This window comes from Apodemus sylvaticus, chromosome 7 (assembly GCF_947179515.1).
Source record: "Apodemus sylvaticus chromosome 7, mApoSyl1.1, whole genome shotgun sequence".
Lineage (NCBI taxonomy): Eukaryota > Metazoa > Chordata > Mammalia > Rodentia > Muridae > Apodemus > Apodemus sylvaticus.
In genome coordinates, this window is record NC_067478.1 from 51,118,215 (window position 1) to 51,190,303 (window position 72,089).

General features: G+C 43.7%; 1 protein-coding gene across 2 annotated transcripts; it reads right to left on the bottom strand.

Moving 5' to 3' along the window:
• Nucleotides 1-3,101: 3,101 nt before the first annotated feature.
• Nucleotides 3,102-39,645, bottom strand: Gclc (glutamate-cysteine ligase catalytic subunit). 2 transcript variants are annotated; one of them, XM_052187778.1, is made up of 16 exons: nt 39,211-39,645; nt 22,687-22,799; nt 21,350-21,532; nt 17,757-17,870; nt 16,650-16,708; nt 16,423-16,556; nt 12,049-12,123; nt 11,587-11,703; nt 10,623-10,761; nt 10,086-10,198; nt 9,565-9,657; nt 9,182-9,286; nt 5,816-5,897; nt 5,630-5,733; nt 5,430-5,550; nt 3,102-4,554 (listed from the first exon to the last, which is right to left on the bottom strand). In XM_052187778.1, the coding sequence occupies exons 1-16, from the start codon at nt 39,358-39,360 to the stop codon at nt 4,343-4,345; spliced, it is 1,914 nt and encodes a 637-aa protein (XP_052043738.1). In that variant the 5' UTR covers nt 39,361-39,645; the 3' UTR covers nt 3,102-4,342. The 2 variants fall into 2 exon arrangements, with proteins under 2 accessions (XP_052043738.1, XP_052043739.1); XM_052187779.1 differs by lacking the exon at nt 9,565-9,657.
• Nucleotides 39,646-72,089: the final 32,444 nt, after the last annotated feature.

A 72,089-nucleotide genomic window follows, 5' to 3' on the forward strand; every position in this document is an offset into this window, starting at 1 on the left:
CAAAACCAAGGAATGATGTCATTTGTTGAGAACTATAGTGTTCTGGCGTCTGACCTGAGACACCTCCTAACTTTTACCTTTCTAAGCATCATTTGGTGTGAACTCCTAAAGTGTTCTTGGGGAAGGTGGAATGCAAGAGCAGATGATAGCTCTCTTCAGTGGAAGGCGATGAGCCCCCCCCACCCCAGTCTCACCGCCATCTTCCTTCCCCCTTAACCCTGAGGGGTCCTTCACCTTTCCTCTGCAGGTTGTTAGTAAACTTCCTAGCACCCTGAGACTTGGGCCTAACCATGACCATGCCAAAACTCAGACATCTGTGACACCCAGTTTTCCAATTAGGCATTGGTTTAAGAGGCCATCATATGCTCAGTCTGAGATGATAGAGGCATCTTGGAAATAAGGGGAATCAGGTCATCAGCACAAGGGATAATAAATATGGCCACACTACCAGGTTAGAAGCAGGTAAGAAAGGCAGTCTGAGAGAAAGCAGAGTCCAGGCTTGGCCATGGTTTTGGTTTTTTAATGTTAATTTTTATTATATTCTTTGAACATTATCAAAAGAATGTATCTTTATCATAACTACCCTTCCCTTCAGCTCTCCAGAGAACCCCATTACATCTCTCTCCCAACTTTATAATTGTATAATCACGTATTTGTTTTAAACTCAATACCATCCATATGTACATGGCTACTGGGGTCATCCACTGGGAAGCTACCAGTGGCCACACTCCCAACAAGTAACTTTCCCCCACAAGCAGCCATCAAGTGCAAATAGCTCCTCTGCTAGAGGCGGGGCCTAGGAAGACCCCCCCCCTTTTCTTCTTTGTGGAATTTTTAGCTATCTTGGTTTGTGCAGGTAATTGGCAGCTGCTTTGAGTTCATGTGTGCAACAGGCATGTCACATCCCGAGAACAGCACTTCAGCCCGCCTCCCACTTGTATGTTCTTCCTGCTCCTCTTCTGTGAAACTCTGAGCAGGGGTGTTGATGTGGCTGTCCCATCTACAGCTGAGTGCGCCGTTGCTTGTTCTTAGCACTCTGTCTGAGCAGCAAAACAGGACTCACTAAGCACTACCACTGCAGTGAGTAGCCCGAGACCAAAGGCACCAATCCATGGCTATGAAAAGAATGTAGGTGGCAGCGTGACGTGACATGATCATTTAGAAAAGCAGCAACGGGTTCTCCCCTGGGCTTGTTAACGTCTCTAACCATTGGCTTTTGAGCACTGTGTTTGCAGTACTAGGCATTAGCTCCCTGCTATGGAGCAGGCCTCAAATCTGATCCAGTGGGGGCATAACTTGCCTGGTAGGTAGGTATTGTCACAAGCAGAATCTAGTCTACCACTGGGTAAGATGACTGACGTCTTTTTTCTGCCCCAGCAGCCTATACAGCCCTTCCTGGCACTACAAAAGCAAGTCAGCCAGCCAGCCAGCCAGCCAGCCAGCCAGCCAGCAAGCAAGCAGGGACATAGTTTCCCAGACAGTATAAGATTAAGTTTTCTGTGTCCTAAAACCAAGGCATGTGGAGTCATCTTCAACAATAGAGTCGTAACCTCCTTACGACTTGGGAGCTGGGCACCCAAGAGCAATGGTAATTATCTGCATCATTTTAGGTGCCTCTGACCCATCAAGTCAGTGTTTATAATTTGGCTTACAATCCTGAATGCTGTTTAGACGGTAAAGCTCATGAGGTGTGGGTCATACTTGCTCTGTGTGGGAGTGGAGAAGAGCTTATGATGTAGGCTGAAATTTGCTTGGTTTAAAATTTAGCAGAACAATCTAGACAGACACTGAAGGTGGACGAGTGCTGATGCTTTAAGCTGACTATTTGTAACTTGGACATGACATGGTGATGAGTCATTATTCACAGACAAGCAGGAGCTTACTAGCAATGTAGAAATGCAGAGTCCACTCCATAGATTACAGAGCCGACCGAGTGCTGCTGAGGATCCTACAAGTTATTGCCCTACGTGTACGTCCTGCTCAGAGGAAGCTGAGGGGAACCCCTTGGGGATGCACTCCTTCAGTGATGCTTCTTCCACATGGCTTTTCCTTTATTTACAGCGAAAACTGATGAAAGCCCAGCACATCAATAAGTGTGTGCTCTCGTCTCTGTTCCAACAACCGGAACCTGTGTGCCATCGTGAACTAAGCACACCCATTTTCCTTCCTAAATTATCACCTTAAATGGAGCATGCTTGGAAATGTCCCCGAAGTACTTTTCTGAATGAAATCCCTTAACAAAACAGAATCCTTCTGTTTCCTGGTGCTGCCTGAAGGGAGGAGCACTGTTTTGGAAGTAACTCCTGCGTGCTATCCATCCTAAGTCTCTCCTTTATGTCTGGGCTTCACATACAGGAAGGTGTGACCCAACAAAACATACTCCATGAAATTGGTGTGTATGAAGGGACCGGGGAGAGACACTGATCCAGACAGGTTGGAACAGCTCTGCAGGGTTTGTTGGTTCTTCCGTCTAACTGTCTGCAGTGTAGACTACATTTTCCAGGCCATCACTGTCCCAGCAGCATGAGACTGGCTGAGGGTAAAAGAAAAGTTCGCTTTCCTAGGCAAAGCAGTTTCTCTGCTACAGCCCAGGTCTTGTGAGAAGGCTGCTGAGGGAGAGCCATCTTTCTTAGTAGTCCTCATCTTAAAGGATCAGAGAGCTGAGACGGTGAAATGACAACACACAATCTGGCCTCACTGAAATCCTCGCAATCGAGGCTAGGCATACTGGCTCCTGCTTTAACAGTACTGGGGGTGGGGGGTGGGGGGTAGCAGTAGGTGGATCTCAATGAGTTCAAGGCCAGGCTGATCTTCAAACATAGTAGGCACAAACCAGCAGCCACATAATATAGTTAGAAATAAAAACAATCCGTGCGGTGGTGGCGCACGCCTTTAGTCCCAGCACTTGGGAGGCAGAGGCAGGCGGATTTCTGAGTTCGAGGCCAGTCTGGTCTACAGAGTGAGTTGCAGGACAGCCAGGGCTATACAGAGAAACCCTGTCTCGGGGGGAAAAATAAAGAAAAAAAAAACAAAACTTAAACAACAATGCCTTCCCCCACCCAATCCAAACTAAACACCCTAGAAACCACTCATACACGTACTACATTTGAATATGAATCCCATTCTTTTATTTTCTCATACCATGAACATTTTATCCTTCTTACAACCTAATTTACATGAGAGAACTGTAGAAAAATACTTTAATTTTTGGAGTAAATGAGATATAGAGCCAATTCTAGTATTTAAAGCTTTAAGCTGAAGTGGCTTTATTGCAATCTTTCAAAATTAGCATTACGGTGTAAATTTTATATCTGTAAAGCTTGACTTAATCTACAGTACAGTTATTTTAGAAGTAGTTAAATTTAGTTAACAATTAAAAAGATAACACAAAGCTAAAGCAATCTATGAAACAAATTATTTACAATTAAACATTTAGGGTCCTGATTCACAAAAATTAGTGCATTTCATGATTTGTGAGTTTTATAGAGAAAGCAAGCAGGATGCGGAATACTTCCCAGGGAAAATCTGGAATGAAATGAATGGCTGTTAGGAGACAGCCTGCCAATCTGCCCCAGCAAAAGGGCAGGAAGCCTTGGCCACTGCACTGAAGTGACCGTTCTTCAGCACAGGTTGGACAGCGGGTGGTAATGGAAGAGCTGACACCACCTGACAGAGCTCTTGGTCTACATAGGAGGAAAGGGCTTTCCTTTTCAGATGAATTATCTTTGAGTCTGTGTATTTAGACGAATCCTAGAGTAGTTTCTTTCGTAAGAGCTAGCGGAGCTCACTTCAGTGGTGAGAGCGGGGCTGCGGGCTGCTTTGGAAAGGAAATGTCACAGGTAAGGTGCCTCGCCCTCAGAGGGCGTCGATGCCGTCCAGTGACTTTACGCACAGCAAAAGAGGTGGGAGACTCAAGAAACAGGTACGAGAAAGCATTTTTTTTTTTAAAAAGTAAATTTCAGTGAATCAGGTCCCAGGTAGTATTAAAAGAAGATTTACAGTAAACATTTGGAACTCTGGAATGCAGGTATTATTGTACAATTACATTTACAGATCTGCTTAGAGAGTAGTTGCTCCAGAGTTAAGAATTCAAAATGTACAAGCCAGTTCACTATGACTTTAGATACAATGTTATTAAAATACATTGTTAATCATAAAAATACTTTAGTATATACATGTACAAACTCAGGTTTACCTACTGAAGGACCTTCTAGTCACTTGCAGGCAACTGGCGCAGAAACAGCGCAGGCCACCTTGGTCTTCACAGCATCCGAGAGGACCAGGAGTCAGGGCTGCACCTGCCACCCACTGAAGAGCAGCGCACCGTCTTTCTGCTGGATGTCTAGTCTGAAGGGTCACTTTTAGCTCCACTATACTTTGCTTTTCTAAATCCTGACCCGAGTAACTCTGGACATTCACACAATTCATTTGCAATTTGGTTACATTTCCAAATGAGGCTGTAGTTGATCTCATCCGTTATCACGCTGTCTTGCTTGTAGTCAGGGTGGTTTGCGATGAACTCTCTCATCCACCGGGCAACAGTCATTAGTTCTCCTGAAGAAAAGAAATGGGTGTTTTTAGAAGTAGGTTCACTAATGACTAGTGAACACAAGCCTCTGAAAATGAGATCAGCATGACCTGCGTGTCACACAGTAAGGGTTAAGAGGAAGGCTTTTATCACATTCAAAGGACTCCCGCTGGGGACAAATGGCAAGTTGCAGAACAGCAACAAATGTGTACACACACACACACACACACACACAAAGATGCCACCCACGGGCTGACACTACCAGTTCTTAGGAGACAGAGTCAGTATTTGTCAGAAGAGCTGGCCAGAGGGCTGTCTCTAGAAGCTGTTGATCTGTAACTACTTCCAAGGACTATAGGGCCCTACAGGGATAATTAGAGGATAAAAGGGAATTCATAGATACAACATCCTGGAGGTGATCTTCTCTTACAGATGACCTATGTCTAGATGTTGTTAGCATTTGCACTGCACCAGCAAGGCCAGGGAGGCACTGTACATGAGAAACTGACAAGGAAGGGGCCTGGAGTTGGGCGGAGGCACGGGGACCGGTGCCGAGAGCTGCACACACAGCAGTGGCACAGCCTGATTGAGCCATGGTTACTTAGCCCAACCAAAGATAACGGTGACATGCAATACACAAAGATGACACTGAACTGACACTGCCGTCACCACATCACATTGAAGATGCCACATTTTAAAATGTATCACTACTTCATGAGCCAGTAAAGAAAAAAAGAAAATAAAAAGCTCTCTCAATTGAATCCTAAGGCTGTACGGTGTATGCAACTGTACACTTAATGTGGGAATGAGCATGGCCAAAGTGTGACACACTGTCAAGCATGTTATGTTACAGAAGCAGACATCGCAAGGAGTCAGAGACAAAAGAAAGTGACTACTGTACCAGATGCTCTCTTCTTAATTAGCTTTAGGTAGTTCAGAATACTGCATCGTGTGTCCACATCAACTTCCATGTTCTCCAGATAGGAGTTCAGAATGGGGATGAGTCCAGGAAACACCCCTTCCTACGAGAAGAACACGTTATAAACCCTGCCGGACCGGCTGTGCTCGCAGCAGAGCCCCACGCTGGCAGCCCGTACCTACCTTCCCGTTGATGATGGTGTCTATGCTCATCAGCGTGTACTCCTCTGCAGCTGGCTCCGAGCTGGTCTGGGCCTTGCTGCACCCATCCACCACAGCGGTGCCACCTGCCATCACCCAAGGGGACACAGATGAGCCTCAGCAGCTAGTTCAGCATCAAGTGACCCGAGAACCCCAAGCACCTGATACCTTTGCAAATGTCTTTCCTGAAATAAAACATCCCCTGCAAGACAGCATCTCGCTTCTGTGCCACTTTCATGTTCTCGTCAACCTAATGAGAAGGAGTCAGGACCAAGTCAGAACACTTTGGATTAAACAAGCCAGTGCCTGCATCGCCCCTCAACCCTCCACAGCAGGAGCAACAGACCATGTGCTCGTCACATAGTATCTGTGCAAAACAATGGGAATTTAAGGGAAGCTTACTTTACAAAATAAAACAAACAGAAAGGCCAGAAAAGTCAGTGTTCTCCATAGCCCTATCTTGCTTAAGCGGCAGGAGACTGTTTTGTGCGGTACTTGGTAGCCCACCATAGGCAGAGTCTCATTCATCAATTCTCAGTTTCTTCGATAAATTTTTAAATTTTCTATAATGTTATCTTTATCTTTTTTCCTATTTTATGTGTAGGCTGTTTTGTCTGTCTGTCTGTATGTCTGTCCACCATGTTTGTGCATTGTTCTTGGAGGATAGAGAGGGCATCAGATCCCATGGGACTAGAATTTCAGATGGTTGTGGGCTGCCATGTGGGTATTGGGAACAGAACCTGGGTTCTCTGGAAGGTTAGTCCCTGCTCTTAATAACTGAATGGCCTCTCCAACTCTCAGTAATGCTAGCTTATATACATAACACAACCCCAAACTGGAGGGCCGGCGTGGGAGGCACAGTTGATGCTGGAGTGCCTTTCTCCATCACAACCCCTCTCTCATCTTGGAACTCACAGTTTCTGCTAGACTGGCTGGTCACAGCCTGGGATCGCCTGTCTCCACCTGAAGAACTCAAGTCCCATTGGTGCATTTCCACACCCTGCTTCAAGGATGGGGAGGACCTGAACTTTGGCCAGTGAGCCATCTCTCCAGCTGGGTTACAAAGTGTTTCATTTTTTTATGATCATTTAACCTCCTCCCACACTGGTTATGGAAAGAACCTGTTGTTACTCCCTGATGCTTTTAAAGGCATATGAAAGACCTCGTGGCTATCTAGACCATGTAGAGCACTCAAGTCCTAGGCCGACTGCAGCTATGGCTGGGGCAGCTCCAAGGTTTCGGGCCTCTGCTCGGGTTTTGTGCTAGTTTTGGCCCAGCAACATTCACCCTGTGAATTCTCCTGCCGTCAGTATTCAAGCTGCAGCTTACTTCAAGATCTAGTAGGAAAACCATTTTTTTCTTGAGTAGTATTTTGTTAACTTTTAGTGGGAATACATTTCAGAAAATGTCTATTTTTGAGAAGTAAAGAATTTGATTGATTTTTATCAGTCTTCAAGGTATGTGAACAAAAGATGCTCTTTGGCATGACTTATCTGATCTAACCTGTACAAGTGCCTGTGCTGATGTTTCACAGTCCTGGTGGGTCACCTGTGAGGGACCCAGCTGGCCCTATTCTCTATGTGGAAGGAGGCGCCGAGACCATAAGCAACCTGTCCACAGAAGAAACAGCTTACAAATGCAGTTTCCTGCCTCATGCAGTTACACGCATTAAATGCCTCCAACAATGTCACTGCACTTTGCTGTGTAGACAGCCAGTGCCAATGCTGCACCTCATGGACGAGCATCGACACTGCTGTCCCTAGCCACCTGCCTCCTACCACAACTCTAGTTGGTGTGGCATTTGGTTGTTCCTGTCATCATTTTAAGAGGTCATTGTAACCTCTCATTTTGGCTCTCTTACTTTCCTCATTTGTCCTTGTTTTGAGAATGTCTTACAAAAGCAATACATTCTAGAATGTTGCAATTTGATGTTACCTGTTTCTTCATAAAAAAGATTTTTATATTTATCTTTGTGTGTTTATATCAGAAGACAACGTGGGCGGGAGTCCTGGGAATCGAGCTGAGGTCACCAGGCCTGGAGGCAGGTGCCCTTACCTGTACAGTCATCTCCCATGTCTGTGTCTGTCCTTGCTTATCTTTTCTGCCTTCCCCTTTTGTGGGAAGTCCTCTCTGCACTTTTATAATACTAAGATGTGTTCTCTCTTTGTTTCCTTGTTCTTGAGACAAATTGTTTAGAATTAACAAATGCTCTTTTCATACTGTTTATTTACTTTTTTCTTTTTTTAAAATTTTATTTATTGAAAAGGGAAGTAAAGGGAAGTAAAAACACTTTATGATAAAATTAAAGATTTACACGGAAATATTTCAGATAAACACGTTAAAATTGACAATTTTCATAGAAAATTAAGGAGTAAAGTGGTAGACATGTAAAACATTGCTAAATTAATTGAAATATGGGATAGAAACATTTTATGATAAAATTGAAGATTTATGTGGGAAATATTTCTGATAAAATTGTAGAAAAATGTAAAAAAACATGTTAGAATTGAAGATTATCATGGAAAATTTTATATAGATTTATTTATTTTTATGTTTGACACAGGTTCTTGCTATGGAGCCAAAGAGGCCTTGAACTTGTGATCCTCCTGCCTCAGCTTCCCAAGTGCTAGAGACCTTAGGTGCATTGTCGCACGCAGGCACTGATGACTAACGGCTTTTTATTTCTGTCTTACTCTTCTTTGTTGTGATCAGAATCATGGACACATTGGACAAAGGCCCTGCTAGTGAGCTTTACTCCCAGATATTTTATTTTTAATTCAAATTATTTATTTACTAAGTATATGTGGAGCAGTGGGGCCACACATGTGGTACATGGTATACATGTGATAGTCAGAGGACAACTGTTTCTCTCCCTAGTAGCTCACAAGGACTCCCACACCTACCGAAGCCTCTAGAACCCCCCAGGTTGCTATGACAAAGCTGCTTTCTCTCCTCTGCAGCCTGAATCTTGGACTGGAGCCACAGCAGCAGAGCCTGCCAGCGCCCATTTAGCACCTCTCCACTCCATTATGCCAAGAGCACCACTTGCCCACAGGCTCATGGCGTTGACCACATTAAGGGCTTCTTCAGGTTACACAGCTTTGTGACCTGAGCAAAGAGACGCTCAGAAGCTTCGCTGGCCACCTCCCTCCAGAAAGCATCTTCTGTGTCGTGTGTGTGTGTGTGGGGGGGGTGTGTGTGAAACTCTGCTAAGCCATGCCACCACATCCTCTGCAAACATGCTAAGTTTGATTGCACTTCTGAAACCTTCCTTGAATTCTACCAGCAAGCCTACCAGTCACCCTAATTTTGACCAATGGGATTATCAGGGAAATGGCTCCAGTTTGTGGGATCACCTCACCATTACTTTTAAACTAAACCTTAGATTTAGGCTTGCAAGGAAAACCAGAGACAATTTATCCTGATGATTTAAAGAACTCTACATAAAGACCGGTTAAAACTGACCAGTGGAATTCAGACAAGTAATTGCATTTACATGTCTGTGTTCATCTGTGTAAGCACACCCATCTTTACCTTGGACAGTGGAATGAGGAAGTCTAGTTTGTATGAGAGGATCACCCTGGTGAGCAGTACCACAAACACCACATAGGCAGAGTTCTCAAAGTCTGTTAACTGCACCTGTAGATGAGAGCAGAAATGTCAGGAATCGACTGGCCGCCCAGCTGCCCCTCGCAAGCCCTTCACATGCACTGCTCCCAAGCACTTCCGTCCTCCCCATCTGGGGCTGGAGTCCTCTCTCCAGGTCCACACTCTGAGATCAGCTCCCAGGAGTTTGGAGTTGACATTCACAGGCAAGTTTGGATTCCTACTGCTTTGGGATAAACTCAGAGCCCTCTGAGAGAGCACTGGAAGGGTGGGAGCCACAGGGAGTGTCTGGGCTGAAGCACTGGGCTCACCTCCATTGGTCGGAACTCCACTCTCCATCCGATATCGGAGTTTGGAGGAGGAGGCTTAAACCTCATTGTCTGCCAGTTTGTGGACTGAATATTCTATAACAGCAAAAAGGAAGGATGAGACCAACTTTCTACACACTTAAAACACGTTTAGATCACATGTATTTAATTCGGGACAAAGACTATTCAAATGTCTACCTATACCTTATACTTCCCAATTTACAAATACAAAAAAGTTAACTTAAATGCTTTGTCAAATGTGACCTGTGAGAAAACAAAGTGTGTTTCCTGGAAGTCAGGGCATGTCTGCAACACTATTCTATGCTGCTGGTGTTTAGTTTCACAGAATTGAGAAGTATCTAGAAGAGTCATAGAAGCACTTTGAATTCATCCTTTAGTTTTTCTTACTCTTCGTTCTGTATTGCACTAGGTAATGAAAGACATTTTCCTGTCACTAATCCTCACAGGCACAGAAACAAGCCTCCTTTAGTTTGTGGAGTGAAATCCATTTGAATGGGAGATACCTCAAAATGGTCAGACTCGTTGGCATCATCTAGGTGTATTTTCTCTTCAAACAGGGTGAGCGGGTCTCTAATGAAGAGATGTGCGACGTGCTGGGCCAGAAGGTGATCGATGCCTACAAAGACAGACCGCAGTGGACTAACTGCAAAGGGCAAAGTGCCGCGTACAATTTCTAAGTCCACAGACTGAAGAAGGGTCTAGAAGCTTAGGAATGGCTGGGTGGTTCAGTGTTCTCACCTTGCCCAGGGTTTTATCCTATGGACACTGGGGAAGACTCGGAGTTTACTCACTCCTCACACAATGCCTGCTGGGCACTGGTGTGGACCTAGATACAGAGCTCCAACAAGTTCCTTTTGCTAAAAGTCAAGAAGATCTCACAAGTATTTGGAACTTGAAACTTTAGGAACAAGCAGCCTCATAAGAAAAGTTAGAGACTTCACACTAAAAACAGAAACCAGACCAGGAGTCAGCAAAAGTTTAAAGCGCTTTGAAGAACAAAAGGTGCATATATGAACAAGGCATGTGGGGACGCTGCTCACCTTCCTCCAAGAGCTGCTCGTAGATCTCCTTATCGATGGTCAGATCGATGTCATTGTACTTCTCACCACACTTAGACAGGTAGCTATCTATTGAGTCATACCGAGACTTACTGATCCTAAAGCGATTGTTCTTCAGAGGCTAAAACACAAGAAATGATCTCAAATTAACACACAGGTAATTAATTAGACAGAAGCACACTTGAATTGGACCTATATTCAATTCTTGGAACTCAAGAGTGGATAAAACAGACTTACAGTGTTGCTCTCTGGCCTCTACCATGTGCTGAGGTATATACACCCTCCTCAACCCTTTCCCTTTCATACACAACAAGATTATAGGATATGTTCAAAGGCCCAGAGCAGAAATGCCCTTAGTGGAGATGTCCTTTGTGGAAGCCTTTAAAAGCATTGATGTCCAGGCAGGTCCTTTTCCTGAAGAGTCTTACCAGGATGAACCTGGCTATCTGGCTCTTTGAGGTGGGTGGTGATGCACGCTCCTGGTGCTCAGAGTTAAAGGGACACACTACTACAGTTCAGCATGGCCAGAAATGCTACTAATAATGCTAGCCTGACATTACAGGGCAAGCCTAAGCCTTCAAACGAGAAAATCACCCAGCTTCCTAGCAGAAACTACTGGACATAAAGCGGTGGCCAGAGCCTTTTGGTAAAACAGTTGTCAGTGTTACTGCTATAGCACAAAATGGGCAATATTTTTCAAGGAAGTTACATCTACTGCAGATTTCTAGCAAGGATAAAACTGACTTCTCATTCAAACCAAGCACCCTCCTCCTCATATACCCACTTAAAACAAAGCCAGGCTCACCACCTATATCTTCTTCCCTGATGTAAACACCCAGAAGGTAAACATCTAAGGGAGACTTCAAAATGCCAAGTGGTTACAATATGCACACGTCCCCTGCACGATGTAAAAGATCTATTAAGGTTAAAAAATAATGGTTCCTACCTCCAGTCCTCTCTCCTCCCGTGTTCTATCGTCTACAGATGCAGAAATCACTCCCCAGCGACAATCAATGTCTGACACGTAGCCTCGGTAAAATGGAGATGCAGCACTCAAAGCCATCTAAAAGCACAAGGCGGCAAATGCAAGGTCAAAGTGCTTCATACACAGAGAAGGCCCCACCCACTCATCATCCTTGGTGTTCCACTTTATGTACTCCCAGCTACTGTTTTATAAATAGAATGTACATGAAAGAATTCCAAGTCCTGTATTCATTAAATTCACCCCTTCTACAGCACAAGGACATACTGCAGAGGGAGAAAGGATGGTCGTACTCAAACATAGTACTAGCAACAAGAAGAACTGTTCTTATCCTCAGTGCTCTTTCTGTGTTATTAGTTCATTAAATCGCATGTGGTCTTATTTTCTATAAAGATATATTTAAAGAAAGACATACTTTCTACTTACAACAATTGGGCAAATAGTGGCCAGCTGATCATAAAGGTATCTTGCTTCAGATATGCTGCATGCTTGGAATGTCACCTATTTGAGAACAGAAATTATTAAAACAACATAAGTCATTATCAAGCCCAGAAACAGTAAATCTGAGAAGGACGGTGGGTGGAGAAAAGAAGGTGGTCACGGGGGCGGTGGTGGCGCACACCTGTAATCCCAGCACTGGGAGGCAGAGGCAGGCGGATTTCTGAGTTCGAGGCCAGCCTGGTCTACAGAGTGAGTTCCAGGACAGCCAGGGCTACACAGAGAAACCCTGTCTCAAAAAAAAAAAAAAAAAAAAAGAAGGTGGTCACGGCACAGATGAGAAGGTTCCAGGTATGACCTTGGCTTGGGTAATGTATGTAACCATGTCCCACTGTGAGAGGACAACTCATAAACACCAGTACCAGACAAAACCACTCTCAAGCCAGGAAAGAGAGACTTGGAAAAGGCAACAGAGCCTCAGCCTCTTGTTGGCTCCCAATAGTAGAGGGCTTAAATGCAGGCAGGCAGATTTCTGAGTTCAAGGCCACCCTGGTCTACAGAGTGAGTTCCAGGATAGCCAGGGCTACACAGAGAAACCCTGTCTTGAAAAAACCAAAAAACAAACAAACAAAAAGGTTTGGTGACATTATGGGTAGCTTCCCAAGTACACTGGAGGGTTGTATTTGGTGTACTTCCAAGTACACTGGAGAGATATATTTAGTGTATTTCCAAGTACATGGAGGGGTATATTTGGTGTATTTCTAAGTATTCTGGAGGGATGTATTTGGTGTATTTCTAAGTACATTGGAGGGGTGTATTTGGTGTATTTCTAAGTACACTGGAGAGATATATTTGGTGTATGTCTAAGTAAACTCGAGGGGTGTATTTGTTGTACTTCCAAGCACAGCAGGGTAGGGTGAGGTTGTTGGGGATGAGGAAGGTGGTAAGGCCAGAAGGGACTAGAGTGAAATCATTGGTCTGAGAGGGAGAAGCTCAGGGCTAGCAGAAGGGCATGCCAGAGTTGAAGAGGAGGGTTCTGGGGACCATGGGACAGAGCGTGAGGGAGACTTGTGTTGGGTGTTCCTAGGGCCTTCTAAGAAGAGGCTAGAGGATAAGAGGTACAGGTGCTGTGGCGTGCAGATTACTGGATGCTAGGGGTGAAAAAGTCCTGGGAACAGCTAGGTTTCCAAGGCTCTGGACTTCAGAGGAAAAAATCTATGCTGGAGTGTATGTTCTGACAACGCCCCAAATTCAGGAAGATTACCTAGGAAACCTCAGAAGGAGCAAGTAGGCACCAGAAAATAAGAGGAAAGTCACATTGGCTAACACAAATCCTCTATAATAATAACCCCAAGGAAACAAAGTCTTGAGTTCCTTCACAGAGAAAGGTGGTAGTGATAACCAAGGAGTACATTTTGTGAAAACAGCACAACTGTGCAGGACATAACTGATGTGCTTAAATAACAGTGGCTGATGAAAGCATTGTTAAGACTCTCAGTGTTACTGTTACGACTCTTAGTTCCAGCAGTTTAACTGTCTATCTCAACACCCCACATATCATCAAACAAGTTCCATGGGGGACACATCTGCTGAATTATTTATGATAACTGTCTTCTGAAACAATTATTTAAATAACTTGGTATCCTGATCTTCCTGTAGTTTCCATGTTAATGTTAAAGCGAGTAACACATTAGGTAATGACATTCACTAGCCACTACAGATTAAGACAATGTGAAGCTGTACTGTAGCCATTAAAGAAAAAAGTTTCAACTGTTACAGTAAAAATTGAGCAGAGCTGGAGATAAGGCCACTGATAAGCAAGGCAAGGCATCTTCTCCAATGACATGAGACTAACCAACAATTTGTGAGGCCAGGGAGACAGCTGAGAAGGTAAAGTGTTTGCCCTGTTAACACTCAAGAACCCCCACCAAAAGTTGGGTGTGGTAGCATGTGCTTATAGTCTTGGAGCTGGAGAGGCAAAGGCAGACAGATTCCCAGGGCTTGTCAGCTCCAGGCCAACGTGGACAATGCTTGAGAAACGACAGCTGAGGTCAGCCTCTGGTGTGCATGTGCACACTTGATGTAGTAAGGATTCAGTGTGGAATGGAACTGGATACTCAGAGCACTGCTGTCTGGGGTCCTAATCACCTATCACCAGGACTCTGTTGTGATGCTCTGTCCCAAGAATGTGGGGCAGTGTTTGTCACCTACTAAACTAATTTAACAGAAAGTCATGAAGGAAAGAGGATGATAAAGAGGGGAACATGGAGAGAAGCTTTGTTGAGAGACTTTAAAACCTCTGCGATGTAAAAGAGCCAAGGATTTCAGGGTGTTGTGATGCAGACCATGTTAGACATGCGTTTCTTAGTAGATCTACGTTTTTCCTGTGACTCTTAGGTATGCTACTGTGCATTGCTATGTTTAGTTTTGCAAAGATACTAACTATAATGGATGGTATCTGACCAACTTTCCTTAGGTAGCTTGGGACAGAACAGAGGATTCCTAAGTACATCCTGGAAAACCCAGGTTTAGAAAAATCTATGAAGAGGAGGGTCTGGGATTTCAAAATTCCTGCTTAACAACAGTTCCTGCTTAATCTTAAATAGATTTCGTAACTACCTTCCTGTCTCCAGAGCTGAAACACTATGTGGATCAAGTCAAGTGGTGCCCCATTGTATATGGTGCCTTTGGTAGGGAAAGCAAACCCAAGGAGCTCTGATCCCTTAACAAAGGGAAGCGCTAGCTTTTGTTGCCCTCTTAATAGATCACATAGGAGATGTCATTATGAGGAAAAGGAGGAACTATGAAAACATGGATATTAAAAACCAAATCTAAAATTTACCTAGAATTTGGTTTTGAAACCACATAATTTTCTTAAGTAAAATAATAAGAAGAAACAAAAATCCATCAGGCCATGACCTTTTTCTGTTTATAAAATGTTTCTCAAAACCCATAAAGGATAAAGATTTATTTTTCTGTGAAAGGGTCTGGTTATGGCTCCCAGGCTGGCCGACCGCACAATCCTTCCACGGCACTGGGATCATGGGCAAGCACTATAGCACTCAGCAAGCTCACAAATTTGGAGGAGTTTCATTTTGTCCAGTTAAGTCTACCATTAACTAAAAAATTACTTTCCAGTTCTTTTTGTGCTTTTCTATAATAACTACTTCCTTGAGGCCCCAGTCAGAAGTTCTAAGGCAGGGACTTTCGTAGCTACTTGTGAGTTCATGTCCTTTATCATAGTGATTTTCTGTCACTATAACTTTTTGAAGTGGAATATGGATGTGTTGGGGGAAGTACTAAACTCATACATTAGAGTAGAGAACTGTCTTTCTTTACACATGAAATGCTAATCCCCACAAGTAGGACTCACTATTTGTATAAATTGTCAAGAGAGACTGTCATTCTGTGTAACCCTGACAGACCCAGGTTTAATATTAAGCCAAGGAAGGGCTGGGTTCCCAGAGCACTCCCAGAATACTGAAGTCATGTATTTTAAGTGCTACAAATTAATGGTTCATTCCAGAAATGTTTGTATTTAAGATAAGAAAGCAGATAATACAGTCAAAAGTCAGCCTTGTTTTAAATGATGTGTGACCATTCCTAAGGGAACACTCTGGCTTCTCCTGGGAGGCCACATACCTGATTCTACTTAAATATGAAAAGAAAACAAACCACCTTTTTCCTTATCATGTTATAGAAACGTACAGCATGGGAAAGTCTGACTTGGGTATTAAATCTGAATTATCAGTTGGGAGGCTAACGTGACAACTGATGCTGTGTGTATAGCTACAGCCCTGAGAAAAGAATGCTAAGTTTTGTGCCTACTGTGCTGAGGAGGCCATCAGTTATTTGATTAGGCCCAACAAAAATTTTAATTTTGTGAACAGAGAAATACTGTTGTATTTCTTATGTAACTTAGCCAGGGGCAAGGCAAAGGCTGTTAAATATTTATTCCTTTTAACCCACGAGGTAGCTTTGCACAAGAATAAAAATATAAATGCCAAACAACCTTTGCCCTTAGATCATAAATCACTGGATTCTCCCACCAGAGGTCATTTTCAGAAATAGAGATCTGAGCCTTATGTAACACCTCAAAGTGTCACTAGATGGCAGTAAAAAATCTGGCATCTAAAAGGGGCATTCACAAACATTTGTTTACCAGAAGATACTAAATTTAGTAACAACCACACACCTTTGTAGTAAACTGTGACTTCTTAGTCAAAATACAGCTACAAAAGACTTTACTAAAGCAACACCATTTTTCAGAAGTCATGCTATCTTTTGAATCAGATTAGAAAGTGACTTTAAACAAGTGCATAACAAAGAGAGGAAGGACAGTCTGTGGAATCGAGGCAATACCTGAAGACAGCAGTTGCCCATCCCAAATCCCATGGCATCCATGTAGATATGGTCTGGCTTAGAAGCCTTTGATGCCTCCTCATCTTCAGGAAATGTTTCTACAAATGGAGATGGTGTATTCTTGTCCTTGAATACTGCATTGTTAATTAAAAGAAGAGGCATTGAGAATGGAAGCTGGCGCTGGACATGCTGCCCCAGCCCAGCCCCAGCCCACCCCACAGACTTACTTGGCACATTGATGACAACCTTTTCTCCTCTCCTATGCCGGATGTTTCTTGTTAGCGTACTAAAACAACCAAACAAAACTGCCACATTAGAACTTGAGCCGGTTGAGAGGAATGGCACTGAATCCTACCTCATACTAAAACGCTTAGACAGGCTCGTGGCATATGTGACACGCTACCCTGAGGGTTTCCGGAGAGAGGACTGGTTAGCAGCAGTTCCTTCGCTCTGCTTGGGGCCATCCCTTCTTGCTCACCTGTTGTTAATCCAAGTCAGCTCAGGTGTTCACGGGCAGCCATAGTCCAGCTAATTCTAATATTTCCCACGAACACTCCAATGATTTTAGTCAAATTTAAGACCTTAGGTTTGGTTATCACTGGAATCTCAATTCTTCACCTGCTTCAATCCCCCAGTTCCAAAACACTAGCCCGATGCATACATTATGGTCAGCAAACACTCGCAGTGACTGGTCCTCATTCAAACACATAATTTTAAAGCACTAAGAAAGGAAAAAATCTCTTCTCAGATTTTTGAAACTGATTCTAAATTGCAGCAAACACTTTAGATAGATGAAGTAATTTTATACTATAGGACTATGATTCGATCGGCAGTGCTGTCACTGCTTTGATCCCTCAGTCAGTCAGTCTTGGTATATCCTTACAAAGATTTTGAATGTGACAACTGTGGGAGCCTGGGGAAGGAGTAAGCTGAGCGCTCCTATTGTCCCTTTCAATATAGATGAGCCCAAGATCACGCTGGTGCAGGACCTGAATCAACTTAAAGACAGACTTAGATATAGGGAGAATGCTATGCTAGGTGCTGTACACGCTGACCTTGTCAGAGCAGCGTAACCTGGTGATGGGAGATCCCAGCGGGAACTTAGGGAAAGGAAACCTCCCAATTCAGTTTGCAGAATCAGGACTGAAAACTGTAAACCAAGTGGAGGAAAGGAGCTACGGAGCTTAGGGACGACTCTGAAATGGACAAAGCAAGCCTGCATGTAGGAAGGGACATGAACGAATATATGTCTGTCTCCTGAATCTAGCACGTGATTGAGAGGAAGTCACAGATCAAACACTGCACCCCAGACCGCAAGTCTGAACCTCACTCACCCGAAGCGGGGGTGCTTGTTTATGGCTTCATCTGGAAAGAAGAGGGACTTCGATGCGCCTCCTTCCTCTGGGTTGGGTCTGTGCTCTGGCAATGTGAATCCAGGGCAGCCTAGTCTGCAACCAATTGAGAAGGGATAGGTGGGAAACAGCTTCTGAACTGGTTAGCTACAGCTCACCATAATCTGCAACGGTTAAAAGCCTCTAATTTCCATTACTCCCCGCTCTAGAGGGCTCATTTGTGACCCTTTTCTGTACTGTGCTGTCCTACACTGGGTCTCATTCATTTATTCCCACTGATTTGACTCCACTCAGCATGTAGACGCATTCACTCAGCTTGCCCCAGGTCTGAGCGAGCCCCTTGGTCCCTCGCTGCCCTGAGGTTCAGGCACTCTGCATAGCTTTGGACCTGTTCTGTCTAGCCACATGGATGTTCAGAACTACCTTTCAACCCTGCTCACTGCACTGCTCAACTGCCTCACGATTCTGGACCAGGTCTTCTGGTTTTGCCTCTGCTCTCTCCTCATAAGTCTCTCAAGGTTAAGCACTGTCCCCAATTTACACCAGAGCCCCCTCTGATATCCAAGATACAACCTTATTGTCTTACTTAACTTTAAGAAAAGTTCTAATTTCAAAACAGAAGGACAGGTTCCATCCAGCTCCCTAAGTACGGGGCTCAGACCGCCCCCTCACTTGAGTAGGGACTCCTTCCAAGTCAGTGAAAGCCAAACAAAGCAGGCTCTCACAGGGTTCTAGATCAGTAGAGGGAACTACTCACCCAGACCTTATCTCAGCCCCTGCCTTTCACAAAGACAAGTCCTAAAGGCTGCCCACCACCCCGTAAACACCTCAGACTGCTATTCTCATCTGGAAAGCAGTTCCTAGCACTAAGGCCCCCTGGACATTCACACAGCCATTGTGTAATCTCGTCTAAACCTAGGAACTTAAACAACAACAACAACAACAACAACCCTTTAGGAATGTGGCAGACATTAACCTGGGGGAAATCCTAGCTTCCTAGAACTGGGAAGAGGCAGGCAGGCAGTTCTCAGTTAGAGGTTAGTCAGCAAGTTCCAGGACAGCCAGAGCTACACAGAAAAACCAGGTTTCTTTTCTGAAAAGGAAAGGAAAGGAAAAAGGAAAGGAAAAAGGAAAGGAAAAAGGAAAGGAAAGGAAAAAAGGAAAAAGGAAAGGAAAAAGGAAAGGAAAGGAAAAAGGAAAGGAAAGGAAAGGAAAGGAAAGGAAAGGAAAGGAAAGGAAAGGAAAGGAAAGGAAAGGAAAGGGGAAAGGAAAGGAAAGGAGAAAGGAAAGGAAAGGAGAAAGGAAAGGGAGGGGAGGGGAGGGGAGGGGAGGGGAGGGGAGGGGAGGAGAGGAGAGGAGAGGAGAGGGGAGGGGAGGGGAGGGGAGGGGAGGGGAGGGGAGGGGAGGAGAGGAGAGGAGAGGAGAGGAGAGGAGAGGAGAGGAGAGGTGAGGAGAGGAGAGGAGAGAAGAGAAAAAAAGAAAAACCAAACAACAAGGGAAGGAGGAAGAGAAAAAAACAAAAACAAAAAAACGAGAGAAAGAAATTACAGACTTTTTGAATAGAACCTATTCAATTTTCTCTATAATGAAAGAAGCCACTATAAACTTTCTCTCCAAAGAAGAACTATTCCACACAGAACCATTAACCGAGGCAAGATACACAGTAAAGTTTAACCAAAGACATTTACTCTGTGGACCAGAAAGAACACTGTCTTTGAATGCTGAACATTTCTTAAATGTTTAAAACGGTTCTGCTTTGTGCTGCCTCCTCTGCCCCACTTTAGTTTGCTAATGCTAAGGAGATTAAGCAAAATGTAAGACATTACATTTCCAAGTTTGCTAAAAGTTGACAAGCAACACCCACAGCCTGATTCTCAGACTACCACTCCAGTACCCAAGGTTTCCCACCAGTCACCTATAGCACTATCCTTGATCAATCCCCTCCTCTCCAGCAGGTTAGCTGATTCTGTCACTTTATAAACCATCACTTTTCCACTGTCACTGCCTACCATCAACCAGGCCGCCTTGACAGTGCCCAGGGAGCACCCTTTCCTTTACCTGGCATGCCCTGGCACTTGCTATGCAATTGCTCTCATGCCTACAGCCCGGATGAGGGCTACAAAGCAAACGTGTGATACTATCTACCCAGCCTAGATTCCCAAAGCCTCTGTTGCTTTCAGAATAACAATCAAAGTTCATAACAGCCTGCCCAGCCTCACCAGTCACCTGCACCCCAACTTCCTAGTCACAGTCGGTGAGTAACCCCTTTCTTCTACTTCCCACCAGGCTGTCTATGTGACTCTTCTTCCCCTAGACTATCCCTCTAGTCCCTCTCCTATGAAATTCCTCCTAGAGTTTGACATCACTCCAATCATCTTCCCTTGGAAAAGCCTTTCTCTACCCCTGAATCCACAGCCGAATCCACACCCAATGCCACTCCTTAATTTTATAATATATTTATATACTAGGTATTTGATTAATCTCTGCTCTCTCCTCAGCTTTCTTTGCAGAGCAAAGCCTCTCTGGGTCTGGAAAAAAAAGGCGCTCAGAATCTCTAAGTATCTGACAACTGACTTCAAGGTTTTAACTACTGTATGTAGGAATGACAAGAGGGAGCTTAAAAGCTGTTAATTCCTAATTAAAATAATGTCCTTCTAGGATCAGTGGTATGATTCTGAATGCCTGTGCTCTCAGAAGGAAAAGCATACTCATCCTCATTAAGTATTGTGATGGAGGAGGCAGACATCTAGCATAGATAAATGAGCTTTATAGGTAGAACTCCAGTCTAACATAGAGACACTATACTATTGAGTACATTGGACAGTCCCGTATCCCTTTCTAATCTGAGGATACACTTCCCTATGTTTACTTACTGGTATTTACCGTCATAACTAGATTTGGTGACAAACCCTAAATCTCCAGCATAATACAAATGTGACTCAGCTTGTTCAGTATCTGGCAAAAGCACTCCAGGAACAAGTGTGCCCCGAGGTACTGCTCCCCGTGATCTCGCTTATCGGTGCTGGATATCTGCCAGATTGTGAAAGTATGCTCCCTCCTCCAAGTTCAAAGACTCTCTTCTCTGGGGGTTGGGATCCACAGCTCAGAATCACGGACAGGAGACTGTGGACAAAGCCACACCCTCCCCACACTGCCAACCAGCCCCCAGTCACAGGTCATTCCAAACCTGTCCACGTGTACGTGTGCTCTTACCACCCACCAACTGAAGATGCTATTAATTTTGTGGCCGCCCTAATGTAAGAGTGTATCAAATATTAGCAGGTAAGTCCAACCCACAGCCCATGGGCTGGCCACACATGCCCCAGGTTAGCTGTGAAAGTAGCCAACACAAAACTGTAGACTTATTTAAAATATGAGATTTGGTGGGGGCTGGGGAATGACTCAGAAGTGCAGTAGTTCCTTAGTAAACTCTGAAGATGACAGTGCTGTGCTGTCCAACAGTGTGAACTTTGTAGGTATGAGAACTGTCAAGGGCAATGCACAGGTAGTGCTTTTCTTTCTTCAGAACCTCTGGTTTGATATTCCTGCTGGAACATGTTTTCGTAGGAACTAACCTGGGAAATGAAGTTATGGTGCACAGGGCCTGATGTTCTCCTAATACAGAGGTAGCCTCCTTCCTGCGTTTCCTCATGTTGTCCTCCACTGTGTTGAACTCAGACATCGTTCCTCCGTAGGGCTGGCCAGGTGTCCCTTCAATCATGTAACTCCCATACTCCGGTCTCCAGAGGGTTGGGTGGCTGTAGAGAAGTCATTTTAATTTTAGCTTATTCTTTTGCTGTAGACCACTCAATTTTTTGAAGTTTTTAAAAGCTGCTTTAAAAGTGCTAAAGATATTAGGCACAGATTAATAAAAGACTTATATTAAAGTTGTAAATTTTCCATAGCTTTTCAACTATTTAAGGTGGCTCTAAGTGTTGAGTTAAAAATATTTCTAAGTTTTTGAAAAGGCACATAGGTGTTCTGCCCAGAACAGAGCTAGTCTACTTTACTGAGGCCTTACAGTCTTTTAGTCAATATTGAGGTTCTCAATTGCAGCTTCCCAAAGCAACCAAACAGAAAATGAACTGGAAAGTAGACGTTCCTGGCCCCTCTCTACTCCCAGGTAAAGAAATACTTAACCAGGAAAAAAAGTCAAGTGTGGTAGCACACATCTTTAATCCTAGCAACTGGGAGGCAGGGGCAGGGGCAGGGGCAGGGGCAGGGGCAGGGGCAGGGGCAGGGGCAGGGGCAGGGGCAGGGGCAGGGGCAGGGGCAGGGGCAGGGGCAGGGGCAGGGGCAGGGGCAGGGGCAGGGGCAGGGGCAGGGGCAGGGGCAGGGGCAGGGGCAGGGGCAGGGGCAGGGGCAGAGGCAGAGGCAGGGGCAGAGGCAGAGGCAGAGGCAGAGGCAGAGGCAGAGGCAGAGGCAGATCTCCAAGTTCAAGACCAGAGTAAGCTCTAGGACAGCCAGGACTACTCAGAGAAATTCTGTCTTGAAAAACAAAACAAATAAACAAAAAGGAAACAAAAGAAGGAGGAGGAAGAGGAGGAAGGGGGAAGGAGAGAGGGAGAAAGACCTTTGTTTGAACCTCTGCCGTGGACCTCAATCTTATTTCAGAAATACATCGAAGAAAAAGTCTCTCCACATTATAGCTGACTGTGCTGAGTATTGTGAAGTATTGTGAAAGTCACTTTACAGAGATGAGGAGACTGAGGCACAGAGAGGTTGTTCAAGGCTACTACTCACCTCCCAAGTCGATTAGGCAGGATTGGAGACTCTTAACTTGGGACCCAAGCCTACACTCTCACCCTCTGTCGCCCACCCTGCCTTCTAGACAACTGAGAAATGATCCTATGTCCTAGTTACTCCAGAGGCTCCAGAAGCACTAGGCTGAGACTCGAGGGCACCAGCTTACTTGGGGTTTGTCCTCTCCCCCTTCTCCTGCAGAGTTTCAAGAACATCTCCTCCATTCAGTAACAACTGGACTTTTCTATTTTCATGATCGAAGGACACCAGCATGTATTCCACCTATGGAAAGTAATAAAGAGATCAATGGTTTGCCAGACTTGAACTCACATGACCTTCAGAAACAGAGCAGAGAAATGTAAAGGTTGGAAAGGAGTCACAGAAAATGGGGGCAGCCACATGTGCTTGTACTACAAGCCCTTACAGAACACACAAGTCTGCAGTTCACTGTGGGCGGACAAGAACTCAGTTTTCAATCCCTCTTTCCTCTCCTCTACTCCATATCCCACAGAAAAGTCAAGATGTTCATTTTGGCAAGTGCTTAATGGGGACGTCTTAAGACGGAGTGGAGATGCAGAGAGGTTTGTGAAGAGGTTTCTGCTGTGCATCGCCTTGGCTGTTAACAAGAGGCTCTCTAGATGAGTCAAGAGAGATTACACTTCCTGGCAGATTCTTCTACATTCCTCAAGGATTAAAATCATAAACACACCAATGTAAAGACATTATTTTAGAGGCTCCAACAATTTAGTTTTGGCATGGCACAGGTAATCTAATACAACTTCCTTGATCTGTAATGCCATACCATTTATAATGCAGGACACACCGGTACATTTATTACACATGGTAGAATCCTAATCTGCCCCCCCCCACCCCAAATCACAGATCAAATAGCAAAGAAAGACTTCTGTGGGCAATACAACTTGAGCTTGCATTTGTTTTCTGATATAGCATACTTTACAAATAAAAGAGTTAGTGTGGAAGATTAAGAGTATCAATCACTATCCGTGATTTAAATGAAATGCCTATTATCCAGTCTAAGTGAGAACTTGTGGGGCTGGGTTATTCAAGCCAAAGCTTAGCTGACTCTTTAAAGACAGCAGCCAGAGAGAACATGTGGCAAGCTAATGGCCCACAAGACAAACCAGTGAGTGCCACGAGATGGTGCTGGAATTCTGGTCTTACATAGCCCAGGTAGGGTTAGAGGACCAGCATATTCAGTCCTTTATTGTAAGGTTAGTTACTAAGAGAGCCTTTCAGAGGTTCCTAAAGCTATACACAGCACTGAACCGCACAGATGATCCTCCTGTACAGGCTTAAGTATAATCAAGTTTAATTGCTGCTCATAGCGAGAGAGTAACAATTAAAATACACTGTAAGAAGAGTTATGTGACTGGCCTTTGTCAGAAGTAAAGACAGTTTTGGGGACTGCAGGTAACTGAAACCAGAGAAAGAAAACCTCATGTAAGGTGACTGCTCCCGTTAGTTACCCTAAGTGCTGCCTAGGTGACATAGCTGGATTTTGCTTGCTCTACTTTTCCTCCTGGAGAATGGGGTACCTGTGGGTCAGAAGTCCCTATCTGGGTAAACTAGCTGAAATTGGTTCTGAGGTGGCTGTCAGACAACCCCTCCTTGCCGATTCATCATCCTCAGCGCCCCAACACCTGAAGTTGCCATGGTAGCAACTGGAAAGAACATAGAAGTAGAAAGTGGCACCTTTGCCAACAGTAACTCCAATCCCATAGGCACCATGATTTCTCAAAACACTGCTATCTGCTAGGGACCATGTGTTCAAGCAACTGAGGCTGTGGGGAGCATTTCACATTTAAACTGTAACAATAGGTTTAAAAGGTTAAGATCTATCTATGAAAAAGTCACAGGCACCCTTTCTCTTGTGCTCATTTGTAGACAACTTAACATACCCGTGGGGACAACAGTACTGACTCAGGGAGTGAGGGTCATGTACCCCCTCAGCTCCAGCAGTGTTGAGCTGAGAGTCCTGGGTCTGGATGCTGTCTGGAAGTCTGTTATGGACAATCCTTCCAGTTCTTCAGCCTTTGTTTTTACTACATTAACTGAGGGGTTTATAACATCTTGTATTATCGGTTCATATATCTAAATCAATGTCACCCACTCTTCACAGGAATCTAAATCCATCAATTAGATGACTAGTGGTTATAAATGTTCATTTGTCTATATGTTTTAACTGAAAAGCAAAATAGCCTTTTAAATTATTGCTTCTGCCTGGTATGGGTGTACACCTGTACTCTCTGTGCTAGGGAGGTTGTCGTAGGAAGATTTGAGGCTAGCTTTGGCTACATGGTGCTCAAATCAGGGTCTAATCAAAAATAGGGATTCAGAGGACTTTCCAGAGGATATGCCATTTAAATTAAAACTAATTCCTAGAAGGGACACTGGCTACACAAAGCCAAGTGTCTTACAGAACATTCCTTCAACATAACTACGACTTCCTTCAGCACACTCTACTTCTGTAGCCACTCCTGGGAGCTGATGTCTCTGCAGAAGATATACCAAGAGCTCACACACTGGACATCATCACACAATAGTTATCCTCTAAATCATAAACTCTTAACCCTGGGACCTTGCCTGGGGCCTCAGCCCAACACAGAAAATATTATTAACTCATTTGGGGGGCATACTCTCAGCTATCAAATTGGACAGCACCATTTCCACATCCAGCACGACACACAAACCTGAAGTGCCTGAAGGTGTGAGCTGCGCTGGTACTACTATCACTCACCCCACAGTAAGGTAGGGAGACTCTGAATGCCAAGACATTGAGCACAGTGTAAAACTGAGAAATCTGTGGTAGTCGGAATAAGAATGGCTCCCATAGGCTCCTGTATCTGCCACACTGAATACATAGTCAATAAATAGGGAGTGGAACTCGAAAAGGATTAGAAAGATCAGGAGGTATAGCCTTGCTGGAGAAAGTGTGTTACTGAGGGTGAGCTCTGAGGTTTTTTAAACGCCTCCGCCAGGCCTAGGCTCTGTTGCAGTCCTGCAGATGAGGACGGAGCTCTCAGCTACTGCTCCAGTGCCATGCAGGCCACCATGCTCTACCATGAGAATAATGGACTAAACTTCTGAGAGTGTCTGCCAGACCCAATGAAATGTTTTCCTTTTAAAGAGTTGCCATGGTCATGGTATCTCTTCACAGCAATAGAACAATGACTATGACAAAATTCTAATGCAAAAACTTTCATACAAAAATTTGAGATGGGTCAGATTTGATTCAAGGTGCAATCTATTGTCAGAATTACTACATTTCCAGTCATGCTTTTTGGCATACCAGTTACAGTTTTGGAGCACCAAGTGTCCTGTGGCTTTCTGCCTGTGATAATATGACAGTACTGTAAACTAGTGAGATGTTATAATAAATTGTTCATGCCTCAAAAAGGAGTGGTTTTAGTGGAATCCTAACACATCTCATGTATCCTAAGATAATAGCTCCCCATTCTCCTCACACACTTCAAGATGTCAATTTATATCACAGAATCATACACTACACTCCAGAGGAAGTTTACATATTTAGAAATCAAAATAAATTTGGCTTCATCCTGACCTGATCTTTGGTGGCATCTGGAATGCTTGATCAGGCCTGCAGCTTTCAGAGCTGGCTGGTTTTTATACCTTAGAACATATTAACTGTTCGTTGCAATTTTAACACTGCGTAAGTGTGAACTTCTCCACAAGCCTAGTTCAGTGAGGAGGCCCGTGGGAAAAATCCAGACTTTAAAAGGGAAGAAAATAGGATTGAGACTCTCGCAAAAGGAAAGTTCTCCTTATGGTTACTTAGACTCTGATTAGTACAGAGTAAATATATAATAAAATTTCAGTTATCTGATCTCACCTAAATAGTACAGAATATTTAGTACTAGAACATTTCTATTACTGTAGAAAGGACATAAAGGTCAGACAGACCAGAATTCTGACCCAGACATGCTGACAGTGCCTCAAAAGAATCCACAAATGTAGATTTCCTCCCTTATGATTTATGATTTCAGTTTTCTCCACATTTCTTTATAATGTAGGATGTGGGGCAGTCGTGGTGCCTGTGTATGGAGCTGGGGTGAGAACCAGTAGGAGTTGGTTATCATCCTGCCCCGTGGTCCCAGCAGTCACATTCAGCTGCTGGGCGTGTGAGTGAGGAGGCAAGCCGCCTTTATCCACTAAGCCGCCCTGCTTCCTCATGCTTTAAGGATGACATAAAACATGTATTTTCTGGACCTCTGAATTTATGTTAGTTATTTTTCTAATCATGCAATCACGTTTAGCATGCCATCTCAAGTTGTCTTACATGTATGAAGCCCCACCTTGTTTATGAACCAAACTAGTCTTCTCACTCAAGCCTAAGAAGGAAGCCCCTCAGGTTACTGCTGTGATGTTTGTTTTGGCTAGTAATAACTCACAGTATTATAAATATAAGTAGTTATTTACCTTAAAACAACTGTGCTTCAGAACTTTAGCATCTAGATTTTAAGGACAAATGAACTCTTTAGCTCTTTCTCCAAAAAAACCACTGCGAGTTCTAGTCACATGCATACGAAGATAAGCTGTTTTCATTTGACTGCCCTGCAATAGACAGAGCTGGAGGTGGGGGGGAGCTGAGGTCGCCTTCTTAAGCGTGTGAGAACTGTGGACTGTGCACTTCAGCATGGAAGCAGTCTACTACTAGAGAAAACCCGCATGGGTGTTGTGGCATCCCACTCACTGCCTGAGGTACTAGAGGTAAGTCAACACATCCCCTTATACCATGTTTACTTTGTCCTAAGTTCTGTGAGAAACAGGAGAGTGCGGTTTAAGTTCCTAGAACCAAATCACAAAACAGTTAACGCCAAAGCACCCACTGTACTCACAGAGGACCATGTATGCCTCAGAGATAGAGTGTCAGAAACACAAGTCCCCTTTCTCCCAGAACATGTAGTTCAATGCCACCCCAAACCATTAAGAATTTGAATGCAGATACTCTGTAAACCACAGATCAGAGGCAATGTCAGGGTCCCAAAGCTGTATCTGAGTTAGCAGTTTGAGCATCAGTCATCCCAGCCTGCTTTAGACATGACTTGCGACATTCAGACAAAGCTGAATCATGTCTAAAGGTCAAGCACCTCTGGTTCAGCAGAGGCTGCCTAACTGTAAAGCAAGCTCAGCCTGAGTATCTTCTGAAGGACTGGCCCAGCCTTTACCTTTCCTAGGGTCAGTGTGCCAGCTGAGTGGCTAGGAAGGCTGTAGTTACAGACTCAACTTGGCAGCCTTTGTCCTCTGGACCAAAGAATCTACTGCATATGCAGTGAACAGTGTCAGAGTGCTGGCATCTCACTGGCTGTCTGAGGATGAAGCGTGCTTAGGCTTACATTCCCCTCTAGGGCTCTGAGATGCACTCATGTCCTCGTGGGGAGTGCTACTTCAGCCCTAGTCCTCTTTCTCATCCATCTGTGGTGAGGTCTGTGCATACCACCAGTTCCTCCTGCCTGCGTGAGCAGCATCCTGTGGGAGCAGTGAAAAGGGCAGACAATCCCTTTGGAACCACATGCCTCATTTTCTTGTGTTTTTGTCGTAACATGCTTTCTTGTAACATGAAGATAGTTATCAGCGTCACCAGCCCCTGAAGGAGAATGGCACCAAACACAGTCGTAGCACAGGCCAGTGCTCACTGTTGTCTTGCTCTACAGCAGGGCCATAAAGCTTTTCACAAGTTGACTACAACACCTTGGTGGCCATGTTAGGTATGATTAATACTAGAAAATATGTATTTATTGTAACAGAGACAGAAATACAAGAGTATCTCATTTAGGTGACAAAATTACTATTCCATGAGAATCTTACTTGGGATCTGGTCTTAGTTAACCGAAGTCTACCTATGTATACAATCACTCCCGTGTTCTGACCATTTCAAGGGCTCACAGTAAAAATCCTTCCAGTAACATTAGGTAAGTCCCATCCATCATCCAACCCTTTCCCACCATGCTGCAGGCACATTTGCCTTTCTGCTTCTCCAGTAACCGTGCCAGGCCTCCTGTATCACTTCTTTGGAGGAAATTTTTAGGCCCCAAATACTGACTCCTCCTAAAGCAACCTCCCACACTGTAACAAGGTGCCTTACCTACTCTGCTTTCCCAGAATCTCCTTTTACTTAAATGTAATCTTGTTTCCAAAGTTACCCATTTAGAATACAGGCTTATAACCCTCTCCATATACATGAGAGGGAATCTGAGCCAATTGTATGCTCTTCTGTTACCAGTAAGATGCTGGACATATCTTCACTTTGTACTAGAGATCTTTAGGCTTGTCTAGGCAACTGCATTTTTTGGTTAAAGCAAGTCACTTGGAGTACAGAGTGGGAAAACCAACTCTTGCTATTGTCACCACAATCCATTTTCCCTAGTTCATTCTAAGTCAAGCACTAGACCACCAAGCTCTTTTTGCAGCTGAGTAGAGTCGGTCTCTCCTGGGGGAGAGTTGGGAGTGGAGCGTGCCTGAGTTCTGTGCTTTCAGCACTTCCTGGCTCTTTCTCTACTTGATTAGAAGGGTCAGTGGATCATAAGCCCTAGACATGGCCACCTCCTGGCCTCCCGGCACAGGCAGGACTGCTGGGGAGTGCCAGGCAATAAAGCAACAACACTCAATTCCCCCTTAGATATGTCTGAGACTTGCAGCTCTCAGAGAGTAAACTCCAGGAGGTTTTTTAAACTCTCTGAGCTTTCAGTGACTGCTGTTATCTCTAACCATTTTAAACAGTTCAGAGCAGTGCAGATGATCCTTCAGGACCATGCCTATCTCTGCGGAGCACTAAGAACCCCACCTTCTGACTTCTATGGTTAATTCCAATGAGATAAAAATTACATCCCAGACTTTTTGTGTATATAACACATAAATGTGTGGGTGTGTTCCTGTGCGTCAGTCTTCTTGTTTTCTATTTTGCTTGAGACAGTCTCTGCCATTTTTCTACTGTGTGTGACAGGTCCACAACTTTCCAGAGATTATCCTGTCTTCACCTCCTATGTCCTCACAAGAGAGCAGGGGTTACACATGCTTGGACTATTACAGCTGGTTATATGAGTTCTGAGGATTTAAACTCAGGTCTTCACTCTCCATGGTAGGACTTTATTCATTGAGCCATTTCCTTGGTTCAGGTTCACACCTCAGATTTTGAGTGTTTTCTAAGTTTGAAGAAAAATATTCAGGAGTCTTTTACTTTGTTTCTGAGAAATCTGCATGCCTTTTAGAAACAAAGGACTTAAAAGAATCTTGCAAGGAAACTGCACAGAAGGCAACAGACCCATGTAGACATCTATGTCATCTGGAATATCTTTCTTTCTTTGGGATACCTTTGTAACCTTATTGTGGAAATTAGTTTAACTACAAAATCCTGACCGCAGCAGACACAATATGTACACAGAGCGCACTCAAACAACACAGAATAGGTCCACCTACTCTTCTAGGCCTACAGCCAAGTTTTCTGGTTACCTACAATGATACATCACTATAAACTCTTAGGGAAGACAGCTCTTGTGGCTGCCATGTGTGAGGTCCTCTAGGTTTGACCCAAGCACTGTAACACAAATGATTAAAAGAAACAAACTAACATCCAAACAAAAAACCCTGCTAGCAAGCACTGCTTTGCTGGTGAGTCTGTCTCTATGTAGAAGCAATCTCCAAATACTATCTTTGGGCCTCCAGGCAGACTGTGTAGCACTTTCCTCCAAACTAAAATATTTCCTTCATGAAAGGGGTGGGGAGGAGCACACTCGAGACCCAGGTAGTTCCTGAAATTAGTGAGATCTACAGGTTCCTCTCTAAGACTATGGAAGCAGTGAACACTGGAGAATAGCAGGGCGACTGACAGAACTGTCCCACTGTCTGCATGTTCCACAGCAGCCTCAAGACTAGCTTTAATGAGTCAGCACCCAGGCTGGGATAGCCTTTTCTGTGATACAGCTATCCATTCTCCTGAAAGTCACCCTTCGCCAGACTCTTGTAAGTGTCCCCAGTAAGCCCAATGGTTTGCCTTGGACTTTGATCCCACAAAGCTCCCTACACAGCCTATGAACAAGTGCATTAAGAACATGGACTCAACCTTCTTCTTGGCCTCAACTTCTGGCCACCTGTTTCCCATGCTGGCTCTGTCAAAGCCACATGAACTCTGCTCTGTAAATGGGACCTCCCCTCCAGCCACTGGCTTTCTCAATGGCAGCAAGCTTCTTCGTCTTCTTCATTCTCTTTTCCTGGCCCAGCACGGGACATGTTAGTATATAGCAGTGGTTCTCAACCTATGAGTCGAGACCCCTTTGAGGGAATGTCAAACAACCCTTTCACGGGGGGTCACCTAAGACCCACCAGAAAACACAGATATTTAAATTATAATTCACAACAATATGAAGTATCAATAAAAATAATTTTATGGCCAGGTAGTGGTGGTGTACGCCTTTAATCCCAGTACTTGGAAGGCAGAGGCAGGCAGAATTCTGAGTGAGGCCAGCCTGGTCTACAGAGTGAGTTCCAGGATAGCCAGGGCTACACAAAGAAACTCTGTCTTAAACCCGCCCCCCCCAAAAGATTTTATGGTTGGGGGTCACCACAACATGAACTATATTAAAGAATCATTAGGAAGGTTGAGAACCATTGGCTGCAGAAAGTAGTCAATAAATACTCCCAAATTTGAAAGTAGCCCACCATGGAAATATGGCCTTTGGAGTCTTACCATGTCAGAAAAGTTTAAGTTTCAGCTTGTGCTACTTATTCTGCTTGTTAATTTCTTAGAATAGCTGCAAGGCTCAAACAGGTTTACTTCCTTAGTACAGGCAAAAACTCAGAAGTTTACTATGCACAGCTACACAATTATATTGTAGCCTTTAGTGTATGTTGCTTCAGAGACAATGTTAAAATCCCATCCAGACAAGGAGAGAAAATAGCGTCTAACAATTGTTGTGTGCATTTCAGGATTTTCAAAACTTGCTGGCATTTAGAACATAGTCAAACAGTTAAAAGGTATTAAAAGTATGTGCCTAGAATGCATGAAGCCCTGACTGGAATCCCTGGCACCACAAAAACAAAAGAATACCAAAACAAACAAGAAAAGCTTGACTGATCTGGTTATTGGGCGTCTCAGAACTAGGAGGACAGTCAGCTTGGACAGAGCAGCAAGGGGAGCAGGGCTGGGAGGGTAATGGGGGGAAAGGGGAGGCCTCCATTCCTCCCCTTAAACAAAGTGAGTATAAAATCCAAACACACAAGGCCCAGAGAGCTGCAGAACCTCTTCCTCAAGAATTCAGAAAGTTATGTAGAATTCAACGTTATGCAAAAGTACCCCAAGATATTTGCACTCCAATTAAATTCTAATTCAAAGGTACTGGGTAGAGAATACACAAGTATGTAGACTTTTCTGGAGCTACTCATAACTATAAAAACTACTTCTTTAAGAGATCTTCTCTCTAAATAATTATATTCCAGAAGTATTATGAATCCATACAGAAATATATAAATAAACACTAAGTACCTAACAAGGTAAAGTTTATTTCTATCATTCAAAGATTACCATGCATCCAAAGCACAGAAGCATACTAAAAATGGAGGTGGGGTTAACCAAATGACAAGTGACCTGAAATGTCCAAAGCAAGCATCAGAACCACACTAATTATCGTAATTTAGTGTCCAGAAGAGTGGGTTTAGAAGGTTGAAGGATAAATGACAAATTTAGAAAATCAGCAAGTGTATATGGTCTTACATGTATAACACATCGAAAACTACAAAACACTGCTGAGAAATTAAAGATGTAGAGAGAGAGATTTGCTTGTTCATGATTAGAGAGATTCAATATTGTTTAGGTTTCAATTCTCAAATTGATATGCAGACTCGATAGAATTCTAATGGGATCAAAATCTCATGAGGACAGATTTTTTTATACACTGACTACCTGGTTCTAAAACTCATGGAAATTCAATGTCTCTAGAAATAAATTTAAACTAGTTAAAAAAACAAAAAGAAGTAGTATACTAACCTTTAATCCCAGCACTCAGGGGGCATAGGCAGGCAGATGTCTGAGTCTGAGGCAAGTCTGGCCTACAGAACAAGTTCTTGGACAGCTAGAGCTACTCGGAGAAACCTTGTCTCCAGAAACCAGAAAAACGAGCAAGCAAGCAAACAATGAACAAATAAAAAAAAAAAAAAAAACAAACAAAAACCCCAAAGCAAAGAGAGATGGAATATCATGATTTTATGCTCTATAGAAATCAAAGGACAGTCAGATCAGTGGAAAGTGCAACAAGCACAGAAATAAAACTACACAATGAGTGGGGAAGCGTGCCTTTGCAAGCAAAGGAAGCCTAGACCTTTCAGCAAACACCGGAGCAATCATCAACATAAAACCATGTGTGACAGACACAATACATAAGTTGCCTTTCTTTTCTACGAAATATAGATAAATTGGGGCTAGGGGGAAGAAGGCATGACCCAGAATGTTTGTAATACCTATTAAGAAATGAATTGTCTTCACTTCAGATGAGAAGTTAATATTCAGAGCTTATAAAAATTGTAAAAATTGGGGACCGGAGAGATGGCTCAGAGGTTGAGAGCACTGACTGCTCTTCTAAAGGTCCTGAGTTCAATCCCCAGCAACTACAGGGTGACTCTCAACCATCTGTAATGAGATATGGTGCCCTCTTCTGACACACAAGTATATATGAAGGCAGAACACTGTACATAATAAATAAATATTTTTTAAAAAGTTGCAAAAATTAAATAACAAGGAAATAAAATTGTTGCCGGGTAGTGGTGGCGCTCGCCTTTGATCCCAGCACTTGGGAGGCAGAGGCAGGAAGATTTCTGAGTTCGAGGCCACCTGGTCTACAGAGTGAGTTCCAGGACTCAGAACTACACAGAGAAACCCTGTCTTGAAAAACCAAAAAAAGAAAAAAGAAAAAAAAAAGAAATAAAACTGCCAATCAATGAACAGATAGTTCAACTAAGTAGACAGTGTTCACAAAACAAAACAAACAAAATACCTCACAAATGGCCAATAGTTATCTTTAAAAGTGTTCAACATCCCATTCAGGAAAATTCAAATTCAAACTCATCTCGCCTTGCCTCAAGTGGAATGATTATCATCAATAAATCTAACAGCAAACAAAGAGGACTCGGAAAGAAAGGAACCCTTGTTTACTACAATGGGGATGCAAGTTAATACAGCCACTGTGGAAAGCAGTTTAAAGATTTCTCAAAAAATTAAAAAAAGAACTACCATATAGGTAGCATGAGCTACCTCAGCCCTGGGCATTTCCCCATAGAACTCCATATCTTACCACAGAGGGATTTACCTGTTATCGCTGCTTTTTTTCACTATAAAAAGGAAGCGGAGAGCCAGGCAGTGGTGGCGAACACCTGTAATCCCAGCACTCTGGGAGGCAGAGGCAGGCGGATTTCTGAGTTCGAGGCCAGCCTGGTCTACAGAGTGAGTTCCAGGACAGCCAGGGCTACACAGAGAAACCCTGTCTCAAAAAAACCAAAGAAGAAAGGAAGTGGAATCAACCTAGTTGTTCATCAAACAGAGGAACGGGCAATGAAAATTTGGCATACAAACACAAAAATAACGTGATATGGAGTTCTATGGGGAAATGCCCAGGGCTGAGGTAGCTCATGCTACCTATATGGTAGTTCTATTTTTAATTTTTTGAGAAATCTTTACACAGTACTATTTAGCGTTTATAAAAATGATCACAAAACTTGCAAGAAAATGGAAGGACTTAGAATGGACTTAAGAGAAAACAGACAATATCAGAAAGACAACCTCTCCATGTTCTGTCTTATATTTGAAATCTAGCTAATAATATATATATATATAAATAAATGTACGTGTAAGTAAAGAATAATATGTAGGAAAGAGAATTTTAAAAAGGTAAATATTAGGGAATAAGGAAGGACTGAATGCATGTAACAGACCCAAATTACGAAAGAATATAAAACTTTTTCTATGAGCTCTGTTGTCCCAGGTCCCACCCATCACCTCTAGAGTGGTGGCACTATTCCAACTGCAATATAAGTTCATTAGGTCTTTGAGTTCAGTCTAATTTTGGTGTGCGACATTTTTTACTTACAACGTTTTTTAAATAATAAAGCTTAAAATAAATAAAATTCAAAAAAGAATGTGTTTAAGAGCTTATTATAGTAAGTCAATAAATGTGGTTGTGAAATGCAATTGAGATTCTGAAATGTAATGTTATTATTTATTGTTGTTTTATTCAGAATGTATGTGTACATATGGCTGTACCACACAGAAGTGTAGTGCTCTCAGAGACCAGAAGAGGGCATTGGGACTGGAGTTACAATGGCTGTGTGAAGCAATGGAAACTGGGTTTTCTGGTAAAACAACAAATGTTCTTAACTCTTGAGCCATTTTAAATTCTATCACAAATTACTAAGATAAGGTCAGACCCGAAATGCCTATGGTTATTTAAATGAAATGTAAAGTGAGGCCTGTAGCCCCCGGAAGACTGAAGCAGGAGGCTTACAAGTACAAGGCCTGCCTATTTCAAAATTTTAAGAAGGGCTGATGATATATAGCTCAGCAGTAGTGTGCTTGCTAAGCATTTCCTTGAAACAAAGCAGCAAAGTTGGAATTACTGGGTTTGGGAAAGACATATTCTTTGAGAACAAACTACTCTATTTGGTTAAAAATATCTCTAAATATTTGCTTTCTTCCCCTACCCCCTGCATTAAAACTTTTTGTTTAAATTTTTATTAACATATATTATTTTTCAAGGTCTCATCTTTACCACAGTCTGGGGCTGAGATGAAGAAAGAACAGACAGAAGGAGGGCTCCGACAGGCTATGCTCACTCTGGTGGCATGGTGCCAACTACAGCAACAACCAAGAACCTTGGCACAGGCAGGGGCTTAGCTAGTAGGAGGTCTCTGTAGGTGAGCGGTTTTTAGGATATAACACTCACACTCAGCCCAGAGAAGGCTTTGCCAGTTCTGAGCACGACTGGTATGCCAATGTCCCATGAGTCTGAAGTTTTGGTCCTTGACCAACTCAAGTCAAATCCTACTCATTCACTCAGAACTTCACTCACTCCCAGCACATCATGCCATCTTTTCCACGTCTGCTTTTTGCCATCATGTCCTGACAGCCCCATGACCTGCACAGTGTACATGCTGTAAAAGTGATTTGGTGACATGCCAAGCATTGCAAATAACCTAAAACTTTAGAGTTAGGTTTCAATTCTGCTACTAAATAACTGAAAAGGCTTGGCCAAGCTGACAGCAATATTTGTTTCAAGTAGTAGCTACACTACAGGATACTGGAGATTAAACCCAGGGTCCTATGCATGCTAGAAAAGAACTCTCTAACCGAATTATGTCCCTTGCCCTGCATCAGTATTTTATTGTCTGTTTGTGACAGGGTCTCTCAGTGTAGCCCTGGCTGTCCTGGAATTCACTACACAGACCAGACTGGCTTCGAACTCAGAGATCCAACTGCTTCTGCAACGCTGGGGTTGAAAGTGTGTGCCTCCACCATACCCAGCTTCCTCCATCAGTATTTTAAAATACAAACACTGAGCTATAAACAAAACCTGTACCCGAAGACTCCTTTCCCACATCATTCTCATCGGGGAACAAGTAGTATTTGGTTCTTCAAGTTAGAACTTCCCAAAGAAATATCATAATAAATGGTGCTCAGGGTTAGGAGCTGTCATATTAAAGGCCAAATAGGCATGTGTAGAAAAAAGAATGGAAAAAAATCCCAAAACGAAGCAAACAACCCTATCCAAACCATCCACACTCAAACTATAAAAGCTGGAAGAAATAAGAGAAAATGAAGTAAGTGGGCTCAAGACCCAGCGGTCAGTCTGGCAAACAGTAATTTCTGGTGTGGAGATTTAACACTGTCCTCAAACATGGATCCAAATATTTCTGAAGTGGCAGGCTCTCTTCCAAACACAACTATGACCAGTTTTAAGGTTTAACTGCAGTTCTTTTTGTTTTTTTTACCAAGTCCATGCCCCCGATAAATACAATGTCAAACATTCCTAATGTCCTGGTGATCCCCTGACCATAAAATTTTCATTGCTACTTAATAACTGTAATTTTGCTACTGTTATGAACTGTAATATAAACATCTGATATGCAGGATAGGTGACCCTCCTGTCAAAAGGGTCATGGTCCACAGGTTGAAAACCACTGTTGTATTTGGTGGTGTGCCTATCCAGTGCAACACACCACATCTAAAGCACTTTTCCCCAGCAGAGCTAGCCTCATCTCTAGGGCCCATACCACTGACCACACCTTCCTCCTCTTATCTACTCAGTCTGTCTCTCAGTTACTCTCCAAGACTTCTACTTACAGAAGGTGTGTTAAGATCCTGACCAGCCTTCAGACATCTCCGCGGTGTGTGACTTTAAGTTCCCACTGTGCACAAGGACTTGTGATAACTTCTGCTCTTGTACATCACAACAAATACTTGGGCATGAGACTGCCACAAGAAATGTAAAAGTACAACAATAGAGGCTAGGTATCTGTACTCCAAAGGTCGGAGGCAGGAGCATGAAGCCCCTGGTTGGGGTGAGGGCTTGGGGCAGGTGAGGAGCAAGGCTTCACTGAGTGTCCTTCAGGAACACCCGAATGATCAGGACTTTTCCTCCTTGTCTAGGAACTTCTCATAGTTCTAATCCTTCCAGAGTCAGCCTATTTCCAAGTAAACTGGAAGGGGGGGGGGGATCAGTTTATAGGTTTCTAGGTAACTTATAATATTTGCAAAAAAGAAATTTGGAAATGCAATTTCAGCAGCCACTAAGTTTTTAAGGGATACTGCTGTCATCTAATGTAGAACCGGTGTAAGCCAGGCAACTTATTACACCTCTGTAGTCCAACTTCTCAACAGACCTGCCTAGCATGCTCTTTTCAGGAAGTATTAACTGTCAGGCAATGATGGTACACACCGTTCAGCACTCAGGAGGCAGAAGCAGGCAGATCTCTGAGTGAGTCTGTGTCCAGCTTGGTCTATACAGTGAATTCCAGGTCAGGGCTACACAGAGAAACCCTGTCTTTAAAAACAGTGTTAACTGGCTGAAATGCTGGGTCCAAACACTGTCCCCTTTACAGACAGAATACAAGTGTACAAGATTGCCAGGCTTCTTTCTTCGCTCTCCGAGATGTTCTGTGGGGAGGAAGGTAGACTGGGTACCAACTCTCTAGCCACCAAATCCTGTCATGATGGATGTGTGGGACACCTGAGGTCCTGCTCTGCAGCTCCTCACAGCACTTCACTGTCCATGTGAAGTCTCCTGAAACAGGCAATTAGTTGTACATGCTCTTCCTGCCAACAGGGGGAGCATTTTCTAAAACAGAGATTTGGGAGGTTCCTGGTTACTAGAGGAAAAAGGCAAGGAGGAAGACAAGGGACTTGGTGAACAGTTGTGCTTTGACTCCATTGAAATTCTTGGGGGGATGAAGCCCAACTCAGATCGACGCTTACAAAGGCATTCATTTGTTTTTAATTCTTGTCTTTATGAAATCCTAGCAAAATGGTGAAAGATGCAAAAGTAAATTTTTGATTGCTCAACAATGGCTGATTCCATGAGAACCTTACAGGACGCCACAGTTTGCTGCCGCCCACTATGCCAGGCACATAGTTAGGCCCTGGGAAAAAACAAGTGAACCAAAACCATAATGTCCCTGCCCTGTAAATGATTCACGGAACACAAATGAAGAATTGTCAAATATAAATACACAACAAACTTTGGGCTAAAATTGGAGAACTGCCAAACGAGTGTGTCCCCTCCCTGAAAGAAAATATAGACATTTTTTTGTAGAAATGTGAATTATTCGTCATTACACTTCCTTAGTCCAAGCATAATTCTTCCAGCTGCAGACGGCAGAATCATCTAATGTACCAACATTAGATACAGAAAAACTAACTTTTTGCAAGATATATTCATTCTATGCTGGAACAGCAACACTCTGAAACTTAGCCCAAGGATAATACTGACTAAAGGATAAATTACATAGAGGCGTGGCACGCTATCTACGGTAAAAGCCAAACCCACACAACAAAGGTCAGACTCAAGAGGTTATTTAACTTTATGTATCTCTTTATCAATGTGTTCCTTAAAAATAAGGAATGCGCACAAATAAATGTTTTTAGCGTTGCCGCTTTCAGATGGTTCGATCATGCACAAGTTTTAGCACTGACTCGTAACGCTTAGCTGCAGGATCTAACCAGTCTTAACCTAACCTCTAAGTTGTAAGCATTTACAGTTAAACCGGATAATGAAGTCTCCCGTCTTTTAGGAAGACAACCCCCAAGTCCTTAGGTCTAGTAATGTGTTTGTTGCAATGTATAACTCTAAAGTTTGCGGACAGGTGTAAGATGTGACAGGCTCAGAAAAGCTAGAGATGACGGAGGGCCGAAGCAAACACCCTGGAGATTTGAAACGTGATAGCAAGCCAGCCCGGACAAGTCCGTCCCGTTCACATTCATCTCCAAGGCGAACTGTGCGACCCGGACGCTGGGAGGCAGATATTCACAGACACACACACACGCCTCCCGCTCAGGCCCTCCCAGTATCCGAGCGGCTTTCGTCCCGACAGGAATGAATGAGCCCGAGTCGCCAGCGCCGAGCCGGGGTCGGCGGCGGGGCCGCGGGCGGCCTGGCCGAACAAAGGCGCGCGAGCTCACCTCGTCACCCCACTTGAGCACGTCCTTGTGCCGGTCCTTGACTGCGTGGTAGATGTGCAGGAACTGGAGGATGCCGTGCCTCCGCACGTGGTCGGCGTGGCGCTTGGTCTCTTCCCAGCTCAGCGGCGAGCCTTGGGACAGCAGCCCCATGGCCGCGTCCTCTTCCCGACCGCAGCTCCGCTCGGGGGGCGCCCTCGGGCCGCGCGGCGGGTGTCCCGTCCGTTCCCGCTCCGGCTCGGACCCCGCCGCGCGGTTGACAGCCCTGGCCGCGGTCTCTTGTCGCCGCCGGGTCTCGCGCTCTCACGCCTGCCCTGCGGCCCAGGCCGCCGAGGCAGCGCTCCACTCAGCGCCGCCGGTGTCGTGCACGGGCTTCCTACTTGCGACCCAAAGCAGCGGCAACACCGAGCATGCCCAGTTCCGCGCCTGCCGCTCCGCGCGCCGTGCTCCGGATTTTATAGGCTGCGGCGGGGGCGGGGAATGAAGCGACGGGTCGGGGGCGGGGCCTTGTCGGGGCGGGGCGGGGCTGGGGCCGTGGGTGTCCTCGGGGGCGGGGCTATCTGTCTACAAATAAGGAATGAAAAGTCTTGGTCCCAAGAGAAAATTGGGTCAAGAAAAAAAAAAAAAGAGAGAGAGAGAGAGAGAGAAAAGAAAGAAAAGGATTGTTTGAATTAATGAAAAGCCGACCAGATTATCTTTTAGGTGGGAGGGGCGCCTCATGCTTACAAAATGATGAGAGATAAAAATATGTTATGAAAAATAACTTGGGAGGCAACTGAAATATCTGCTCAACTCTTCATACCGGTATCAAGTTAGAGTAATACCTTTTTTTTCCCCTTGGTTTTTTTGAGATAGGTTTCTCTATGTAGCCCTGACTGTTCTGGTCTGGCCTCGAACTCACAGAGATACTCCTGCCTCCCAAGTGCTGGGATCAAATATGTGCACCACCACGCCCGGCTGAGTAATACTTTTTAATGAACGTTGTATGTTGCAAAGCTCCACATGGCATGGATGTTCGTAGAGCTGATTGCTGATCATTTACATGCGCTCTTGTATGAACAGGGATTAGACATGTGTGTCATTGTAAATCCTCTATATTAACTATGCGCTAACGGAAGCCGGGCGGTGGTGGCCACGTCTGTAATCCCAGCACTCTGGGAGGCAAAAGCAGACGGATTTCTGAGTTCGAGGCCAGCCTGGTCTACAGAGTGAGTTCCAGGACAGCCAGGGCTATACGGAGAAACCCTGTATCGGAAAAAAAAATCCAAAAAACTAAAAAACCAAACCAAACCAAAAACCCTATGTACCAACGGGATCTCAGGTTGACACAGACACCACTCATTGTGCAAAGGAGGTCTTCAAGTGTACAGTGTGAAGTTTCCCCCACCTTCAGAACGGAAGATTCATCCAGCAGTGGTCATTTTATTGCTCAGGAGCGCTTTACCCTCAGTGCGAAAAGCTCTAGGCACCGGAAGGCTCTAGGAACCAGATTCCGTGGGAACAAAGGGAAGGTACCTTGCTGAATAGTTGTTCGATTAATGTTTTGCAACTGGATAAATATATGCAGTAACTAGATTATCCATTCATGTACAGAGGGCAGGAAACATTACGCCCTTCCCCCCCACACTGTAGCTACATTTTAAACATAGATCTCACTATGCAGCCCGACCTGGCCTTGAACTCCAGGCAGCCATCTTGCCTCACCCTGCTGGGATTAGAAGCATGAACTCCCATATTTACCTTAGATTTAATATTCAACGAACACTAATCACAACATTCGGTGAACACTAATCAATGAATGCATGATAGGAATATTTTCTCATTGAATGTGTCCATCAAAGAGCTTGGGACCTCAGATACTGAAAGTATGTCTGTGGTTTCCGCACTGGAATGCATTAAGTACGCACGCAGGTTAGAAGGCATCTAACACTGAGGAGACAGATGATGCCACCCATCTCTAGCACATGGCTGGAATAATAAATTTTTAAAAAGTCATTCTAACATCCCCACCACTCAACCTTTGCTACTTACTACCCCCTACCTTATTGTGCCCTCCCCACCAGCCTTCCTAGGTCGGAACTATCTTCTGACCCACTATCCATTTTTCTTCTCTGGATGTTGGAGATTCTCCAGCTGACACACTCCTTTGAGTTCTGGTTCCTCTGTGATATGCCTGAATTTTTATACACTATCTATGTTGGATCCTGGCTTTCCTTACAGGTGGTGTGTGTGTGTGTGTGTGTGTGTTCTGTACTTCTAGGAAAGTGCTCAGTAGCACTCATAGACGAATGTTCAATAAACGTTAGCTTCTCTGTGGAAAGAGCAGGTAGTGGGAGATGGGGAGAAAAGCTGTTTTACCTGCATGTAAAGTATCCCAAAGATGATTTGGTTATTCTCAAAAATCTCACCTCACATTTTCATACACCTGCATGATTCAGCAGGATAGTTGCCAACCTCTCAAGTGACTAGTAAGCATTCAAAAGCCCATTGACATAAGAAGTGAGCTTTTAGTTTTATTAAACTTAATTGGTTTAAATGTATTTCAAAATTGATTTCAGTGGTAGTGGTGTCTCCATCTATATCCACCCCCACCCCCACCCCCTGACAGAATTACCACAATTTTTTTTTTTTTTTTTTTTTTTTTTTTTTTTTTTGGTTTTTCGAGACAGGGTTTCTCTGTATAGCCCTGGCTGTCCTGGAACTCATTCAGTATACCAGGCTGGCCTTGAACTCAGAAATCCGCCTGCCTCTGCCTCCCAAGTGCTGGGATTACAGGCGTGTGCCACCACACCCGGCAGAATTACCACAAATTTGAGGATAGCCTGAGCTAAAGGGAGAACAGCCAACCCGTTAAAATTTCATCTTTCTCTTGGTAACTGAGACACTTTTACATAAATTTGGAACAAGTTGGGAATGTGCACTCATTGAATTTTTCAACTGTAAATTTTATTAAATATGCAAATGAGGTCTGATGAAAATGTAGTGACCCAGGAGACACCAGATTAGAAGACTTACTGCAAAAATGAGAATATCTCATTAAAAAATTTAGCTTGGTGTTGTTGCATGATTTAACTGCAGCACTTGGGAGGCAGAGGTAGGAGGATCTCTGTGAGTTCAAGGACAGCCTTGTCTACAGAGTGAGTTCCAGGTCAGCCAGGACCTCAGAGAAAAACCCTGTCTCAAAAACAAAAAACATATGTGTATATGTGTGTGTGTTAATAAAATGGATTTCAGATGTTTGGTTAAAATAGCCCATTATTTACATTATCCCACTAAGTTCTTTTTCAGCTTTTTAAGGCAGCTACTGAAAAAATCTGACACGTTTGTGGCCTCCTGCACTCCACTTCGTTAAAACAGAGCTGGTGTAGGCTTTGGTTTACTCCTTGGAAAGTACTTCCCCTACACACCTGCTGTTTTCTCAGAGAGACCATGAAGCAGTCTCCAGGGAGAGTGTCAATTCAGTGTCAGGAGGAAAAAGATTTGCACGGTTCAGTAACTAACAAGTTCTAGCATAGTCAAATACCGACGCGATACTGAACGTCCTGGGGATTTACTCCGTGATCTGAGTTGGCCTGCACTGGGTTGGGCTTCACCACCACACAGGGACTCTTGCTCTGTCTGAACTTTGAATGATCACTCCCGTGCGAGGATCTCAGAACTAAGGATGGTAACTTGGCCACAGGCATTGTGGCGCCACTGGGCAGATCTGTTTCCTGAGTGTGCCTTTAGCTATGTTTGAAAAGAAAAGAGACACCACCACGAATCAACGCTCAGCAAGTGGCTCCCTTCTGCCAGAGCTTTCTTTGCACCTGCGTGTTTCCAAGATTGCACTGTTACTGACTGCTGGCCGGTCGGGTTTCAGCTCCGGAGCTCATTTTTTCAGCGGGCAGAGGGGTCCAGAGGGGATGCTTAGGAAAGAAAGAGCTCCCAGCTTGCAGAACCAGCTCTCTCTCCCTTCCGTCACGACCACAGGCGCCTCCGGGTCAGCTCTTCCGAAGAGAAGAAATCTGGGTCTTGGGGCACCCAGCGGTGCGTGCAAACTCTGCGCGCCCGTCCTGCGAGCGAGCGCGTGCGCGCAGGCCCGGTCCACAGGCCGCGGGAAAACCCGGACGCGGAGCTGGCACGGGCCCCCGCAGCGCCAGGGCGTCGCCGCACGCTCGCCGTTGTTGTGGTAGCGCTGGCCACGTGACCATCGGCCCGCCTTCCCACGGCGCGCCGTGCCGCCTCACCGTGACTCAGCACTCTGCGCGGGCTGGCCGCCCACAGGGGTCCGGTTCCGTGCAGAGGCTGCCGCGTTCCCCGCGGGGAGGGCCGTTGTCGTAGCAGCCGTTTCAGAAGTGTGCGTCGTTCCTCGGGCGTCACGTTTCCTCCCTTGGCAGCTTCGCTGAGATCCTGGGAAGCAAGCGGAGGCGTAGTGCCTTGGGGACTCTTATGATGAAAGCTCCCCAGGGTCTGAGAGTGCCTAATGGCCTCCAGCGGGTTTCCGTGTTACCCTGGGCTGAATCTGCTAGATTAACGGGGAAGCCGAAGAATGGAACTAGTTACCAGGTTTTTCCTCAGTGAGGCCACCGAGAACCACGTCAAGAATAACTGTAGGGATCTGAACTGTGCGGCTTCACTTTCTGTGTGGCTTGCTTTCTGCTACAGCACAGAGCACAGCCTGGGTGAAGCCCTCGCGGTCCTCAGTGGGATTCCAGATGCGATGATACTGATGGGTTATTTCTCCGCTGCCGAGGAAATGAGCCAATTCAAACCAGGTTATATTAGAGGCAGGTTTATTGGAAAGCTGTTCTCAGACGGGCGAGTGGCCCCAAGGACTCTCGGGAAAGTCGCCCTGGGAGAAGGGAGTGGGTGGATAGGGAGGGAGAAGGAAAGGGCTCAGAGAACAGACCAAAATGTCTTGATTGTATAAAGAGCTGGGGGTGGGAGAGCAGCCCAACCTTAAGGCTGGAAAGTTCAAGGTTGGGGGCAGGGTATGCCAGGTAGGGACTGAGTGTTGTGATGCAGGGAGAATCTAGAGGCCAGGTCTGTTTTGGTATGTAAAATAACATCTCAGTTGCTTGTGCCGGGGTCTGAAACCAAACAGATACCACTTACCAATCTAACCTCCTTTGACACCCTTTCTCCAAAGCCCTCAAGTTTACAATGGAAGAGCTTCAAGCGGAAACAGTCAGTACCAATGATGTGGAAGGGATTTTATTTTCTTTTATTTGAATTATCCATGGGATTTGCTCAAACCCAAGGAAGTCTCTTTGTTTCTTGTGATGGAGGAGGCCAAAGGGACATATTTCACAGGTTTACATGTACTTAACTGACAAGGGACCTGTTACAAATGAGACTGGAAATGAGGTTCCCTTTCATCCCAAACATTACCTGATGCCAATAGTACTAAAAGTTGACATGGAAGTACTTTTGCACTGTGTAGTGTTGAAACTCATGCTGTTGAGATGTGCTATTATTTGAATAAAAATGGAAAGCTCTTGTGTTTTGTTGTTTGAGACAGTTTCAGGAGGCTCAGGCTGGCCTCAGACTTAATGTTGAACCAAAAGGAATCTTGAACTCCTGATCCCCCTGCCTCTACCTCTCAGGTCCTGGCATCACAAGTCCTTCCTTCTTTTTTAGTTTATTTGGAGTTTTGGAAAGTAGAGACGTGCTTGTTTTCCAGTAGTTACAAAGTGAGTGATGAGGGCCCGTATATTTAAAGAATCAAGTTCTCACAGGACATACGGATTGGAGCATAGCATTTTCTACCTAATGAAACACTGGGGAAGAAGATACAGCCAAGCTGATGGTTTGGGATAGGGAGGGCCAAATCTGCACCCAGAAGATTTACTCTTTCTTCTCGAAAAAAACAAAACAAAACAAAAAATACATACATACATATATATATATTTTACTCTTTCTTACTGGAACATGGTTAAAAAGACCAACTTTTCCTGTGAAAAGTTCTAACATGAAAGCAGATTAATGGGTACACATCCATCCTCTATTGGTGTCACTGCATAGTTAATCTTGTAGTTCTTAGGGCTGAAGATAGAGGAGTGGAAAGGATGGTTTCAGTAAGAGATAGGGAGCCTAGGGAGATGGGAAAGGATGACAAATGGTTTCCTTCATTCTGAAAACGGATATAGTGGCTATTCCTGGTTGTTAACTTGACTATATCTGGAGTGAACTACAAATCCAGAATTGGAAGGGTCGCCTGTAATCGCATGGTGGCCACATGCCTTTAGTCTGGGCCATACTCTCTGCTGGAGACCTACATAGGACATTGGAAGAAAGAAGATTTACTCTCTTCTTCGCCTGCTTGCCTTGTGGGACTGAACAACTGCTAGATCCTTGAACTTCCATCCACAGCTGCTGCTGACCATTGTTGGGGAGTTGGACTAAAGACTGTAAGGCATCAACAAATTCCCTTACTCTATAGAGACGACCCATACATTCTCTAGAGAACCCTGACTAATACAATGGGAATTCTACACATTTGTTATCCTGGTGTTTTTCATTCCACATTATCAGATGCTCTAAATTATGGAACATTCCTTTTAAAAAATAAAACTCAGTTTAGTGAGATTTTTGGTTTCTTAAAAAGCCCTGTTAGGTGAATGTTTTTTGTTTTGTTTGGTTTGGTTTGGTTTGGTTTTTTTGGTTTTTTGAATTTGGTTTTTTCGAGACAGGGTTTCTCTGTGTAGCCCTGGCTGTCCTGGAACTCACTCTGTAGACCAGGCTGGCCTCGAACTCAGAAATCCGCCTGCCTCTACCTCCCAGAGTGCTGGGATTACAGGCGTGTGCCACCACCACCCGGCTGTTTTTTGTTTTAATACTAGGTGTGTGGTAAGAAGCTGCTTCACAGCAGGCAATGATTTGCCTCCTGCACTAGCAGGGACATGATTTTTGCCCAGTTGCAGATAGTTTAATTCTGGGGACTCTGGAAAGGGACAAATGGTAAAGCCCTGAAAGGGCCTGTGGCCACTGCTACTGCTTCTTCATTTGCTATTGCTGGATTGCTGTTTGGAGATAGTCTATAACAAACATTGGACTTACCCCTAGGACCCTGACGCCCTTGATCAGCAGGAACTAGTATACAGAGGACTATGCCCCCCTTTCCCTCTAACCTGCTTCTTCTCCTTCTTAATGTTGGAAAGAAGGAGAGATGTAAGAATCCAATAAACCAGCTAAACAAATATGGCAGCACTCAAAACCCGTGCTTGTCATTCACGTAGAGAAACTTTGATAATGACTGGCGTGGGTAATGAGTGATCCTGCTAAGTGGACACTTGATGATTCGACTCTTTATTTCTAGATTCTATCTTCCATTTCATTCACTTAAATTTATATAAATGTGTATTTTTCATTTTAGATATCTTTAAATAATTGGACTTGGAAGACAACCTATTTTATTTGGATAGATTTTAAAATGTCAAATCATAAGTACGTGTATGTTTAAAGGCAAACATAATGAACATTGAGCAACTTTGCTTAGATAAGACCAATTTCTAAAATAGAAATGTACATAAGCTATTTTTCCACACACTGGGCCATTTATTTCATTGTAACACTTAGACTTAAACATAATAGATTCTTATGGGAAAAAAGCTGTTTATTCTAGTGTACAAGACAGTCCCCCAGCAATGATCCAGTTTACGAGATCAGTAGTACCAAGTGTCAAAATGTAGGTTGATCTCAACACACACACACACACACACACACACACACACACACCACACTGTCTTTCTTAAATGTCCATTACTTTTCCTTAAGTATTGCAAGGCTTTCTAAGGTCATTAAAATGGCTTATTGAGAAGAATATAAAATGGTTGCAGTCACCCCCTCATACACACACACACACACACACACACTACTTTTCTAAAATGTATTTGGACAGGAAGATGGGGACCAGGTGATCAAGTTGCCTATTTGTCTTTGATCTGGACAAGGCTAGGGAACTAAGACATTAAATACTTAATGAATGATTTGGACAGCTTTATATTTGATTCTTTCTACAAAGCAAATAAGCAAAAAGCTCCGAGTGTGACTTGAGTAGCTCAGGGTACTCCTATGTTGATCTCTTTCACCCAAAGATGTCAAGGCAGGTCAAAGATGTCAAGAGCTGCTAGATTGGATGATACTGTCTCCCTGATTGGGTCACAGCTGGCTGAGGGTGAATATACTCTGTGGCTGTACAGGCTCCTTACAAGCATTAACAAGGCAGAGTAAGGAGGATTTCGAGTTTAAGGTCAGGTTGGTCTGTATAAGAACCTGCCTCAAAAGAATCAGCAGTGAGTGTTGGGGTGAGCTTAGGGGAGGGGAGGGAGAGGAGAGGGTGAGTTCCCCAGTACATCCTGTTAAGGCTGAGAAAGACTACTTACTGTAAAGTGTTAATTCCATTTTCCAGAGTGGGGGAGCCTAACAAGGCACAGTAATAAACAGAGGCAGGATTTAATCCAGTCTGTTTGCCTTCAAAGTCCAAGTTCATTCCACTTTCCTCACCTTGCCAGAAACAAAAGCAAGCTCACACATAGTAGCTGTTGACATTTGAATAGGAAATAGGACCTATAGCTTACAGAGTGCTTAGCCAGAAGGGATAAAGGAGAGGGGGAGAGGAACAGACATCTCAGATACCCACAATACACCTTTACCTTACACTTAGGATCATAGTTAATCTTATATATCCACAACACACCTTTCTTTACTTTACACTAAGAATCTTATTTTATGGTGGGTTTTTTGTTTTGTTTTGTTTTGTTTTATTTTTAGAACAGGGTTTCTCTGTGTAGGACTGGATGCCCTGGAACTCACTATATATAGATCATGCTGGCCTGGACTCACGGAGATCCTCCTGCCTCTGCCTCCTGAGATGAAAAACATGCCTCACTATAACTTTTAAATTCCTTATCCATAAACATGGTAGAGGGTATTGACTTTTATTATGAATTTAGGGTGGCATTTTGTTCTTTGTTTTTGCACTCTTTTCTGTGCTAGACTACTAGGGACTGAATTAATTCATAGAATTCAGTTCTAATAGAAATATGGAATCATAGAAATTACACTTAATCCCAGGTATTTTGACTAAAGTAGTGATATAAATCATTCATACAGATTTTCCAAATAATATAGTTAAATACAGTTAGGTTTCCTGTATTAAGACTGTACAAAGCTCTCTTAATTTTGGTATTCTGGGGTTTTAAATAATTTTATCTATATACCCTTACGTTTCTTTGTCTATAATTTTTGACTTTAGAATAATGTCTACTTTAGGTTGGGGATGTGGCTTCATTGGCATAGTACAAGCCTGAATCCTGAGTTCAGTCTTCAGGAAACCCTCGTACATGTCCTAGTTACTGAGGTAGAACATCGTGAACTTCATGATGTGCTGATGTGAGGAGATACAGGGAAAGGCCTAAAGGCACACGGGGAGTTGAATCCCTGGTCACAAAATGCCGTCTTGAGAGAGAAGAGAGCAACATAGGCATTAGACAAGCGCCCACCCCAACCCCAAATCTGCAGGGAATGATTTGCTTTAAAAGACCCTTAATAAGCACAGGCCATTTCTTTTTAACATCACTTTATAATGTCATGTGAAAATTCATATCCAAAGTGAAAATTCTCTAGATAGTCTAGAGATGTGTCTTTCAAGGTCCCAGTAAGGTAAGATTCCTCCCTCTCCAGAAAAAAAAAAAAAAAAAAAAAAAAAAAAAAAACAGATCCAGTTCTGATGAGAGAGCATGAACTCTTCCCACATACTGAGAACTAACCAGTGTTTACATTGCCCTGGGTAGGATCAGGGAACAGTTCTGCAAGTCTGATGAGGACATCCTGTTCTCCTGAGTCATAATGGCTTTGCAGTGGTCATAGCAGGAGCCCCAGCCCCGAATGTGAGGACACATCTTAGAAAGCAGATTATGACTGAGGTTATGCTCATAAAGAGTTGGCGCTCTTTGTCTTTATTGTGTAAACAGGTAGTTACAAAATCTCTGACAGAGCTGGGAGGGAGCTCAGGGGTGAAGTGCATGCTCACGCATGCTCCAGGCTCACGGTTCTGTCTAGGTGGGGCTGCAGAGATCTCGCTACCAACAACCATTCTTACTGTCTAATTTGGACTAATATCCTCACAGATTAGCTGTGCGGTGAGTAGTGGTGTTGATCTGGCCACAGAGAACTCACTTTGAAGTTTGCCATGTGAAGCAGCGTGATTATATAACTCAGCTCCTGATGTTCTGGAGATTTCTTTCTAGAGTCAGATATGTTAAACTGGATCTTTTTAAAATGTCTTCTTGAAAAACATTATAGGGAGTGCCTATTACATCATGTATCATATACAGGATCATGTATCAGATCCTGTTTTGTTTACTTTGCCAAAAATGTATCTACAGGTCCTGTGATCTTGCATGTTGAAAAGTTTGCCAGACTCATAAGAGAATTCCCACCCCCCTTTTTTTCCTGGGGGTGACATGTGTCACTGGAAGCAGAAAAGTTTTTACCACTTTCAGGTAAGATTTCTAACATCCTTTTTAAATGCAAAGTAAGGAAAGAAACAAGAAAACAAGCCAAAAAAAAACCCAACCACCCAACAAACACAACCAAGATGCCTCACTCCCTTCAATAGTTCTTACTTTCTATGAGGAATCCACAGGTCTTATTTTCAGATCCAAAGCTGAGGGGTGGGGACTTAGGGGGAGGGATGAGGGTTGGGGAGGGGGATTGTGAGGAGGGGGAGGGGCAAATGGCAGTGCTGGTGACAGGGTCCTAAACAGAAAGACTCTGGCTAGGGAAACAGAAGGATTGTTGTGTAAACAAAGGCCTATAGGGGAGCTGTTTACTAGAAACCTCCCTTAATTTGTTCCAAAGCTCAACTACTTTGGGCAAGGGCATCTAGCTCCCTAGTGAAAGGCCTGCTAACTGGCACCTCAGATCTTCTTGTTTTCCAGGAGTTTGTTTTTCTCTCTGCCCTGGGTTAGTACACGTGATGATGTCAACTTCATAATGAATAAATAACAGGCCATATTAATTGTATCATGTTTAAAATTGTTTGTCAATCTGGAGTTGGTTCTCACAGGAGGTAAAAAGTTCTGCTGATGAAATTGGAATCCTTACTAAAACTAGTTTCCTCTCTTTTCTTCCATTTTCTACCTGGAAGTAGAAATTCATGGTCATTACATTTTAATTATGGTAGTGTATTTTGACATTTTCAAGTCTTAGTTTTCAAGTTGTGACCAGTTTATAGTTTAGGGCTACTTTATAGTCAGATGATTATATAGTAATTTACTTAAAAGGCCAGAGAAATATCCACATAGGCCTGCAAGTAGTTACTTCAACTCTTCATGTCTGTTAACGGCTCAGCTCGGGTAGCATGCTGCTGCATGACTAAACGATGCTGGATTTCTGTCAGCTGGATGGAATACATCCTGTTCAAATAATGTCAAAACAATGACCAGTGTGCTTTTGTTCTTTGATTGTAGTAATCAGTAATTCCAATGTGCCAGAGGAAGGACGCTAGAAACCGAAGTGGAGATAAAAAAAAAAATTACCAAAGAAAAGAAAGAGGGGGGCAGGGAAAGGGATGAGGAATGTAAAGGAAGACAGCCTGGATCAGTGTGTAGATTCCTTATTTGTTACCTCATCCCTCTTTCAAAATATTAGTGTAAATGTGTTAAGAATTTTGGCAAATATGTTTACCTCTCAGCCTTAGTTCTGGGGAAAAAAAGTAAAGCAACAATCTGCCAGGCTTGGTGTGGTGTGCAGCTTTAATCCTGACACCCCGGAGGCTGAGGCAGGAGGATCCCAAGTGTGAGGCCAACCTGAGTTACAGAATGAGATGGTGCCTCAAACAGGCAAATAAAACTGGAAATCTGAGTCTTGTCCCATAGTTATTGTGCTTAAACAACATAACATATACAAGCTTACTTTCTCTGCGAAAGAAAGCTCTTTGCAGTTATTATTGATTAAAATAATAATAATTTAAAAAGCCAGGACTAGCATCTAATAAAAAACTCCTAAAAAGAATAATGTAAAAAAGAAGAAGAAGAAACACACACACACACACACCAGGACTATTTTATCTCTTATTTGTAGAACCGAATTATCTCAAGCAGCCTTCAAGAGCTCACACTGAGAAAGCTAGGAAGCAGGACGAGCAATGTCCTTATCTTCTTAGTGCTCAGGTTGAGCAGATGAGAGCACTGCAGAATATTATCGCCTTGATTGAAATCCAGGGTAAAATAACACAAAGTACTACTGCGCTTACTTAAGATGCAATAGCTCTTTGGGACTTGCAGATTCATTCTACGAGATAATCTGAGGAGAGGCTGAATCGTCTTGTTTAATGTCTGTCTTTACAACCCCCCTTTGGAAAGTTTACAACCCTCAGTCAGATAACTGACCACTTTGTTCCCTTCCAGTTCCTCTTTGTGTTCTGATTCTGAAGCACCTTCTCATTTAACTCCCAAAGCAGGTATGAGGAGGTCAGCAGCTTCTCCATCTTGTACTTGAAAATGTAGCCATCGGGTGTGTAAGAGCTGCTTTAAAGGTTTATCTGTTTAGTGAATGACAAACTCTGAATTCCATCTCTGCTGCCTTGCTCCTAAACTTCCCGGGTCTCCAGGAGAATAACAGCACTGGGTTCAGGGCTCTCTAGCACAGTCAGCTCTTGCCTGGGAGGTCACCTTTCTACCTTCTACCCTTCCCAGTTCCTGTAACGCTTCTGGGAAGAGTCTGTTCCTCCTCACCATCTGTGGTGTGTGGTCAATTGCCCGATCCTGCTCCTCCCTAATAGTCTAGTAGTTCTTGCAGCCAGTGAACACTTCATAGGGGTCAACTACTGGGAAGTTCTGGAGCAATAAGGGGAATGACAAAGGATAGAAGTAAAGTGAGGAGACTTAGAACCATAAATAGATTTGATGGAAATTATACCAGGCTGTGTGCTGGTAACGAAGACAAAAGAGAAACCAAAGGCATGTAGTTGTCATCCTACAGAAAAGGTCTCTGTGAGAAAATGATGTTTAACATGGCCTTATAACCTAGATACCAAACCGTGTGCATATTGACTTCTAGAATAATGCACTGCTGACTTGAAGGAATCATGGTTGGCAGCAGGGAATTTACTTCTAGAACATACAAGTAATTTTCCCACTGGTTTTACAAGTAGATGTCACCTTAAAAGTGGACACGTTTGTGTTCGCTTCAATTGTGAAGGTGAATTGTCTTCTTGTATTACTTGTAGTCCATGGCAATAGTTATCAATTTTTACATAGTTGGATCTTGCTATATAGACCAGGCTGCCATCATATTCAGAGATTTGCCTGCTCTGCCTCTGAAGTGCGGAGTTTAGAGGTATGCACCACCACAACCAGCTGAAATCTAATCTTTTCTGTTTGATCTCTTATTGCCCCTTTCTCTCCTCTCCAACACCAGTGTCTTGTGTGCACGTATTCCCATTTATTCCCTGCTTCTTTCTTTCTTTGTTTGTTGTTTTGTTTTGGCTTTTTTGTTTGGTTGTTTGGTTGTTTGGTTGTTTGGTTGGTTTTCGAGACAGGGTTTCCTCTATGTAGCCCTGGCTGTCCTGGAACTCACTCTGTAGAGCAGGCTGGCCTCGAACTCAGAAATCCGCCTGCCTCTGCCTCCCAACTGGGATTAAAGGCGTGCGCCATCATTGCCTGGCCCTGCATGTCTTTTTCAGAACTAGATTCAAATCTCAGTTACTTGAGATGTGTGCTGATGTCTCCTCTTGTTACCAGTAGCATCATGGCTACAGTTTCAATGCTCAGGGCTTTTTTTGTTTTGTTTTGTTTTTAACTTTCTTGTGACTTTAAGGTTTAGCTACCAGAACAGATATGCCAGCAACATATCTGCTGTTTCCCTTCACACGCCGCCCTTGAGTTAGATGTTCCCCCTCAAAGCCTTTGCATGGCGGCCGATTTATCTCATAAGGGATCATCTGTCTTTTCTGAAGTTTGGCCAGGAGAACAGGAAGAGGAGGACTGAAAGCAACAGGACAGTCTTCCCTTCTTGGTGCACTCCTGCATTTTTGACTCGCAGTGGTTATGGGGCAGGGCAGAGGTGCAAAGGATGGGGATGGGGCAGGCAGAGCCTTGCTACAAGGTTGCCCCTTATTCTCCCTCTTAATCAAATGATGCTCTTCAGTCTCCCTGAGCGCCTCAAGTTTTAAAGATGTTACACACTTCTTCATTCTCTAGTTTCCCTACATACAGACTTTGATCTAAATTCAGTCCTCATTTCCAGAATTATTGATGGAGGAAAGCTACTAGAAACATTTCACCTCTGTGATGAGAAAATCAGTCTCACAAAAAGTGGAAAGAACTCCAGTTACCAGTCCAGGTAAGTAACAATAAAGATTTCTATTGTTGTTCATATCTCTCTGTGACAAACACAAGTCACCAGTGACATATTTAAATCTTTCACCTAACTAATAGATATGTTTTCTATTCATTGCATCTTTAGAATTCCTTAATATACTAGATGTAAGCCTTTGATGAAGTAAATGTAAGAATGTTTTTTCTCTTTTTAAATCACAATTATTACTGTAACACACTCCCAGGTGTTAGAAGACCCCAAGACCTCAGCACAACTGACTCCATGGTTGAAATACCGTCCAGGCTGTAAACCCAGCAGGTAGACAGCACCACCTGCCAAAACAAAGGCCTGGGAATGGCTCTAAATGTTCTAACCTTGCTTTTTGGCTTCTGTAGTTGTGCTTCTGGCTAACTGTTCTTGTTAATTGAAGTAGGTCACCCCAGAATATGGATTTAGTGCTTAAAAACTCGCTCTGAGAAAGGCTCACTGCTACACTGGGATTACGAGCACCCAGTGTAGTCGCCTGCTGGCTAATAAAGACTTTCTATTGGCTTAAACCCATGTGTAGAGGCCATTCCTGGTTGTCAACTTGACTATATCTGGAATGAACTACAATCCAGAATTGGAAGGCTCACCTGTGATCCTAATCTGGAGACTGGGAGATACAAGTTTCTGACCTGGATCTTGGCATGGAGATCTTGAGGCTTAATAGCTATGAATCCTAGAAGATTAAGACAAGGAGATCTCTGAGTTCAAGGTCATCTGGGACAAAGCAAGTCTCAGATCCAGCCATGGTGGCACATACCTTTAATCTGAGCCACTCCTTCTGCTGGAGACCTACATAAGGACATTGAAAGAAGGAAGATTTGCTCTCTTCTTCCCCTGCTTGCCTTGTGGGACTGAGCAACTGCTAGATCCTTGAACTTCCATTCACAGCTGCTGCTGACCATTGTTGGGAGTTGGACTACAGACTGTAAGTCATTACAGACTGTAAGTCCCTTACTATATAGAGACGATGGAGATTGCTGCTGCCTGGCTCACTAGCATCTGCCATTATAATAGGAGACCATCTAGCACCTGACTTGCTTACTCTTTGGCCTTGCTGTCTCTCTGAACTTGTACTTCGTCTTGCCTCCAAACCTGATTAATTGTTATGCTCTTGAGCCTTTCCCATCATGCCAAGTGCCTGTCTCTGGGTCCACTGACTCCAAGTCCGTTAGCTTATATTCAGCTCCCTAAACCAGCCACAAGAGACCCACCCAGAATTTAATGTTCAGAGGATACCATTAAGTTTGGATATAAACTGGGGATTTTAGTGACCAATAAGTAAGTAAATACCATGTATAATTTAAAAATCTAATTTGTTATCAAATTAGAGCACCATATATCATAGTAACTAGTATGTGACATAATAAAACTCTAAAGGTCTGTCTCAATGAATTTAAACCTTCCTCCTTTTTAGGGGATTTTTTTTAAACCAAAGTAGGAGTGAGTCTCTGTTTTCTATGGAATATTCCAAACACCAAAGATTATAGATTTTAGGTAGCCCATGGAAGTGTCTTTGAAACAGAAGGCATCCTGGGACACATACACATGAAATCTTAAATTTAGAAAAGTTGAAATAGCTCTGTGTATCCTTTCTGACCATAATAAATCAACATCAAACAAATCTCAAATAAATACAAAAACTCAAGTAGATTAAACAAATCATTTGCATTTTCTGTTTATTATTTATTTATTTATTTATTTAGGTTTTTCTTTTTTCAAGATAGGGTTTCTCTGTATAGCCCTGGCTGTCCTGGAGCTCACTCTGTAGACCAGGCTGGCCTTGAACTCAGAAATCCGCCTGCCTCTGCCTCCCAAGTGCTGGGATTACAGGCGCCTGCCTCTGCCTCCCAAGTGCTGGGATTACAGGCGTGCACCATCACGCCCGGCCATTTGCATTTTCTATAAGATAAATCTACTCTTTGCTTCGTTAACGTTCGCTGAACAAAGGGACAAATATCCTTTCCATTCTTCTTTGTTGAACATTATTGAATAATTTTATCAAGCCTGTAGCATACCTGAACAAAGAAATGGTCTCGTAGACCCCTGTCCCTACGAGATTTGATTTTAGAGTTGAGATTTAGATCCTGGAAAACAAAACTACTTCCTACACCTCATGGATCAGTGGTGCTCTGTAGCTTCCTCCTCCGGATGACTGAAAAGAAGGATCCTGCATGAGGGCGGAAGCTTGGAGCAGGGATGAAAAGGGGGCGGAGCTTCGGGGCTGGAGGAGGTGGGCCGGGCTGAGATGGAGGAGGTGGGAAGACAGCTGGGGTAGGAAGAGCTGCAGGCATGGATGTGACTAGAGAGAGAAAATGATTATTTCAAGGGGGAGAATTGTGTCTAAAAAGGCCGATTGGGGGGGGGGGGAATAGCAAGACTGAGACTGTAAACAATTCAAACGAGAGACCATGTAAGCACGCAAACCACATCTGGGGCGAGGGTGGCTATCTGCTTGTGTCATTCAGTATATAATTCTGTTCCTGGCTCCCGGAATAGCAACAGAGGCACAGTTAACATTTGCTGAGTGGGGCACAAGGCACAAGGGAACAGGAAGTAGTCAGTGTGTCAAACGCATCAGGAAATTTGAAAGACCTCGGGACTAAAATGAATTCATGCAAATGTTAGCAAAGTGCTAAGTTATGTGCTTGGGGAAAATGGAAATGCTACACTTTTAAGAATCTTTGTGGTTTGCCCTTATCTCTAAAATTACTATCGGAAAAATTAAATACATGTACAGATAGGGAAAAAAATCTGAGTAGCATTTTTCACAATCCAGAAACCTCTAGTGTTACTGGATTCCATGTGGACAGACTCTTCGGCCTTGAGAGCCAAGAGCAGTCTTAGAAAGCATCACTTCTGCAGGATGCTTCTGGCGAAAGGTTCTTCAGACTCAGGGACGGGAGGCTACAAAGCTGGGCAGTGGGGCCATTGGTGGCACATGGTGTGGAATCTCTTTCTCTCCCCTGAGTTCTAGAGAGCTGAGTCTTTATCCACATTTATGCCCTTCCCAGTAAACCATATTCTTATGCCCATAAGAATAAGTAATAACGAACTAATGTTTGTTTCCCTGTTCCCTGATGGCTGATTTTTGTGGTTTTGAGACGGTCTCACTATGCAAACCAGGTTTGCCTTGAACTCAGAGATCTGCCTGCCTCTGCTTCCCAGCTTCTGAGAGTAAAGCTGTGTGTCTCCACACCTAGCCTGTGCTGGTTGATCGTTGCTGCCAGACTGAATGGATCTGGAATCCACTAAGGCAGTGCTTCTCAACCTTCCTAATCCCGAGACCCTTTAATACAGCTCCTCACATTGTGATGACCCCAACCATAAAATTATTTCATTGCTACTTTATAGTAATGTAGCTGTAATTATTGTACTTCTGCTACTGTTATGAATTGAAATGTAAATACTCCATATTCAGGATATCTGCTATGTGGTCCCTCCCCCCTCCCCAAGGGAGTAGTGGCCCTCGGGTTGAGAACTGCTGATCTAAGAGAGAAGTCGCTGGACACATCTGTAAGAGATGTTCTCAATCAGGTTATTTGTAGTGGGGAGACCCATCCTAAACACAGGCGGTGTTTCCCCGTGGCAGCCAGATAAAGGAAAGCACTCCTCTTTGCCCCTGCTTGTGCCTGTGTGTCACTGGTGAGTTCCTCTGCTCTCTCTTGCTGACACTGCATGCCATGGTCCTTCACTGACGTCAGAACCCAGCATCTTCAGGCTTCTCATATCAGCTCAAGCCCAATGCCTCTGAAGAAGTCCTACACGCCTTCAGGGCTGAGTTCGAATGATGGGGCATCCAAGCTCAGGAAATGAGCTGCAGCAGGATTCTCAGCTTTTCCAGACCTTAGCAGACTGCTCAGACTGCACCACAAATCTACTTTTATTTGCTATTCATTCTGTCAGTTCGCTCCCCCCCCCCTCCCCAGAAGCCCAACTGATCACCAACAGCCGGTTCCTTCTGGTTCCTCTTTTGCTGTCTCCAAGAGAAGACAGGAAAGGGGTAGAAGCTGAGGTCAGCGTGTAAATGAACTCCGAGGTGGGTGTGAGCCAGAGCACTGCCTGATGTTTGTGGGCGGGCTCCTACTTTTAGAAATCTGGTCAGGGATGCTCTCTTGAGTGGGCTAGGACTACCTGACCGGGATTAGAGGAAAGAGTGGAATTTGAACCTAGATTATTTTTAGAAAGGCTGTAATGGAAAGTAGAATTAATTTTTTTTTTTTTTTTTTTTTTTTTTTACAAAAAGTTGTGTATGAATGTTTTGCCTGACTCCTGGCATGCACATGTGTGTGCCTAGTGAGTTATAGATGGTTAGGATTAGGGTTAGGGTTAGGGTTAAAGTTGTAAGCTACCACGTGAGTCCTGGGAATTGAACCTATGCTCCTAACCGTCAAGCCATCTATCTCTCTAGCTATGAAAGCCAAAATGTTTTAAGATCAATTTATTATTATTTTATAATAATCATAATCATTGTTATTTTAGTTTGGGGTTTCTCTGTGTAACCCTGACTCTCTCTGTAGAACAGATTGGCCTAAAACTCAAAAGAGATCCACCTACCTCTGCCTACCAAGTGCTGGCATTAAAGGCATGTACCACCATGCCTGTTAGGATTCTGTCTAAGCTCCACCCCACAATTATCTGGCAACAGCCAGGTATGCCCCTCCCCACAGTTGCCTGGCAACAGCCAGGTAGACCTGGCCCACTATAAAAGGGGCTGCTTGCCTCTCCTCTCTCTCTCTTACCTCTTGACACTCTCACCTCTTTCCTCTCTGCCCCTCTCAGGCTCTCCTCCCCTCCCCCCTCTCTCCTCGTGGTCATGGCCGGCCTCCACTTCTCTACTCTCTCTCTCTGCCTTTCTCTGCCTCCACTACTCCATTAATTCCCATCCTCTGCCCTGAATAAACTCTATTCTATGCCATGTCTGTGTGTGTCTGGTCCCTCAGGGGGAAGGGATGCCTGGGCATGGGCCCGCTGGGGCACCCCCTTCCCCACACCGCCGTATACCACATTCTCTAAACCTCTTTCTCTTTTTATGAACCCAACAATGCCAAACTGAAAGCCAGAAATTTAAGAAGGCTATCAGTAAAAGGAAGGGAACATGACTTTGAATTCAACAAGCTATCTTTAGGTTCCTAATCAAGTTCTTCATTTACTGAAGATTCGCCTTTCCCTGCCAGGTTCCTTCCCCACGAGAGGAGTAACAGAAAGAGGGTAGGAGGGCCGATTCCTGTCTTGAGAGGGACCTTGTAGAGGTCCGAATAGGAATAGTCCCATAGATCCATGTGTTTGGATGCTTGGCCACAGGGAGTGGCACTCTTAGGAAGTATGGCCTTGTTGGAGTAAGTGTTGCCTTGTTGGACGAAGTGTGTCTCTGTGAGTGGTGGGCTTTGAAGTCTCATATTTGCTCAAGCTATGGGCCGGTTGTAGCACACAGTCTCCTGCTGTCTGCAGATCAAGATGTAGGACTCTCAACTTCTCCAACACTGTCTAACTGCATGCTGCCATGCTTCTCACCATGGTGATAATATTCTAAACCTTAGTAACTGCCAGCCAGCCCTAAGTAAATGTTTTCCTTTATAAGAGTGCTCATGGTGTCTCTTCGCTGTAATAGAATCCCTAACTAAAATAGCTCTGTTTAGTTTCAGACCCTGGGACAAGGGACTAAGGTGCATTTTTACATACTAAAGCAGACCAGACCTCCAGGATCTCCCAACATCACTCAGTTCCTGCCTGGCATACCCTCCCCCAACCCTGAACTGGTGGTTCAGGCATTGGGACTCTTGGCACTAGAGGAGAAAGGTGACCAAGGGGAGCCATTTAGAAGGCGGACCTTCCTTTTCTGGTTTAACTTTGCTGCTGTTGTTTCAGAGAACAAGAGGAGGAAGGTAACCACGGGGAGCCATTTAGAAGGTGGACCTTCCTCTTCTGGTTTAACTTTGCTGCTGTTTCAAAGAAAAGAGGGTTGTGGGCCCCTTTCTCCAGCTGACTCCTGCAGCTTTTATCATTGACATATTCTATGACAGATTGGCCCAGTCTTCAGCTACAGTTTCTTTTTCTCTTTTGTTCAGGATTTATCTAACACTGGAGTATGTACCCCCCACCCCCACCCCCAGAACTATGTGGGGGTATTTTATTGTTACTTGTCTAAGATCTTTTCTCCTTTTTATTATCAGAAGAGGAAGCCTGGTTTCCTATTCCTATCTTGTGTTAGTGATGTCTTGATGAGAGAGACTCCACTCCTGTCTCCACATCACATCTGAAAAGTCTTTGGACATTGTCACAGCTACACTTCTTGGCTACTGGTGGATCGTTATCCTTGCCTGGGTTGTTCCTGGAGGAGTCTAAAAGACCACCTAAGTCATTTCAAGGTGTCACCAGATCAGAACCACTTCATCTCCAGCCATGCCCTCTGTGGTAGGCTGGAGCCATAGGGTGGAAGTTCACATTCCACTCACATCTGAATATATACATCTCATTCACCCTCCCACAGTCTCCAGGATGTTCCCGCCACCAAACCAGCACCAAGACTGCAGTGTTGCCATTTTTTCCTCTTGTTTTTTTTTGGGGGGGGGGAGGGGTCATCTTCTCAGAAGATCAACATTTATTGTAATGGCTATCAAGGGACCACAGGAGAAGAGACTTCCTTTCTCTTTCCCTGTCTGCTAGCTTTCTCACTTCCCAACACTGGAGGTTTCTGGTATTCCCCTGCACCTTTGTTTCCCATTTTTGGAAGTAATCATATGATTGACAATCTCAGGCACATCCTCGGAGAATTTCCAACCGTTAAGGTACTTTCTAGTCCAGGTTTCTTACCTCGGTCCCTGTAAGAAGTTAGCTGTTCGCCTTAGTGTTGCTTTGGGGCGCTTATCTTTCTACATTGCTGATTTACTTTTGGTTTGGGGTTTTCATTAGTTCTGGGGACAGGGAATGTCCATTACAACAAAACAAGGGGTGCTTGAGAGGTGATTTCTCTGCTGCTGGCAAAATGAGCCAATTTAAGCCAGATTAGACTATATTAAAGGGAGGGTTATTGGGAAGCTGCTCTTGGGCAATTTCATTGGCCCCAAGGACCAAGGCCAGGGAAGTCACTGTGGGGAAGGGGCAGGGGAGGGAACGAGAGAAGGGGGCATGCACACGCAGAGAGCGATAGCAGAAGAGAGAGACCAAAATATCTGCAGTATATAGAGAGCTTGTCCGGAAAGGATGGCCCAGCCCCTGGCCTGGGAAGTTAAGGGTTGCTCTTTATTTGCCAGATTAGGAAAACCAAACAAAACTAAGCTAAAACCTTAGACAAGTCAGAAGGCTATCCAAATTCGCGTCACAACAGGACTCCCCTCAATATTGGTTCCCATTTAGGGAACTTCTCCTGCATGGGAGAGAAAAGACAGGATCTGTGAGCACTCTCCTCTTCAGCAGTTCAGAGGTCCCAACTTTAAAAAGGCAACTGAGGCCCTTGACAGAAGATCCATGGTGGTGAGTGGCTAATTATTTGGATTGATTCTTTGGTCCTCTATCAATTCCTGGCCTAAGTTGATGTTGTTATTGAGCATTTGTTTTCTCTAATGGAGAAACTGACTTATAAGAAGGGCCACCAAAGCTATTTGGGAAAGAATACATCTACCAGGATAGGGTATGATGACAGAGTTTAAAACCCAAAAATTTCCCCTGCCAACAACCTGCACAGGACAACCTGGAAACCTGATCATAAGCAGGATTAGAAAATCGGTAGCTCAGTCCTAGACTATTAACAAAAGAAAAAAGAAAGCTTTAATGTACAACAAGAAAAGGAAGTTACAGAAGACTGGATGTTAGAAGGATAAAAAGAAGACTGAAGAGTGTTGTTTTTAATAAAATATCAAACATTTGATTTTTACCAAAGACTCATGAGCCAGATGAGTCTGCTGGAATGGAAGCCTGTTGGCTCAGAGACCCAGAGAAAGTGCCCAGCTGGCCTTCCTCCTCAGCGGATGTCCCAAAAGAAAAAGGAAGTTCTCCTTCTCCAAAGTCCCTCAAACTAAATGTCCCTCCCTTCTATTTCCTGTGCGTATCTCTATTTATCCTCCTGACTCCCTCTTGCTCTCTCTGTTTTTTTTCCCCTATGTTCACTCCCCGTCAACTGGTTGCTTGCTCTGCCTCTTGATCGATGGTTGACTTTATTTGATTTTGTTCGCAATAAGCAGAAAGCTCTTGGATTAAAGGTGTGTGCTAAGGTTGAGCCACATCATAACTAGAAAAAGTTTTTTTTTTCCAATAAATAACACAATCTCAGGTTTCACAGTGTGATCTATACCCTGGAACAGAAGAGAGAAAGAAAACCACATCGTAAATGGAGAACAGACACTTCCAAGAGAGAATGTCCTGTCTAAAATGGAGGATTAGGAAAGCTATCCCTCAAGATATTTTAATGTGGATTAAAAAAACTAATGGATGTCTTTTGTTATCTAAAATCTCAATGACAGAGTTAACATGTAAAGATTTCTGGTTCTCCGTGTACTTTTCTGCTCTATCTTGTTTACAGAATACACACCCCTGTTAGTGTACAAGCAATTCCGTTGGCCTTCTCTCGGGGACCTAGCAACAGCTTAAGCCATCGTCTGTTGCATCACCTGCCACCAGTTGTACCAGGGGTGTACTGCAGATAAAAGGGACCACCAGCCACCCCGGTTCTCTCGTTGTTCTCTGCACATGTCTTCCTTTGCTCTGAGCCCCCTCTCTGGCCCCTCTCTCTGCCCCCCTGGCTCTCTCACTGTTCCTGTCTGTGTGTCTGCATGTCCACTTGTCTGCCACTATCCCTTCATTACTCCTCTCCCTTCCCCCAATAAACCTCTTTTAAACCATATCTGTTGCATGGCATACCTTCTCAGGGGTATACCTTGGCATGGACCCACTGAAGATGAACCCCTTGCTGCATTATATTTCAGAACACTGGAGTCATGACCTCAGAGGGCCTCTCCTGGTGTTGAACCACACTGGGATCCCACCTGCCTGATATACCTTCAACAGATCTGCTCTACTTCATCAGTCACTATGCACTCCATCCAACCCTGACAATTGGTGAGTTCTATCTCAAACTCTGCTTAAATGTTTCTCTGATTCTGACCATTTCCCTGGAGGAGGCTTTGTTCTTTCAGCCTGATTTCTCAACCTCTTAGCTACTGTTGAAAATCCTGGTACCAGGTAAACTATGTCTGCTTGGGCTTAGCCCTGGCTCCTATCCACTGGATCATAAATTGTGCCTTCTCAGGTTGGTCTCTCCCTGTGTCCCTGGGATGCCTCTGACCCAGGCCTGGGACTCTTCTTCTCATCCATGGGACTGTGTCCTCATAAATTCTACACCTAGCTTCTAAACTTCTTGAACCTGGCCTCAACATACCACCTAAGCGATCGTGGGAAAGTGAGAAAAAAATCTCCTTTCTTTATTCCTTTTTCCTCGCTCCAAGCCCTGCTTGCTTCTGTCTGATCTCCCTCTCCACTAAGTAAATGTCTCGGCTTTAAGTTTGCAACAATTACGAGTTGGAGCTGGATAAAAGCAGAAACTGCAGCGCCTGCAACACACACCCTTCTGCAGCAACACCCGCTCATAAAAGTACTCCAGAGGTGTCCCCCGCATGGCTCTCAGCCTGCTCCTGTGGGCTATATGTACCTTCTCATTCCTGGCTTTCTGCAGCCAGCCAGAGCTAAGCTCAGCACTCTCTCTGTCTATTCTTTCCTTCATGGGCCCAGATTTTATTTGCAAAAAGTTGGCCCCATTTTAGGGGCAGAAATTGGCACACCTTCTTTCCAAATTCTTACTGACATGGACAAATAATCCCCCAAAAATATATCTATCTATATTGCTCTGCTCTACACTAAGGTTCTTCACTCTTAAAAATCTTTTATCTCAGATTTCTTTGCATTCATTCTGCTTTCAATAAAAATTGAAGATATGTTGTAAACTCTTATCTAAGGATTTGTAAGTTGCTTATTGGGTATGGTTTATAATCTAATCTTCGACAACAAAAGGCTTGGTGATGTGACTTGTTCTATTTCCCAGGCTCTGAGACCACAGAATAAAAGAGAATCCATGTGAAATGGCAAATGGAGATAAGGTTGCCTTGTGACTTGCAACAGGAAAAAAAAACCATAATTAAAAATGTTTCCTGCATTTATGGCTCAGGAAACAGTGAAGAAGAGGTGCAGAAAGACTGTAAGAGGCAGAATACAAGGAAGCCTGCACTGCGTGCACTGTGGGGTGTCCACCAGGGAAGACTGCTCGGACATGAGTTTAAGCCAATAGAAAGTCTGTATTACCTGGTCAATGACTACATTGGCTGTTTGGGATCCCAGCGCAGCCCCAACCTTTTCTCAGGTTTAGTTTTTCAGGGAAAAATCTCCTATATTCTGGGCTGACATACTTCAGTGAACAAGAATAGTTTGCTGGAGGCTGAACTACAACAGCCAAAAAGCACGGTTAGTACATTTAAAGACTACCAGAAATAGATTTTGATAGATTGGGTCTTTGTTTGTTTGTTTTGGCAGGTAGTGCTGTCTACAAGCTGTGTTTTATGTCCTGAAAGGTCCTTCCATCTTAGAGTCAGTGGTGGGTGGTCTCTGCCAATTCCGTGGCCAGCTGAGGGTCAATCTGCAAGAGGAAAGAAGGAAGACTGATTCAATATGACCTCATGGCTAAGGTTGGTTCAAACTTTTGAGAGTTTGACATCATGTAGTTTATGTAAGTACAACACAATTTGGGAAAAAGTTTCCAGTTGATAATTAACTTAATCCTGTGTACACAATAAAGCTTCAGACATGGCTATGTCAAAATTCTTTGTAAAATACATGTATATTTTAGGTCAGGGTTTGCTTGGTATTCATGAGGCTGTAGCTTCAGTTTCCAGTACTGAAAGTATAAGCAGTGGGTCTGGGATCTCAAGAAAATGCCCTCACCACCCCAAAGCATGCTGGCAAGGCAAAAAGTTTTACTTTTGCACACAGTGCATAGTCATGCCAAAGTCAAGCAGGCAAGTTTCCCCCTAGATATTTATTACTAATACAAAGGGACCCTGTACCTCATTCTGAGTGGCCAGAGCTGGGGCCCACATTCTTATGTGATTTAAAGCCAAGCAGTTGGTAATCACAACACAGTTTTGGGGCAGAAAATGAAATTTGAAAATAGATTTTGATTTCCAGAAATGCTGACTCTAGAGGAATTTGAATTTCTGCCACGTGACTTCTTTTTAAAAATGAAAAAGAAAATTTGTTTTGTCTTGCTTAATCCTTGATAAAATGACCTTTTAAAAATATTTCTCAGGGTTTCCTCCTCTTTTACAATACATTTTCATTCATTTATTCAAACTAAATTTACCTAGTTCAATTTTTTTTGTCCTATGATAGTCATCGGTGACATATGATAAAATATAGAAACATTGGCTGTTATTGCTGTATCTGTTAGTCATTGGACTAACCCTGGTGCGCACAGGGTCATGTAATATGCAGCTGTAATCATGACTCCTATAGCGGTGACAGGCGAGGTAAGGACTGAAGCCATTCATTACTCATTCGCATTTTCCAAACCTTCATTTCACGGGATTAGAAGGATCACTTATTCCCAAAATGTTAGCACTGAAGAACCTTTGTAACTGTATAGTGAGGAATAAAGTTTCAGTACCTTCTACCAATCATAATTCACATATCTCCCTATTCCATTAACATCCTATCAAGTGGGATCCTGTTCTCCCAAGCATTTCAGCTGGTAGCATCCAGCTGTCTAGATAATTATTTAAGGGCATCTATGGTATACTTGATAATTCTTTGTTGGTTATTCTACATTCTTATGTATGGTTAAGCACCAGACTATAGTCAATTTTAATTCTGCATCTATTTGGTTCCTAGCCTTACTTATTTGGGCCCCCCTAGGCAACCCTATAGAGTCAGAGTAGGTATACAAAGACCCAGCCATTGACCCCTTTGGCCTTGAGGTTATGTCTACTAAGAGAAGGAGAATTGAAGGTGTCAGGAACTTCAGCATACCCTGGTCACCCAGCTGGAGGTTAGAGCACGGTTGGTAACTTCTTCCTTCTCTTTCCGTGCTGTTTCTTTGAAAGGATCTCTTGCTGAAGAGGAAGCTCACCATTTTGGCTAGGCTGGCTGGCCAGTGAGCGCTTGGGGTGTGTGTACCAGTCTCCACCTCACAACCCCAGAATCATGGCTGGGTTTTTACTATGGAAATTCAAACTCAAGTCCACATACTTGCAGATTAAGGTCCTAGCCACTGAGTCATCTCCCTAGCTCCTCTTAAGACTCTTGAAGCTTAATTTATCTGATTTGCTATAAGACACGTTACAAGGTTTCTTAAGACTGGCTCAATGTCTAAGGATGGCTAATGCCATGGAAATTTTTTTTTACCCGAGGAATTAGATGAACTCATTGTTAGCAATGTGTTGATTTTATTATCTCTTGTCTAAGCTCTAAAGTTGAAGTTAGTGACAGGTAATATTTCTAATAGGAGCTGAATCACAGATCAGCCAATCACTCAGATTTTACTCTGTTATGCCTAATATGGTATTAGTCAAATTTTGCTTATGAGTGAATATTATTTACCAACTTTTGGCTCAGCAGCGGATTACTTCCTAAATATAAAAATGACTGTTGAACTATACTTACCATTTATCCCTCAGATACCCATTCTTTTTCTGCAATAGCTTCTAGTGTAGCGGTTCTCAGCCTTCCCAATGGTGTAACCCTTTAGTTCAGTTCCTCATGTTGTGGTGACCCCCGCAATCATTAAATTATTTCATTGTTACTTCAAAACTGTAATTTTGCTATTACTATGAGTCGGAATGTAAATATCTGTGTTTTCTGATGGTCATAGGTGAACTTTGTGAAAGGGTCATTTGAGTCCCTCTAAGAGGTCATGATCCTCAGGTCGAGAATCACTGCTCTAGGACATGCTAGTCACAGACAGCCCTTGGCTGGAAACCCAGCAGATGTGTCAGTTGTATCTGTGCTGTCTTCTGTCACTCTGTGACCCAGTGTCTGTTTCTGTGCTACCATGCCAACCAAGTGCTTTGGACTCACACAGAACTCTGTATTGCTGAACCGAATAGACACTTTCTAGTTCTGTCTTAGCTCTTTCTTTCTTTCTTTCTTTCTTTCTTTCTTTCTTTCTTTCTTTCTTTCTTTCTTTCTTTCTTCCTTCCTTCCTTCCTTCCTTCCTTCCTTCCTTCCTTCCTTCCTTCCTTCCTTCCTTCCTTCCTTCCTTTCTTTTTCTTTTTCAGAATGGCGCTGGACTGCAAATCCTGGCTGTGTGCTTCTTTTGTGGTAGAGCTCTTTAATGGCCGAATGCTTACTCGCCGCGGTGGTAAATTATTCAAATGTATATTAGGGAATGTCCCACAGTGTGCTTAACTTTCCAGCCATTATTTCTCAGCATTTTTTGAGCATCTAACCAATTTGATTTCTTTTCATCTTCCTGTTTACTCTGAGATTTCACTTCTAGTGGTCTAATGTGCACAGAATGATTCTAATTTTACAGACAAATATAATACTTCTTTTCTTTGGTGATGCGAATCAAATATCAAGAGATAAGAGAGTGAAGAAATATTTGTTACTTGTACAAAGTAAGGAGTTTCCTGGAAATGGTACTCAAAGCAGTGACTCACCAAAAAAGATACCAGGAGTTTTCTTGGAGGAAACTTCTATATATGCATATATAAAAGATTGATCATCACCTATAGTGGTGGGCACCTCCCTGAGCATGCTCAGTCTGAAGTCAGTAATTTACTGTTTTATTTACTTATTTTTTTTCAAAGACATATTTCTGGAATCTAAGGTGTATTCTGTTGGCCTCTCCTAAATCAGGAGACAATAAATAGTGGAAAGAAATTGTTGTTCAAAACCATCCCGATGAAGACAGATGAGCCTTTCTATCTCTGGATTGAGTGCAAAAGGCTTTAATTGGAAAACAAGAGACAGGAAGTCCATGTTCCAGGCAGGAAGTCCATGTTCCAGGCAGGTCTTAGCCAGAAATGTGTCTACTTTTCTTTTTTCTTTTTTGGATTTGTTTTATTTCGAGACAGGGTTTCTCTGTGTAGCCCTGGCTGTCCTGGAACTCATTCTGTAGACCAGGCTGGCCTCGAACTCAGAAATCCACCTGCCTGTGCCACCCAGAGTGCTGGGATTAAAGGCGGCGCCACCGCCACCGCCACCGCCACCGCCACCGCCACCGCCACCGCCACCGCCACCGCCACCGCCACCGCCACCGCCACCGCCACCGCCACCGCCACCGCCACCGCCACCGCCACCGCCACCGCCACCACCCGGCTTCTACTTTTCTTTTTGGCGAGAAACACAGTGGACTTTGCTGTTCTGACTTTAGTTTGCTGCAGTTTGATGAAGGGTTTTCTTCAGGAAGTAGGATTATGCAGTGGTGGACTGCAAAGGGAAAAGATGTGGAACAAGGGAGTTGTTCAAGGGAAGCCCCATTATACTTCAAGGAAAAGTGTGTGGGTGGAGAATTCAGGATTTGGATGAATGCTTGGCTTTTTGTCACCCTGAAAGGGCAAGGTGGGTTGACTCGGCCATTCCGATGGTTCCTTATTCTCCAGAGAGCCTAATCAGACAAAAACAAACTTTGAAGAAGTGTGATCTTTTACCAAAGGCAGCAGGTTCCTCCTGCACCCCAAATAGCACAGGTGATTATCTCTAAAAGTACCCGCTTTTCCACAAACAATTTTGTGGAAGAAAAGATCACAGTTGGCACTGCTTGATGAGGCAGTTGGAAATTTATTTATTTTACATGGAAAAATATATATAGTTGTTTGTAACAGTTTCATTTGCCCCAATCCCATTCCCCCCCCCCCCACCCTTATTTTGTTTTTTTTCGAGACAGGGTTTCTCTGTGTAGCCCTGGCTGTTCTGGAACTCACTCTGTAGACCAGGCTGGCCTCGACTCAGAAATCCGTCTGTCTCTGCCTCCCAAGTGCTGGGATCAAAGGCATGCACCACCACTGCCCAGCCCAATCCCCCTTTTCTCTCAAGAAGTTACTAGAACTAACAAGACTACCTCTTAAAATCTACATGTGCAGCCATTACTGATGGTCCATACTGAGCAAAAGAAGGGTCAGGGGAATTTCTTTTTCAAATATTCTCTTTTATAGTCACATATTTCTGAACATGTAGAAATACACATCTATTTTGGTTTCAGCCAATAGGTCTATAAAAGGTTGAGGTGCAACTTGAGAGACATGTAAGGCTGGAAAAAAATCATATAACTAATGATTTGTGGTTGGTATTTAGGTCACTTTGGGCTCATCTGGCACCAGAAGCCATTATTTTTGTTTGTTTTTTGTTTTTTCAAGACAGGGTTTCTCTGTGTAGCCCTGGCTGTCCTGGAACTCACTTTGCAGACCAGGCTAGCCTCGAACTCAAAAATCTGCCTGCTTCTACCTCCCAAGTGCTAGCATTAAAGGTGTGCGTGTGACCACTGCCCAGCTACCAGCAGCCATTGTTACTGGGGTCATTAGAGACCCTGGAACTTACCAGTCCCAACAAGCCGCTTAACCACTTCGCCACTTACTCTCAAGAGGCCAATTTAATAGCAGTTCTGAAAACTCAAAAGATTTATTCAGTGTGGCCACATTTGGGGAGAAGAACAAAGAGTGATCATTGCTGGTCCTAGTCTAGCTTCAGGGTCTTTTTTTTTTTTTTGATATATTCTTTATTTACATTTCAAATGATTTCCCCTTTCCTGGATCCCCCCTCCCCAAAAGTCCCATAAGCCCTCTTCCCTCCCTTTTTCCCCCCATTTACCCCTTCCCACTTTCCTGTTCTGGTATTCCCCTACACTGCTGCACTGAGCCTTTCCAGAACCAGGGGCCACTCCTTCCTTCTTCTTGGACATGATTTAATATGTGGATTATGACTTGGGTATTCCACACTTCTAGGCTAATATCTGCTTATCAGTGAGTGCATACCATGAGTGTTCTTTTGAGACTGGGTTACCTCTTAGGATGATGTTCTCCAGCTCCATCCATTTGTCTAAGAATTTCATGAATTCATTGTTTCTAGTGGCTGAATAGTACTCCATTGTGTATATATACCACATTTTTGTATCTGTTCCTCCATTGAGGGACATCTGGGTTCTTTCCAGCTTCTAGCTATTATAAATAGGGCTGCTATGAACATAGTGGAGCATGTATCCTTATTACATGCTGGGGAATTCTCTGGGTATATGCCCAAGAGTGGTACTGCAGTGTCCTCTGGAAGTGTCTTGCCCAATTTTCTGAGGAATTGCCAGACTGATTTCCAGAATGGTTGTACCAGCTTGCAATCCCACCAGCACTGGAGGAGTGTTCCTCTTTCTCCACATCCTCACCAACACCTGCTGTCTCCTGAGTTCTTAATCTTAGCCATTCTGACTGGTGTGAGGTGAAATCTCAGGGTTGTTTTGATTTGCATTTCCCTAATGACTAATGATGTTGAACATTTCTTAAGGTGCTTCTCAGCCATCCAAAGTTCTTCATGTGAAAATTCTTTGTTTAGCTCTGTACTCCATTTTTTAATAGGTTATTTGGTTTTCTGTGGTCTAAGTTCTTGAGTTCTTTGTATTTATTGGATATTAGCCCTCTGTTGAATGTAGGGTTGGTGAAGATCTTTTCCCAATTTGTTGGTTGCATTTTGTCCTTTTGACTGTTCTTTGCCTTACAGAAACTTTGTAATTTTATGAGGTCCCATTGGTCAATTCTTGATTTTAGAGCATAAGCTATTGGTGTTCTGTTCAGGAACTTTCTCCCTGTGCCCATGTCCTCAGGGTCTTAACATGGGGTTTTAGTTTAAAGGGTTGCATATCTAAGCAGTTCTTACCAGGATGTAGTCCAACATTATCGTCTCTGTTCTAGTACCTCCTGTGCGGTGGTCTGATGACGAGTTGTCTGAAATCATTTCCTAAGAGACATGCTCCTCGTTGGTACTTTTCTTCCTCCTAGACTGAGAACTCTTAGGGGAATTCCAACCTCTTGGGCTCTGTTGTTTCGATTGATAGCCAAAAGAAGGGACCCAATCATCTCTTGAGAATGTCTTCATTCTTGCAGGTAACCTCCAATACCTCACTTGAGGTGGTTGCATGTCTTCTGCTGTTCTGCTGCCTCTGTGCTTTGTTTGTTTTCCAGGAAACTCTTCAGGAACACACTAAAGCACCGTGACAGATGTATGAACTGGAAATACGCAAGAATAATGATCTATGGGATAATTTTTGATTTGAGAAATAGGAGCTTGTGTATCTCCCGATTCTTCAGAAAAACAATTCTTAGTTATATTTTACACTGTTCCTCAGAGTCCTTGATTGTTAAATCAGTAACTTGCTTGAATGCACATGGATTGGCTCTTCCTACAAGTCCCCACTTCTCTTCCTTGGAATCCTTTCACCAGGGAATGGATTATAGCTTTGGTGGATGATCTTGACTGATAATTTAATGAGATCTAGAATCACAATGGAAACAAACTTGGACATATCTGTGAGGCATTGCTTACATTGGATTAATTCTGGTGGGAAGCCTCACCATAAACACTGGCAATACCATACAATGGGCTGTATGAACCCTGTACTGAATAAATGATAAGGAAGTGAGCTAAGCACCAATATTCATCAGTCTCTGCTATCTTAGTGTGGATGTAGCATGCCCAGCTGCCTTCTGCTATCGTTGCTAGCCTTCCCTAACCTTGATGGACTGTGTATCTTTGAACTGTAAGCCAAATGAAGCTTCTCCCTTAGTAGCTTCTTGCCATGTTTTCTGTTAGAGCAATGAGAAAAGTAACTAGTGAAATAGGCAGATCCTTTTTCAGATTTCCTTTTGGGAAACCACAGCTGAAGCTCAGGAAAGAGAGCAGCAAGTGAATGGGGGAGTAACTGCTAGATGGCCCAAGCTAGTCTCTGGCTTGGTGGTTACTGCAATAGTGAATGGAAATAGAGAAAATAAAGTATTAGCAAAATATCAGAGTGGGCAGAAGCTAGGTTTGCTTTTATACATGCTAAGCTGAAGAGACTTGTAGGTGGGTATTTAACAGACAGTTAAAGGAATGAACCCGGAACTTGAAGGGGTCAATGCTCAGGGAAAATTGGCTAGGTTACTGTTGGTACCCAGCTTCTTACACTGTGGACTGCTATTCTATCTGAAGCCTCTTATCTTAACTGAATGTAGCCCTGTGGAAAACTTGGCATCAGTTAAAGGTTTCTGAATGTGCAATGACCAAAGGTTAATTCAAAGGCAAATGTGTAATTAATGTGTTTCTGGGAGTGCTTGCCGATATTGCATTATATAACTTCACTATAGCCTTGGCTCTGAGCACAGAGCAGAGGTGCTTTGTATGGCGCATGCCACTCAAATTACATAACAGCAATAAACTGTAACATCAGTAAACACTGCCTGAAACACTTTGATTCCAATTTGAGATTATTATATTTTTTTGAACTTCAGTGTTTTAGTTTTGTTTCTAACTGTACATAAAAATTGTCTTCTCTTACAGAGATACAATGGTTTATTTGTAGACAACAA

Excerpts from the sequence above, each read along its gene's own strand:
- Gclc (XM_052187778.1), bottom strand. The coding sequence starts at position 39,360 with ATGGGGCTGCTGTCCCAAGGCTCGCCGCTGAGCTGGGAAGAGACCAAG. Across the intron at positions 21,533-22,686 it reads GGGGAGAGGACAAACCCCAA|CCACCCAACCCTCTGGAGAC; the intron begins GTAAGCTGGTGC and ends ACTTCTCTACAG. Across the intron at positions 4,555-5,429 it reads AATTAAGAAGAGAGCATCTG|GAGAACTAATGACTGTTGCC; the intron begins GTACAGTAGTCA and ends TCTTTTCTTCAG.